This window comes from Crotalus tigris, unplaced genomic scaffold (genome assembly GCF_016545835.1).
Source record: "Crotalus tigris isolate CLP2741 ecotype Arizona unplaced genomic scaffold, ASM1654583v1 scf7180000024461.5605484, whole genome shotgun sequence".
NCBI lineage: Eukaryota > Metazoa > Chordata > Lepidosauria > Squamata > Viperidae > Crotalus > Crotalus tigris.
Window position 1 is genome coordinate 1,231,181 of NW_024100632.1, and position 71,237 is coordinate 1,302,417.

General features: G+C 44.0%; 1 protein-coding gene across 3 annotated transcripts; it reads left to right on the forward strand.

Annotated features, from left to right (window-relative positions):
* Positions 1 to 9,569: 9,569 nt before the first annotated feature.
* TBX5 (T-box transcription factor 5) lies at positions 9,570 to 39,555 on the forward strand. Of its 3 annotated transcripts, none has more exons than XM_039332689.1 (9): positions 9,570 to 10,289; positions 19,498 to 19,664; positions 24,820 to 24,914; positions 25,152 to 25,271; positions 26,972 to 27,119; positions 31,313 to 31,465; positions 33,364 to 33,455; positions 34,848 to 35,074; positions 38,572 to 39,555. In XM_039332689.1, exons 2-9 carry the CDS (start codon positions 19,515 to 19,517, stop codon positions 39,147 to 39,149), a joined length of 1,563 nt encoding a protein of 520 aa, XP_039188623.1. In that variant the 5' UTR covers positions 9,570 to 10,289; positions 19,498 to 19,514; the 3' UTR covers positions 39,150 to 39,555. The 3 variants fall into 3 exon arrangements, with proteins under 3 accessions (XP_039188623.1, XP_039188622.1, XP_039188624.1); XM_039332688.1 differs by lacking the exon at positions 9,570 to 10,289 and adding an exon at positions 15,184 to 15,442; XM_039332690.1 differs by lacking the exon at positions 9,570 to 10,289 and adding an exon at positions 17,901 to 19,163.
* The last annotated feature ends 31,682 nt before the right edge of the window (positions 39,556 to 71,237 follow it).

The window sequence follows — 71,237 nt, forward strand, 5'->3', positions numbered from 1 at the left end:
TGGTGGCTTGTGGAGAGAGAGAAAGCTAAGGAGATCATTCCGTGTCCGGCTTGGAGATGAATTCCCAGAGTTGGGAACTAAACACGTGAGAATGCGTCTGGCTGATCCGGGTCAAATGTCTGTGGAGGTTCTCAGTCATGGTTATCCCAAAGGTGCTTTTTCAGAAGAGGCAATTGGACTTCCTTGTTTTGTCTTTGAAGACGTTTCGCTTCTCCTCCAAGAAGCTTCCTTAGCTCTGACTGGAGGGTGGGGGAAGGGAAGGAGTGATGGTCTTTTCAGCTGTTCCAAGAGGACACAGCTAAGCCTCCAAGTGGCCTCCACGGCCCTCTGAAAGGAGGCAAATGACCAGCGGTCTGCAAGGAGTATAAATCCTTCCTTTCCCCACCATCCATTCAGAGCTGAAGAAGCTTCTCAGGATGAGAAGCGAAACGTCTTCAAGGAAAACTGGAAAGTCCAGTTGGGGGGGGGGAGAAACACCTTTGGGATCCAGGCCTAATGCACCCCACCCTGCCCTCTATACTATTGAGACTGCACTTGTCTGCCGTTGGAAGGAGGTCTTCCCCAAACATGTCTATCTTTTTTTTTTCCCAAAAGGGCTTTCAAATGAAGCTAATCTGGGGTTAATTTGGATTCCTGGGGGCTGAGTAGGACCCCCCCTCCCCAAACACAGATCCAGCAAAGCTTTAAGATAATGGTCCAGCTGGTGAGCAAGTCCCTTGTAAGGGAAGAAGTCATGTCCTAAGGAAAACATTACATAAGTGCCTGTGATATTAAGGGCAGGGTGGGGGGGCGAGGGGGGGCTTCCAGCCTGGCAAAGAAAGAAGCCAGCCTTTGGAAGATATCAGGAAGAAAGTGAAGATATCAGGAAGAAAGTGAAGGGGGAGAACGGAGAGAAAAAAGGTGGAGATCAATAGAGAGGGGGGGGTGAAGTTGCCATTAAGAAATGGATTAAACCTCAGCCTTAGCAACCAACCAATCAATCAGAAGAGAGCTGGAAGGGACCCTTGGAGGTCTTCTAATCCAACCCCCTGCTCAAGCAGGAGATCCTAGACCATTCCAGGCAAGTGACAGTCCAGTCTCTTCTTAAAAACTTCCAGTGATGGAGCAGCCACAACTTCTGCAGGCGATTTGTTCCATTGGTTGATGGTTTTCACTTTTAGGAAAGTTCTAGACCGCTTCTCTCCTTGATTAGTTTCCATCTGTTGCTCCTTGCCCTGTCTTCAGGTGCTTTGGAGAATAACAGAATTGCAAGGGATCTTGGAGGTCTTCTAGTCTAACCCCCTGCACATGCAGGAGACCCTATGACACCCGAGACAAGTTGCTGTCCCTGCTCTTCTTAAAAGCCTCCACAACTTCTGGAGGCAAGCTGTTCCCCTGGTTAATTGTTCTCACGTTCAAGAAGTTTCTCCTTAATTCCAAGTTGCTTCTCTCCTTGATGAGTTTCCATGGGTTGTTTTGCTTTCTGGTGCTTTGGAAAATAAGCTGACCCCTTCCTCTTTGCAGCAGCCCCTCATATACTTAGTTGCTCTTCTTTGCACTGTTTCCAAAGTCTCAACATCTTTTTTGTAATGTGGTGACCCAAACTGGATGCAGCATCCCAGATGTGGCCTTACTAAGGCTTTATAAAGCGGTATTAATACTTCACACATTGGACAGTATCAAAAAGCACCTCCAATGCCATACAGGGGCTCCTCGACTTAGGACCACAGTTGACCCATTATTATTATTATTATTATTATTATTATTATTATTATTATTATCATTATCATTATCATTATCATTATTATCATTATTAAACGCTGCCTTGCCATGGAAATTCAATTGTGGTCGTAAGTCGAGAACCACCTGTATTTCATAACAAACGTCAGGCTCCTACTGCTCTATTCCAAAGTAGAACAAGGTCAGCCTTGTTGCCTCCTCCAGTTGTTTGGTACTATACCTCCAACCTTCTCAATCACCAGGATGATGTGGAGGATGGGGTGCGGAATCCCCCTGGGTGCACCAGCTTTGGAAAACAGAGCTCCCCTCATATCTTGCATCACTCACCAGCAGCGAAAGCCCGTAAGGGGCAAGATGGAGTAAGCTGAGCCAACGAGGTCTATTAAGCAAACATCTGGCCTGGCGCGTGTCATGAAGAGGCTTTGTGGCCTTCTACCAGCCTTTGATCATTCATTAGAAAACAGAACCTTAATGGAGGGCTTCCTTTGTAGTGGGGGACTTTTAAAAAAAAAGAAGAAGCAAAAATAAACACAGGCCGACATGCTCCCCCTCCCCTCCCCTTTCCTTGTCTTTTCTTTTCTGGGAAAGTGTGCCTTACTTTCTCCTTAACTTTCTTCTGCTTAACTCAGCACCAAAGGCACCTCCCAGTTCCAGCCATTTGAAAAGAGGCCTTGATATGATCCAAGTTTTTTTTGGCTCCGATTTCTGAACTCTTCTTCCGCCTCCTCGTCCTTTCACAAGTCTTCCATACTGGCTTGCAGGCAAGGGTGCCGTCAGGTGGATAGACAGCTGCCTTGTGAAATTAGAGGCTGAACGCTGGTTTTCTGTTAGGGCATTGGCAACCATCTCCTTGGTCTGGTTTTCGGGTTTCTGGAGGTTAATCATATGCCCATCTCTCCCTCTCCTTCTATTTTTCTCTCTTTCTGTCTTGATCTTTTTGTGTTTGAGGGTGTGGAGGTATACATTATCTCTTTATGTATACCTATCTAATCCATATTGTCTGTTTGTCTCTCTGTCTTTTCAATGAAAATAAAGATGAAAAAGCAAGATCCCTATCTATCTATCTATCTTCTATCTATCTATCTATCTATCTATCTTTCTCTATCTCTATTATCTAACTCTCTCCTTCTATCTATCTATCTATCTATCTATCTATCTATCTATCTATCTATCTATCTATCTGAACATGACCAGGTTTTCTCAACCTAACCCTTCCACGATGATCATTTGATCTTGTACAAGTTGGGTTGAGAATTTGGTCCATCTCTGAAGATCAGTATTCAATCCAAAATGAAGACCATTTTGAGGTTATAATGTTAACATCCCCATTTGTATTCCATTCAAAGTTTGGGTTTCTCATAGCATAAAGTCTCAATATTTCATTGTGCAAGACTTTTTAAGTTAGAATATCCTGGATAGAATTTGTGGTGGTTCATAATTTCATGTTATGATTTACACTTACTTTCACCACTGCTCCTGACACAATTCCTGATATTCATATTTTGTTCTGTTGTATTGTGTTTTCAGAATTCAACAGTGGTTTGCAGGTTTCTAAAAAATATATAATGTATTCCATGAGGTACAAGGAATTAATTGTGTCTCAAAGATGTGTGACATCTATGACACTTAAAAATCCTTTGCTCTTTTCTCCTCTGTATCTTACACTTCCACCCATTTTAATGTTTTTCCTTCTGTGTATTTTTTTTATTCCCTAATATCTTTAACTTTATAAATATACTGCATGAAGAATGACAGATATTGGTAGCTTCTGTTCAGAAGCCACATGCTACAGTGAGAACAGAATGGATGGTCCTGAAAAAAAATGTTCTTTGGGTTCTAAATGAGAGCTGAAAGCTCTAGCTGATTGATTGGACCCAATTATGTGCTACAAACCACATTAAAATGTGGATTTAATCAGATTTCAGCTCAAGCTCTTCCAGCTATCTCTGTACCCCTATTGATTCAAGATGTCTGTCTACCCTAGGAAGTCACAAGGAGCATGATAAATGATTGAGGGAACTAGGTATATCTAGTCTAACAAACAGAAGAACTAGGGGGGACATGATAGCAGTCTTCCAGTATCTCAGGGACTGCCCCAAAGAAGAGGGAGTCACGCTATTCTCCAAAGCACCTGAAGGCAGGACAAGAAGCAATGGTTGGAAACTAATCAAGGAGAGAAGCAACCTGGAACTAAGTAGGAATTTCCTGACAGTGAGAACAATTAACTAGTGGAACGGATTCCCTCCAGAAGTTGTGGATGTTCCATCACTGGAGGCTTTTAAGGTGAAATTGGACGGCCATTTGTCTGGAATGATATAGGGTCTCCTTCTTGAGCAGATGGAGGGACTAGAAGACCTCCAAAGTTCCTTCCAGCCTTATGATTTTATGTCTTATGTCCTAAAAAAGCAACTGATCCATTTGGAGTCAGTTCCTTTTCTCAGATCATGGAGGATCTGTTAGGCACACACGCAAACAAAGACATTATGATTTAAAACAGGGGTGTCCAACCTTGGCAACATTAAGAGCTGTGGAACTTCAACTCCCAGAATTCCTCAGCCAGCATGGCTGGCTGGGGAATTCTGTGAGTTAAAGTCCACAAGACTTAACGTTGCCCAGGTAGGACATTTCTGGTTGAAAACAATAGGAACCCAGCCCGTTTCTTAGTGCTGGGAACTTTACATAAATGTCTGTGAAAAGGTCCAGAAGCAAGAAAGTTCTTTTCCCACACAAGCATAATGCAGGATGTGATTGATGCAGGTTAGGTCGGTAGTGTGGACCTCTGAAAGAGACCTCTTTTGTTGGGCAAGGAAGGGCTTGGCCAAGCTGATCCCCTGAAACTAGAAGGTTGAAAGACAGGCTGACCCCTTGTTTAGCTTGTGCAGGGTGAATGACCAGTCAGGGAAACTTGGTCTGGAGAAGCTGGGGGGGGGGAAGGGAAGGAGGAAACCCTGCAGTCCAGATAAGGCTGGAGTTATCAGCCTATAAAAATACCACTTTCACTTATCGCCCCCAGTGTTGCAGCTGTGGCAAAATTAGGGCTGAAGGGAGGGGGAGAGAGAGGGGGAATAGAAGGAGAGGGAGAGGGGGAGAGAGGGAAAGAGAAGGAGAGTGGGAGAGAGAAAGAGAGGAGAGGGAGAGGGGGGAGAGAGAGAGGGAGAGAGAAGGAGAGGGGAAGAAAGAGGGGGAGAGAAGGAGAAGGAGAGGGGAGAGAAGGAGAGAGGGAGAGAGAGAGAGAGAGAGAGAGAGAGAGAGAGGGAGAGAGAAAAGAAGGGTAGGGGAAAGTGGGAGAGTGGGAGTGGGGGTAAAATGACTAGAAAATGGCTAAAATGATTAAAAATGACACGATAGCAGTATTCCAATATTTGAGGGCCTGCCACAAAGAAGAGGGGGTCAAGCTATTCTCCAAAGCACCAGACAGCAGGACAAGAAGCAACAGATGGAAACTAATCAAAGAGAGAAGCAATCTAGAACTAAGGAGAAATTTCCTGACAGCCAGGACAATTAATCAGCGGAAAGAGAACATCCAAAATAAATTCCCACTGAACAGAGCAGAAATCAAAATAACGCAATTGGATTACTCCGAAGCATTTTTCTGACTGACCGCTTTTAATGAGTTTGTTAATTTTCCGACTAACATCGAAGTTGCTCTACCACCGTAATAAAGATTTGATCTAATTCTAATATATTTTACTGAAAGGTTTGTTTTTTTTTTAAAAAAGGACGCTTTTTAATAAAAGTTGTTAGTCGGGAAAGATGCAACTAGAAGATCCCCAACTAGGCACCACCTCAATGCTTCTCCTACAGACTCTCTCTGTGTGTTTGGGTTTGCCTGTGTGGGTTTGTGTGTAGTCCTTGGTGCTCTCTGAGCTGGTTTGTTTGTGGGCAACCATTTCATTACCTCATCAAAGTTTTACAGGCTAGGGTGCGTTTCTCTACTTTTCTCAGATTTCTCAGGTTTCTCCATGGACATTTAGTGATGCACTTTGGGTAAGAGCAGAAGAAGCTTCTTGGATGAGAAGTGAAGGGTCTTCAAAGAAAAACGAGGAAGTCCAGTTGCCTCCTGAAAAAGCTCCTTTGGGGTCTTCCACCCATCGCTTCTATTCCTGCCTTCTAGTGCTTTGGAGAATAAGCCAACCTTGTCTTCTCTGTGAAAGCCCCTCAAATATTAGAAGACAGCTATCCCGTCCCCTAATCCTTCTCTTCCATAGGCATACCTGGTTCCCTCAACCATTCATCCTATGGTTTGACCTTCAGACCCCTTACCATCTTCTCCGCACACAAGAACCAGAATCGAGTATTTCTTCATTCCATATACATAAGACACACCACAGACAAATCGCTGGGATTGGGGAACATGGTTTTAAAAATGGAGGCTCGGAGGATTCCCGCCCGCCCACCAATCAACTATCCATATTTTATTGTGGAGCAAAATAACTTTTTTTAAAAGGATTTTAAAAATTACTTTGTGTAGGAAAGGGAAGGAAAGGAAAACATAAGAAAGAGGAAAAGGAAGGAAGGAAAAGAGAGAAAAAGAAAGAAAGAAAGAAAGAAAGAAAGAGAAAGAGGGAGGGAGGGAGGGAGGAAAGAAAAGGAGGAAAGGAGAAGGAAGAAAGGAAGGAAGGAAGGAAGGAAAGAAAGAAAGAAAGAAATCTTTGTTTTCTAGAATCTAGAATCTTCAAAGCAACCATTGACATCAAACAGCTGGTGAAATTTGGAGAGAGATTAAAACTATTAAGGGTTCAAATTCTCAGTTGCCTATCTGCTTGAACCCTATAAGAGACCCATTATTTAATGAGCATCTAGAACTCGTTTCTAATAAACAAGCGTAGTAAACAATGAAAGCCCACACAAATCTCCCTGCAAAAAACTCACACAAAACACACCCACACTCTCACACGAACACTTTTGAATGGGTCTCTCTGTACACCAACTCTCCCTAGATTTTAATAGGATGTTTACAGATGAGAAGAAAATCTAATCTATGGACCATTTGATCCTTACTTGAAATTAGATCCCCTTGACTTCATAGAGATAGCTTATTGAACTGATGCTAAGAAATTCTAAAGTTTGCTTTTAACTAAATATATTTTTGGATGCTTGCTCCCGGAATTGAAATGGGCACGGAGGAGAAAGTGTCAAAATGCATAGTTTAAGTCAGTTACTTCGAGGAAAAAAAGCTTCAAAATCATCCCTTATTTATTTATTTAATATCTTTTTTTGGACCAATTTTTGTTTTGGCCTTCCATCCGCTTATTTGAGCCTGTGATTTTAAAGGATCTTTATCTGCCACCTTGATATTTTGCCCTAAAGTTTATAGGATGCTAAATTTCACTCACTTCCTTTTCAGAAAGTTGTAAAATTTCACTCAGCTTTGGAATTCAGGAAAGTTCATTTGAGTTCTAGAAAGGTGGGGCAAAATTAACTGAGATCCTACAGATTTTAAGGACATTTAAATCTATTTCTGGTTAAACCTTGAGTTTGATGATACTTTTAAATTTAATTTAAATTTAATGGTACCTTTAAAAGCAGCTTGCTAAAAGCACTTATGTAAACGTGTGTTATAAAAAGGCTGGTTTTTAATGTAAGGCTTCCAGGAAAAACAATATTTTTGAAGGAAAAGGGGGAAATCTTAACCTCTTAAAAATAAACCACTTCTTTATCACCAACTTCTTAAAAGCAACCTTTCTGTACTGAAGTATGTTGGTGTGTGCAAATATTTGCAGAACAATTGTCCTGCAGTATAGCTAATAATTTTCCTCATTCCCCCCCATTTACAGATAATGTTCACATTTATCAGCTGTTTTGAAGATAGAACAATTCAGATTTTTACTGCTCAAAAAGTTATTTGAACTGGAAAAAAAGTGGAAAATAAACAAATACATCAAAGAAAATTTGGATAGCTCTAGTTAAATTTCTTTTACATCAAAGAAACTTTGATACAACAAATGCATAAAAAAACCTGTTGGTTTATGCCAATTAAATTTCTTTCAAAGTTTTGAAGTCAGTTAGGATCCTGAGTTCAAGATCAAACTGAAAATAGGCTGGCTCAGAATTTATGCATTGGGTAAACAATTCACCAATCTATTTATATATGGATATTTTCAAGGCAAGTTTGTGAAGGTCCACTGACTTAACATTTTCATCCATTTCAAGAAGTCTATTTCCCCAAAACAAAAATAAATAAATAAAAGACAGAAACTAAGATATTCTGGTGTTATTTGCTAGTTGTTACTATCTGTCGGTTCTTCTGCTCAGCCAGGAAGAACCTCATAGAAAAATAAAATAAAGTTGCGGATCACAAGTTGGTGAGATTCCTTATTACCCTCCTACTGCCATTGAATAGAGAGAAAGATCATTTTCCAATGGGAGTTTGTAGTTGTTTCTTATATCTCACCCTTTAATTTTATAAATAAAATTAAAACAAGACAACCCCACCAATTTATTCCATAATGAGAGAGAGAGAGAGAGAGAGAGAGAGAGAGAGAGAGAGAGAGAGAGAGAGAGAGAGAGAGAGAGAGAGAATATTTATTTATTTAATTTTATTTTCTTCATTTATTTTCTTTATTTATATCCCACATTTTATATTAGGGATCTCTCTCTCTCTCCCTCTCTCCCTCCCTCCCTCCCTCCCTCCCTCTCTCTCTCTCCCTCCCTCCCTCCCTCCCTCTCTCTCTCCCTCCTTCCCTCTCTCTCTCTCTCTCTCTCTCTGCCTGCCTACCTACCTACCTACCTACCTACCTACCTACCTACCTACCTACCTATCTATACCCCTTGCCACAAAAACTGGCAAGGGCTACAAGTCCAGGGAACCAGTAAAACACTTGACTTGGAGGCACCAAAAAAGAAATCAATTGATTTTGTGGTTTGTTTTTGTTTTGTTTTTTTCAAAAAAATGGATACTTTATTCCCTCCAGAAGCACCTTGCAGTGCATTTTAAAATTGCATCCCGCTGAGTAGCCGCATTCATCCCTACTGGAATTATATCCCCAATTCTTTAAATTCCAGAGTAAACAGAAAATAATATGGAGCCCCTAAACTCAGCGGGGATTATTGCTTAGTTGCTGGGAGATTCTGGCCTGGTTGTTTTGTGTATTAACCCAGCTTTAGAATGGAATAGAATATCTTTATTGTGTAACTCACAATGAAATTAAATGGGTGGTCCTGGGGTGTGTATGCATGTGAAAAAAAGACCTCGCAATGGAAATTCTTCCCATGGGTGCCAAAACGGGACCCAGGACCTTATTTTTAGAGATCCTTTTTTAACTTATTGCCCATCTTCGGGCAAATGCGAGGGGCTTATTCTGGGGGGGGGGGGTCCCAAAGAGGTGAGAAATGTGCTGCAGTCCACCGACAAACTCTACCCATTTTACTCTACCAGCTTTTTAAATTGAAATACTAACACTATCTGACCACAAGGACAGATCTGGGGGCTCGGTTGTGCCCCCTCCTAACAAAGCACACTTACACCATGGTTAGAGTAATCAAGGGTGGCGAGTTGGGGGCAAAGAAGAGAAGCCCATTCTCACCTCCCAGCTCGATCCAGCCTCCTCCTCCTCCTCCTGGCCTTGGGTTGGTGGGCTCCATTGCCCGGTTTAGTTCTCTTTTTTGCTTCCCTCCTTCCAATTTTCTTTTTTTTTACATATTTGTTTGGGCCCACCGTTTCTTTCTTTAAGCTAGTCTTCTCTCTCTCTCTCTCTCTCTCTCTCTCTCTCTCTCTCTCTCTCTCTCTCTCTCTCTGTGTGTGTGTGTGTGTGTGTGTGTGTGTGTGTGTGTATGTGTGTGTGTGTGTGTGTGTGTATGTAGGAAGCCAGCCTTTACTCTTTCTAAAACGCAGACCTCAGCAAAGGAGGGAGCTGCAGGACAGGGCAGGGCGAAACGCTGAGCGTCTTTAAAAATGAGTTTACGGATTCGGGGGCGCCGCCCGCCAGGCTGAGCCACCCCCCAAAAGCCCGGGTTCAACTCCCCGGCGGAGGCAGGATCTCTTTCACCACCAAAGGAAGCGTCTCCTCCTTGGCTACCTCTTGCGTTTCAAGCCCCCCCCCATCGCCTTCAATTCGCCGCCCACTCCCCCAACCAGGCCGGCGGTTGCTTTGCTGCGCGCCTCGACCTGCGCCCTTCTCCCCCGTCCTCCCCCCACCCCGGGGATTTGAGGAGGGGGAAGAAGACCAGAAAAGAGAGTTGCGGGGGCTCCGTTGCTAAAAGGGGCGACGCGAACCGGGTGCGGGGCTGTCGCCCTCCGGCTTGACAAAAGACTTGCGCGTGAGCTGCAAATCCTCGCCTGGAATTCGCTGAATTTTCCTGCGAGCGGGGCTGGGCCGGGGTCGGCAGGACTAGATTTCCCGAAAGGAATGAGAAAGAGACCCCGGGTCGCTGCTGGCTCCGCCGGGCGAGCCTCGGGCTATTTGCTGGGACCGAGAGGCGCTGGAGAAGAGAAGGAGGAAGAGGAGGAGGAGGAAGAGGAGGAGGAGACGCGGACAGGATCGGAGCCGGCCTTGGGAATCGCTTGCAATTTCCCGGTGGGACCTTATTCTCCCTTTCCAATTGGTTGGCAGATCCGGCTGGAGAAGGAGGTGAGCCAAATGGGGATGAATCGGGGTGCGTGAAAGTGTGAGTTCTCTTCCTTTCCCCTTTTCCTTTTTTAAATTGCAAACGCAGACAAAGAGGCGGCCTCTGGATCGGTCCCTCTTGCAGCGCAAAGGTGTTTGGACCGGAGGGGGGAGAGGAAGCATATTATCTGGACCGGTGCGCCTTCTGTCCAGGTGGAGCTCTGTGTGTAGCTGCATGGCAAGGGTGGGGGTGAGCAGAAAGAGAAATCTCAAAACAACTGTGGCAAAAGTAAGATTTGCCCATCGGGCCTTCTTAAAGGGAAGGAAGGAAGGAAGGAAGGAAGGAAGGAAGGAAGGAAGGAAGGAAGGAAGGAAGGAAGGAAGGAAGGAAGGAAGGAAGGAAGGAAGGAGTAAAGGGTGGATGGATAGATGGAGGGGGTAGGAGAGGAAGGAAGGAAGGAAGGAAAACCCTGTCTTGTGGTTAATAGAATCTGATTTAAAGGGGGGGAGGAATGACCCCCTTAACTGTGCTGCAGCCCAGCCTTTCACTCATTTAAGGAGCGTGTTTGTAGCCTGTGCATGGAAATGCCACGCATAATTCGCATAATTCGATATAGTTGCAGGCAGTGCAAACGTACCCTGGCCGAAGTGGATCGATCCAGGTTTCATTTCCTGGCCACGGGAAAGCAGCCAGTAATCCTGGCTCCCCCTCTTTCCCTTGTGATGCTGGTATCTTCCTGGCAGAATGAAATATCAGTGCCTCCACCTTGGACTCAGTTAGAAGGTTTTCCACCTTCACATTCTTTTTTTTCCCTCCTAAGGATTATCCTAACTCCTGCTGTATTTGCACTTGTTTCTAGGGTGTATTTTTTTCAAGATGCAAAACAACAAAAAAAAGTGCTTTTGAGTTTTCAGCCAGACATTTTCTCGGAGAAAGGGGGGGGGGAAATGTGAAATTATTAATTCCCTTAACCAACTGTGGGAAGGCAGGAAAGTCATAACCTGGGGCAAAACTCGCTTAACCAATGTCTCACTTAACAACAGAAACCTTAGGGCTCCATTGTGGTCATAAGTTGAGGACTGCCTGTATAGGAAGGTCGGGATAGCTTCAGTTAATCATGACTATCAAAGTTGGCAAGCCCAGCAAGGTCAGATGTGATACAACTTTTGCGGTTGGTCTGGCAAGCTTGGCCAAAGACCACCTTGGACCCCCTAAAAAGTAGGGTGCTGTGCCCCCAGATTATTACTACTACTTCTACTACTACTACTATTATTATCAATCATCGCACAGTCAGCCAGATGTTCAGACTGGATTTGGCATTTTGTCTACCTATCGAGTCCTTACCCAGGACCTGGGATAGGCAGATGTGGATGTTTGATGGTATTACAGATATCGTAGCAGGATGGAAGCAGTTCCTAATAAGGCTGCCTTTTGCAATTGACTAATAGCGAATTTGTCAATGCCAATGGTGTTCAAGTGGTGCTCCAGTTGTTTTGGGATTGCACCCAAGGAGCCTATGACTATTGGTACTACCCTTGCTTGCTTTTGCCACAGTTATTATTATTGTTATTGTTATTGTTATTATTATTATTATTATTATTATTATTATTATTATTATTATTATCGATCATCGCACAGTCAGCCAGATGTTCAGACTGGATTTGGCATTTTGTCTACCTATCGAATCCTTACCCAGGACTTGGGATAGGAAGATGTGGATATTTGATGGTATTACAGATGATATTATTATTATTATTATTATTATTATTATTATTATTATTATTATTATTATTATTATTATTTCTCTCATGCCTTCACCTCCAAGGTGCCCAGTGACCCAGGAGAAGCCTCAACTTTCCCCTAGACTCAAAAGGGACAATGCGGTGGGGATCTTGTCTTTGGAAAGAGTCCAACTCTCCTCATTGTAGGAAGAGACTTATTAACACACACACACCCCCCAAAAAAACCTGGTCAATCCAAGAGCTTTGCTTTCCAGCAGTTCAAGTTGGAATTCCCGGGTGATTTTTTCCCTTGGTTTGATACACAACAAGCCAAGAAAGGCCAGGAGACCACGGGAGATCCAGAAATTGGACCCACCTGATGGATTTGTCCGCATTGGGGGGTGGGTGGGAGGTGGGTGTTGGTCACTATGCAAGGCTCCAGATTCCACTGGGGTGAAATAGAAGTTCTCTTGAGTTTCCCAGAATAAACTTCCAGCAAAGTTGGGGATAGGATTTTATTTATTTTAATTGATCTCTATATTATACTTCTTAACCGGGCCCGTCTCTCTTATAGAGGGGCTCTTTAGATGGGATCTTTTACCTGTGGATGCCCACCCAGCTGAGGCCACCTAAGCCTTTCAGTTTAATGAGTCTTACCTGGGAATAAGCCCCACCAACTGGGGGGGGGGAATTGGAAAGTCACCACGCATTTGGTGCCTCTCTAAATAGGAAATCCCCCTCTGTTGAATGGGTTTTTATACTTCCTTCCCCCCTCCATTCAATTGTATCCAGTGCAATTTTCTGGGCAACACTTTTTTCTTTTTTCCAGAAGGGATTTGCCTCTTTTCTAGAGCTGAGATAAACTGGCTGGCCCAAGTTTGGTGTGGCGCCTAGGGCGGGACTAGAACTCACAGTCTCCCGGTTTTCTAGCTTGAACGCCTTTAACTACACTAAGCTGACTCTCAGGGCTCTTTATAAGTAAACTTTATTTGCACTTAGCTAGGCAGGTTTAGACACAGGTTAAGTATGGTGATCCCTACTAAGAACATAATATAATATATAATGTTGTAACAAGAGAGAAGAAAGCTACAGTTCTAAAATTCAGATCTTCTTTTTGACTTGTTTTGTTAAAGGGCCAGATCTAAAGCGGCTTTTTTTCAGACTCCAGAATGAGTCAGAGAGCTGATTATTATTTTTATTTTTTTTTGACCTGTTCAACTTTACCCTCAAAATAATACATTAAAAGAGATGGAGGGAGAGCCCAGAGCTTAGAGGCGGAGAGGCAGAGGCCAGGGACAAACAGACCCTTCGCCTCCCCTTGACGGCTTGCTTATTTTGAGTGTGGCCGGTTTTCAGAGCTGTGTATATTCTTTGTGGCCTGAACTTTATTTCTGCCTTTATATGGGCGGGTGGTGCCAAAGGGAAGGAATAAGCTTTAAAAAAGAGGGATGATAATTATTATCACAATTAGTCTTGGTTCTCAAAGTCATCAGTGCCCCTGAAAAACTGGAAATGAAAACAAACCTTCCTTTTCTTGTTTCTTTCATTCATGCCTTGTTTCCTGCCTTCTTTCTTTCCTTCCTCTCTCTTTTTTCTTCCTCTTTCTCCTTCCTTCCAGTCTTCCATCCATTCATCTGTCAATCTATCCACCACTTTCATTGCCCTGTCGTCTTTCTGTCCTTCCTTTCCTCCCCTTTCCTTTCATCTCCTTTCCTTCTCTCCCATCTCGTCCTTCCTTTCTTCCATTCTTTCTTCCTTCTCTCTTCTCTCCCCTTCCACCTCCCTCCCTTCCCTCTTATTGTCCTCCCTCCCTTCCTTCCTATTGTCCTTCCTTTCTTCCCTCTCATTGTCCTTTCTCTCATTGTCCTTCCTTCCCTCCATTCCCATTATCTTCCTTCCTTCCTTTCTTCCTTCCTTCCTTTTGTCCTTTCTTTCTTCTCTCATTGTTCTTTCTCTCATTATCCTTCCTTCCCTCCATTCCCATTACCTTCCTTCCTTCCTCCCTTCTTCCTTCCTACTCTGACTCTCCCCCACCCCCCCAAAAAAAATAACCCAGGAACCAAAGCAAAGGAAATCATAAAGCGATTTGATTTCTCTCCCCCCCTCTTCCCCCTCTCGCAACTTGATGAACAGCAATAATGGAGGGGTGGAGTTGGAAAGCCCACCCCCGCGTATGGTTTGTGTTATTAAAATAAGCCAACGGTTTTTTTTTTTTTTTGAAAGCGAAGAGAGGAGGGAGGCAAAGCGAAAGGAGAGAAGAAGAAGAAAAGAAAGATTTTCCAAGCTTTGAGTCTAACGCACCCCCCCCCTTTCTGCGGGCCTTTTCTCCCCCTCCCCCTTCCCCCCCCCTTTTTAACTTGAGAAAGAAGGGTAGAAACTGGAGACAAAATTCGAGAGGAGGGGCGAGACGAGACGGGAAGAGGAGAGAGTTAAGAAAGAGACTGGAGGAGGAGGGAGGAAGGAAGGGGAGGGAGGAAGTGAAAGGAAGGAAAGTAAAAAGGGAGAGAGAAAGGAAGGAAAGAAGGAAGGAAGGGGAGGGAGGGAGGAAGTGGAAGGAAGGAAAGGAAAAAGAGGGAGGGAGAAAGTGGAAGGAAAGTAAAAAGGAAGGAAGGAAGGAAGGAAGGAAGGAAGGAAGGAAGGAAGGAAGGAAGGAAGGAAGGAAGGAAGGAAGGAAGGAAGGAGGGAGGGAAGGAAATCTTGGGGAGAGTGCCTTTTGTGCTTGCTTTGCTCGGAAGAAAAAATACGCGGGGTCGGGGGGGAGGAGGGAGGAGAGGGAGGGGGAGGGGGTCTGCGAAGGGCCGGCCAGAGATAGCCTCCAGTGTACAGCCGCAGCTGGTTGGCCAGCCGGAGCGCTGCGCCCCTGCAAAGACGCCGTTTCCTTCGCCTCGGCGCACCAGGCTGGAGACAAGACCGTTCCCCGCGCTCGCTTCTTTTTCTCTTTCTCGGCTTCCTCCCTCTCGGGAAGCCAGCCTGCTCCTGGAGGGGGGGTCTCGCCACCCCCTCACCCGCCCCTCTTCTTTCCAATTTCGGTTTATTTATTGGGGTTGGTTTTTCTCCCCCGTGCGCCTTTGGGAAGGAGCGAAGGGAGGGAGGCGGGCGGAGAGAGAAGGTGGAGGGGGGGGGGGAAAGGAAGGAATCTGAAAAACTGCACCCACCGATCTGGTGGGGGGGGGAAGAGGAAGGGGGGGGACTGCTGCGCGTGCACGTGCTTGGAAAAGCTGCCCGGGCAAGGAAGCGAGCGAGCGAGCGAGCGAAAGGGGAAGAGAAGCGAAGGCGCACGGCTGTTCCGGCCGAGGGAAGGAGGTCTGAGACAGAGGCCTTCCCCAAGAGAGAGGGGGGGTCTCGCTTGCTGTCGCCGGGGCTGGAGCCACGGCCTGGAGACCCCCTGCGCTGGGTGAGCGCGCCCGCGGGGTCCTCGGAGATGCGGTGATCCGCCGCTGCCAGCCGGGCCGAAGGTAATCAAGGCACCTTTCCTCCTGCTTCGGGTGGCGCTGCCAGGAGCCAAGCTAAGAAGAGGGGAGGGGGGCGATGGTGGGGAGGGGGGGGTCTGCAAAGCGCGAGAGGGAGGGAGGGAGAGCGAGGAGAAGGCTCCAGAGCAGGCCCAGCCGCGAAGCCCGCCTGTCAGGCCGGCTCGGGGTCTGCGCAGGGCGGCCAAAGCGGGGCGCTTCCAAAGGCAAAAAGCGGACGGCCGTTGTTTTGCGCCTTCGGAAGATGCCGGCGGGCCGAAGCCGGCTGGCGGGTGGGCGCGATCCAGCTGCCCAGCCTCGGCCTGCTGGCTTCCGAGCGGTGGCTTGCGCGCCCCGTCTCCAAACTTCAAAAGCGGGGGAGGGAGGGGGGAAGAAAAAAGGGGGAGATCGGGGGGGGGGCTTCGTCCAACGTGAAAGCTTGGAAGGCCTGCTTTGCTGATTCCTTGCCTCGTTGGGATTCGAGATCGCCCCCCCAAGCCACCTTTTGCTCCCCCCCCAACTCCGGGAGAAGAGGGATGCGGTAACGGGTCCCCACGACCCCTCTTCCCTCCATCTGAAAACGCCCGCTTTTCCTTCGGAGCCTCGTGGTTTTCTTGCAGACCCCGTCTAGGTAACGTCGGCATCTGCCCTGAGCTACAGAGGAAAAGGCCCTTTCTCTATCCCTGAGCTACAAAAATAGGCACCTTTGTTGACTTTTCCTTCGCTCTGGAATAGCCAGCTTCCAAGGCTGGGTGGAGGAATAGCGGCCTCGTTTTGAAATGACCTCGCTGCTCCCTTGGTGTCCTTCCCTAAGCGAACTAAGGCCCATCAATTTCTCAAGTCCCTCTACCTTGCCTTGTGGGTCAGTTGGAAACCAAAATGCTTTTTAAATACCCGTCTGGGTATCTTTTATTTTGTTTCCCCACCGCCTGGTTCAGCCCTGTTGTCGTGAGCTCAATGGGGGCCAAAAGAGAATTTACTGTATCTGATAATTTATCGTCATTTTAAAAATAACTCAACCCAAAGGTTTATCCCTTTAAAGAAAAATGAAATCCAGCTTTGTTGAATGATGGCAAGATTAGTTCAGGCTGGACTAAAATACGGAGGATTTTTGTCCCAAAGCCTGCCATTAATTATGTTTGGGAACCTGATTTCCTAAAGTTTTAAAATATGGTGTCTCGGTGTCTCTGTTATGTGTATAAAATGTAGATAGATAGACAGACTGACAGATAGACAGATAATTTAAATATACTGTACTACAATATATTAAAATATTCCTCTTCCCATCTCAAAGCAAAAGATACATAATTTAATATATTATACTACTTTAATATAATAGTTTAAATATTCCTCTTCCCATCCCAAAGCTTTAAAAAAAAGACTGAATAAAAGTATGTATGTGTATAAACTGTAGATAAATAGATACAGATAGATAGATAATTTAAATATACTACCTTAATATAGTTGTTTAAATATTCTTCTTTCCATCCCAAAGCTTTAAAAAATATTTCCTTATTAAGATGGGATAAAAGCTTTCCCCCACTATTTTAAAAGGTAGTCTGGCAGCATTAAAAACATGCAATTTAATTTATTTCAATTGGGCATTCTGTTTTAATTTTAATTTGTTGTAGATTTTAATAAGTACCCACATCCGCCCCCTTGGAAGGGTTTCCAAGTTAATAGGCCTTAACTGTAAGGTTTTCATCAGGGTTTTGTTTAGAAAGCGAGTGGAACTCTTTCGTTTCTGTTCTTTTTTACTTCCAAGTAAATGTAGAAAGCATTTTTGTCAGTTTGGAATCTCTGGGATAAATTCTCCCGAGCTGTTTCTGAGTAGGTGTGTATAAAATTTAGGTTTAGATTTAATGCAATGTTATTTGGAAGTTCCTCTCCGTAGTAACTGTTTAGATTTGCGAAGGCTTGAATTTGGTTTACAAGACAAAATTATGCACAGGGAAATGAGCTGCAGTATAAATGGTGTTTGATGGTAGGGATTTATTTTTGGGGTTTATTTGTGGTTTAGCTTTCCTTCCTATATTTTTCATCTTACTTTGTATTTGTTTTTTCTTCTTATTATTATTTCAGGGTTGATTGTGAGAAGGCAACTGTAAGGCTAAAATTCCCCAAGCCAAATTTATAGACTTGTTAATTGCATGGTGCTTGGGGATAAATTCGTATTTTGTTCTTGAACTTTCGCAAGAGCTGAATTTCTTATTAATTTCTTCCCCTCTCTTCCCCTTTCCTCCATGTTGTAACTTACAACCTGCCTTCAGACATTACTTACCCTTTGCTCAGACTTCAGTTTAGAGGAAAAGGCACACTTGTTTTTTTTCTCCTTCCTTTCTGGAGCTGAAAATCCTTGTCGCTTTTCTGCTCCTTCGCTTCTAGATTTAAAATAATTTAAAAATATAAAGAAGCTGCAGCAGGGTTTTTTAAAAACACACACACACACACACACACACACACACACACACAATTTGGCATTTTGGAAAGCAGGAATAAAAACTGAGAAAGGAGAAAAGGAAGGACACTTCCCCCCCCTTTGGTTAGAAAACCTATCTGGAACATATCGAATATGAATTTTGCATACATTTTCTAGGCATACAATAATCTATCATGTGCTGTCTCTGCTTATGGAGGACTAAAAGCTTTTCTCTTTCTTTTCCCCTTCGCTATCCATTTTCCTGTTTCTCTTCCCTTCTTTCTTTCCTTCTGTTTCACTTTCATTGTCCTTCCTTCTTTCCTTCCTTCCTTCCTTCTGCATTTTTTCTGAAGGCACTAAATGTGTCTATACGAATATATATATTTATATTTATATGAGCATGTCTTAATATGTTCTCAAATTCAACACTCCCCCCCACACACACACATGCAACCCAATCTAAGTGCACAGGCAGGCCCCACCTTAACTGACAATTTAAAGAGCTCAGTGAAACTCTTGGCAATTATATTCACACATTTCATCTGAGTAATTTGGGGGTGCCTGTATCACCCCCTCTTTTCCCATTACTCTGTGAGGAAACAGCTTGTTTTGCCAACGAATGAAATACCAAATAACTGTGTGAAATTGTGTTTCTACCTTCTGTGCATTTATGTGAGAGGGGAAAGATTTAACAGAGACTTATATAATTGTGCTTGTTGTAATTTGATGTTGTTAAATATACAGCCTCTAGAAAGGAAAGCCATAATACATGCCCAACTAGAATAGTATACCCAGGGCCCACATTCGCACAGTTAACTAGCCTGGATTGAAAATTGGGAGGTTTTTTAATTTAGCCTATTTATAGGAACGCTGCCCTGCTTTTAACCTGTTTTGCAAGCTGCCCCATTTGCAAGGTCACCATAGGCTATTGCTGTTGTTAGGCAAGGGATCTTGGGAGGCAGGAACAGGGTTTGTGAACCCTGGTTTAACATGTTGTGGGAACCCAACCTCAATGGCTATACAGGTGAAAAAAGTGTACATGGTGCTAGTAATCTGTAAATGTAGATTTTTCCGTAAGGCCCTCATTGATTATATATATCCAGGTTTGGTTAATCTCTGGTCAGGATTATATTTCCTACTTCCAGCCAACCCCACGGCCCAGTTCTAACCCTGTGACTGAATTTACACCCAAGAGTGAGGTTTTCCACCCTAATCTGCATTATTTGAGCGCTCTTAACTCCAGGAAGGATACTTAAGATCATTCTCCTAGGATATTTGCACAAAAACCTAGAAGACTGGTGTGGGCACCGTGTAAGGTTCTAGGCAGAATATTTTAATATTCTCGCTTGGGTGCCAGTTTGTAATGTCATATTTGGGGGGGGGTGTGAGGCAGGGGTGAGTGGGTAGGTGGGAAAGATGCCTGCTGCCCTTTTCTGGATGTCTGTGTCTCTGCTGCTGGGTGGGGAGGGGGGCGGTTCTCTCCAGACCCCCATTGTTGGCCTGCGTGTTTCAAGGGCTTTTGAGTGAGGCCTGGCACCCAGGGTGCCAAAGCCCCCACATTGGCTTCTCAGGGCAGAAAAAGGTGGGGGAGTCCTATGTGGCCCCCAGGACCTTCTCCTCATCACTCCTTTCTGTTGTCCTACAGCGGAGGTAGCCTGGAGGATGGCAGCGACAGAGGAAGACTTTGGGCTGGCAACCACACCGGGGGATTCACCTCCGAAACAACTGAGCCCCGAAGACAAGGCCGATGGGCAGTTGGGGGGCGGCAGTAGCAAGCAGCCAGCCTCCCCCCAGCCAGCCTTCACCCAGCAGGTAAGGGAGGGGCACGAGGGGGGGAGATGATTGGCCATGGCAATCATCTAAGACAATAATAATATTGATTAGCTCTTCTTTCTTTCTTTCTTTCTTTCTTTCTTTCTTTCTTTCTTTCTTTCTTTCTCTTTTCCTCCTTCTGCTTCTCCTCCTTCTCCTTCCATCTCTTTTTTCCTTCTCCTTCCGTCTTCTGGTTTCTCTTCCTTTTCTCTCTTTTCATCCTTTGCCTCTCCTTCTTTCTCCTTCTTTTCTTTCCTTCTCCATTGGGCGGGTTATAGGAAGAGGGCGGGTAATTATGACTGTTGTTATTGTTGCCTGCCCACAATCTATTAGCATTAATAAGAGTTCTGTTTCGATGTGGGCTTTAGGAAAATGGAGTTACAATGATATTATTATTTTGGTTCATCCGGCAGCCAGAGGTTTAGACTGGATTTGGTATTTTTCTTCCCAAGGACTTGGTTAGGCAGATGTTGTTGCAATAATGTTTTCAACACCACCAGCATCTGCCTATTAATATGGTTCATTGCACAGTCAGCCAGATGTTTAGACTGCATTGGGCTCTTTTATCCACCCATCGAGCTCTTCCCGAGGGTCTGGGATCGGCAGATGTGAATGTTTGATGGCGTTAAAGGGATCCTGGCAGGATGTCAGCGGTGCCGCTGCGTAAAGCTGCCTTTTGCAATTGACCGATGGTGGGGTTTTTTTTGTCAATGCCGGTGGTGTTCGAGTGGTCCTCCAGATGTTTTGCCATTGCACCCAAGGCACCCATTACAATTATGATCATGAAGCCCAAGGGGGTCCCCTGGAGGGGGTGGCGCTGGCGAGGAGGGTCCAGGTCTCCTAACGGCTCTCTGCCCCCCCCCTGTTTATAATCCAAACGTCTAAACAAAGAAAGCCGGATTGATCGATCGTGTCGCCGCTCCACACCCGGGGGACGGTCGTGGGGAAGGTTTTCCTCCGTCTGGGTTTTTTAAAAAAAGAGGTCCTTCTTGGGGGCTCCGATAAGCTTTCTATTTCCCCTCTCCTCCAGAGAAGGGGAGAGGGAGGGGGCGGCCAATTCCTCGCCGACGGACGGACGGACCTTGCCGTTTTCCTTACCCCGGAGAATGGCTTCCCCGCCGGGTCTTCGTAACGAGGCTCCGGGCAAAGCGAGCGAGGCGTCCCCGAATCCCAGGTTTTGGGGGGGTGCCTTTTATTCCGAAGATCCCCGTTTTCTCTGTCTCTCCCGGCCGAAATGAATCCCGCAGGAAGAAAGCAGCGAGAGCCCAATCGTAGTTTGTTTGTTCCCGAAAACTACAGACTGGGATCCCCCACTTCTCCGCGGATTTAAGCCGAAATTAACACCTTATCCTTTCCGGTCCTTGAACAAACCGCGGTTCCAGAATCCCTGCTAAATCGATCCTTCCTTCCTTCCTTCCTTCCTTCCTTCCTTCCTTCCTTCCTTCCTTCCTTCCTTCCTTCCTTCCCTCTTTCTTTTCTCCCTCCCCGTGCAAAGCGTGTAGCCGAGATCCCTTTCGCTCGGAGGAAGCCACATTGAACTCGATGGGCTTCGTCTTAGCTAGCCCTGTAGACTCTGGCGGGCTGTGGGGTTGTAATAATACCCCCAGTAATACTCGCAAACGTAGCTCCTCTTTTTGATCGTGGGCTATTGAACCGACCCCGTTTTCTGCTTGGATGCCCAGCGCCCGGACCTCAAACCCAAGATATTTCTGAATCCGGAATTAATGACAACAGCGCGAGCAATAATATCACGATGAATACAGGATGGTCTGGGTTGGCAAGAGAGAAAGAAGCGGAGAAGTAGATAGTAGGCAACTGGCAAGTTGGGTTAAGAGGTTGTGAGAATGCTCCCCGAGATTCAGGGGCCCAGACAACGGTTGGCTTAGCGCCCAACTGTAAACTGAGAACTGGAGACAAATTCCTTGTGTGTCTAATCACACTTGGGCAAATAAACTACAGGTAGTCCTCAACTTACAACAGTCCATTTAGTGACCGTTTGAAGTTACAACGGCTCTGAAAAAAAAGGTGAGTGATGACTGTTTTTCACACTTAGGAGCCTTGCAGCCTCCCCCTATGGTCACGTGATAAAAATTCAGATTGCTTGGCCACTGGCTCATATTTATGACCGTTGCAGTGTCCCGGGGCCATGGGCATCCCTTTTTTGCGACCTTCTGGCTTTCCCTTTTGCGACCCTTCTGACAACGGATTCATTTCACAACTGTTACTCACTTCACCAAACTGCAGAGAGTCACTTGAGAGAAAATGTAAAACGGGTCAAAACTCACAAATTTCTCACTGAGCGACATAGATTGTGGGCTCAGTTGTAGGTCGTAAGTTGAGGACTACCTGCATTCAATTCAATTCAGTTCAATCTTTGCTTCTCTTTCTGGGCGGCACCCCGTGTCTGAATTCTCATTCTTGCTTGGTTTTAAATTCAGACCAGCTTTTTTGCCTTTAAAGCAGAAGTTAGATCTCTTCTCTTCTGCTGGTTTTTATTCCTTTTCTTTCACCTCCCAGGTTTCTCCCTTATAGGCCTGTTTTTCTAGGCTCTTGTGGGTCCAGCTCTTTGTCCCTCCTTTCCGTCTATCCTTGCAGAAGGAAAACCCAAAGTCAGCCTGTAAACAGAAGAGAAAAGCCTCCACCAGGTCTTCACACTTACATTTTTGGCTTGCACATATGTAAAGGAGCTGCCTGCAGCACTGTCTTCCGGGAAGGCTGGAAGTAGATAGTAGGCTTTTATTTTTTGTTTTCTTCCCGAAGTCCCAACATCTGTTCATGGGTAATTAAGGATGAAGCCTTGTTTTCTAATCTCTCTCCTTGCCTACCAATTATGAGCTGCAAAAGAAAGAGAGAAGGGGGGAAGGGCGGAGAGAAAAAAGAGAGGATTATTAAATCCATTGATGATGTTACCTAAATAGGTAATGAAATGTCTGCAAGAAAACCACCAAGCTCAGAGAGCACCAAGGACCCCACAGTCCTCCTCCCTCCCATTCTTGCTGATTTGATACTTGTTGGTTTGGCCAAGTGTACTAGGAGAGAAAGAGTCCTGTTGAACTCAGAGGAATTGACTTGGTCTACAGCAAACAAGGGAAGCGGTGTCTATTGGTCCTAATGGGTTTAGCCTTGTGCCCTAGGCATAAGATGCGGGGCAGAAATAAATTCTGAAATAAAATTTAAGTTCATTGCCTTTTCTTTTCCATCTCCTCTTCCTTCTTTGTTTTTGTCTCTTACCACTTTCCTACAAGGAGCTAAGTTGCCGTTTAAAAGTTGGGGGGCTCATAATGTAGAAACGAGGCTAATAAAATGCATGGGGAAATGTTTTAATCTCTCCTGTCCGCCTTCTACTGAAAATAAAATCCACTATTTTGGATGTCCGCATATCCTTTCATTTACCAGAATCTTGAATGGACAAATAAAAGGATTTTATAGGACTGGGATGGAGGAAAGACCACGGCTGCATTTTCCCAACATACTAACTCGTGGTTAATTTTAGGTGTGTAATGGAATTCACTCAGTTTTTCCGGTCTGGCTCAATAGCCGAGGCAAATGTCCTGCCAACATCATGTCCTGCCAAGCTGACCCAGGACATGCTAAGAAGAGGCAGCAAGCTGTGTGAAACCACATTCACACAATAGGCTGTGCCTGCAGCTTTGGGGCGCCACAAAATCAGCCATAAATCGCTTTTTTTCAGTGCCGTCGTAACTTCAAACAGTCCCTAAGCAAACTGTCGTAAGTCGAGGACTAGCGATATTTATTTTTGGTGCCTTCACTCAGTTTTGACTCCTGGCAACTAGCTGGACTAACCCCTGCAAGATTTCAGAAGCGGTTTGCCATTGCCTCCATCCCAGGGTTCAGACTGCATGGCTGGCTGGAGGTCAACCTGCAGGCTTCGTGGAGGGGGGGGGGGAGTAGAACTCACGACCACCCAGCTTGGAACTGTGAATCGCTCAAGTACCGTAGCTAGATTTGGCATCTCTCCAGGCCGGAGTGGCGACTTTGGGGTTCAGCTGGGAACCCAGATATCTAACCGAAGGAACAGGAGGAGCCTAGAATAAAACCCTGGTGGGGCAATGGGAACGTGGGCAGATCCTGGTTTGCCTGAGTGCAAAGCAATCCAAAATCGGATCATGCCTGCCTGGCATTCATTTCACCGTGGCTTCTCTGTCTGCAGAATCTCCCCACCACCACCACCCGGAAAAAGAAATATTCAGGAGATCTCCAGGCCTTCCTATTATAGCCCCTTCTATTTTGATGCTTTGGGTTTATCAGCGCTGCTGCTGCTGCTGCTGGTATCGGAAAGTTCCAAGCGGCTCTCACGGACGCGGGTAACTCTGAAAACCGAGGGGAAGGGGCGTCGTGCCCCTCCCCTAAACGGCCTCGCTATTTGGGGAGATAAAGCCCGAACTTTCTTGTGCTGCCAAGGGATAGAGCCAAAGACAGCGCAAGCTGGAGCTATCACTGGAAGAAAAAAAAAAAAAAAGACTATGGTTCCTTCCCTTCCCTCGCCAGACCCATTCACACGTTACGCGGTCTCCCACCCGGATTAACCACTGAGAGTGGAACGCCACGAGGACTCCACCGATCGGGGGTGTCTGAAAGGACGCCGTCAGAGACACGCCTGACTTTTCAAAGAAAGCGTGTCGGGCGCAAGAACCGGCTTCACGTGTAGTGGGGGGGAAAGGGGGGGGGAAATCTAACGCGCGCGTTTGGGAGACCCGCGGAAATTAATGCGCGCTGGCCTCCAGGCTGAAGAAAGAAAGTGGTGGTGGAGAAGGAAACAAAAGACAGAAGTCATAAAAGCACGTGTGAACCCCACGTTTGCCTTGGGTATATTTCCTTTCTGGAGTAGGGGGTCCTGAGTAAAACACCTCGGATGTCTTTATTGTTGTAAGTCCCTCTGATTTTGTTTGTTTGTTTGATTGTTCAGTTTCTGCAGCTGCCCATCTCAGTAAACGATAGGTATTGTTTTATATATAATATAAATATATATTTATATCAATTATATAATTGGTGTATTTGTGTGCTTCACATAGAAATCTGTTCACACAGAGAGAGAGGGGGAGAGAGAGAGAGAGAGAGAGAGAGAGAGAGAGAGAGAGAGAGAGAGAGAGAGAGAGAGAGAGACATAATTTTTTTTTGTACTTTTTCTTTCCAGGGAATGGAAGGAATCAAAGTATTTTTACATGAACGAGAACTGTGGCTCAAATTTCATGACGTGGGAACCGAAATGATTATAACAAAAGCTGGAAGGTAAGATCCAGAGAGACGAAGGGAAGGGAGGAAAAATCCAGAAAAGACCACTTTTGTCTATTGCAGAAAGAACAAGGGATTGCATTGCTTAGTGAAATATGTTAGGTGTTCCTACGGTTTGGGTAGACATACTCGTCCATCTTACTGTTTAATACTACCATACGTTCTCTGTTCCAGACATTTGGTTGTTTTTTTAGCTAGAATGACATTTTTTTCCTGCCTTTTGTTTGATTTCAGACGAATGTTCCCCAGCTACAAAGTAAAAGTCACCGGACTCAACCCCAAAACAAAGTACATCCTTCTAATGGACATTGTGCCCTCGGATGACCATCGATACAAATTTGCAGATAACAAATGGTATGTAATAATAATAATAATAATAATAATAATAATAATAATAATAATAATAGTGCCGCCTATGCAAAGAAGCTGAAGAAACAGTGGACCACTTGGTAAGCTGTTGCAAGAAGATTGCACAAACTGATTACAAGCAGCGGCATGACAAAGTAGCAACAATGGTGCATTGGAAGATCTGCAAAAAATATCATTTGCCTGTAAGCAAAAACTGGTGGGATCATAAAATAGAGAAAGTCATAGAAAATGATAAAATTAAATTACTCTGGGACTTCAGAATTCAAACAGACAAGCACCTGCAACATAACACCCGAGACTTAACAATTGTCGATAAGAAAGACAAAAAAGTCTGGATAGTAGACGTGGCAGTGCCTGGAGATAGCAGAATAGAAGAGAAAGAACTGGAGAAGATAACAAAATACAAAGACCTACAAATAGAAATAGAAAGACTGTGGCAAAAGCAAGCAAGGGTAGTACCAATAGTCATAGGCTCCTTGGGTGCAATCCCAAAACAACTGGAGCACCACTTGAACACATTGGCATTGACAAATTCGCTATTAGTCAATTGCAAAAGGCGGCCTTATTAGGAACTGCTTCCATCCTGCGACGATACCTGTAATACCATCAAACATCCACATCTGCCTATCCCAGGTCCTGGGTAAGGACTCGATAGGTAGACAAAATGCCAAATCCAGTCTGAACATCTGGCTGACTGTGCGATGATCGATAATAATAATAATAATATAATAATAATAATAATATAAAATACAAAGACCTACAAATAGAAATAGAAAGACTGTGGCAAAGGGAAGCAAGGGTAGTACCAATAGCCATAGGTGCCTTGGGTGCAATCCCAAAACAGCTGGAGCACCACTTGAACATCATCATTGGCATTGACAAATTCACCATCAGTCAATTGCAAAAGGCGGCCTTACTAGGAACTGCTTCCATCCTGCGACGATATCTGTAATACCATCAAACATCCACATCTGCCTATCCCAGGTCCTTGGTAAGGACTCGATAGGTAGACAAAATGCCAAATCCAGTCTGAACATCTGGCTGACTGTGCGATGATCAATAATAATAATAAAGTTGGAAGGGACCTTGGAGGTCATCTAGTCCAACCCCCTGCTCAGGCAGGAAACCCTAAACCATTTCAGACAAATGGCTGTCCAGTTTCTTCTTAAAAACAATGTTGTTAGAGGTGGGATCACAGATCCAACCCAGGTTTAAAAAACAAAACAAAAACAAAACATCAGCTGAATTCTAGTTATCCGACAAAAAGAAAACAGAGGACCCTTGTTGATTCCAAGATATTTCATTTTGTGCAACCAATCTGAACCAAACATCTTCTAAAAATAGTAACCAAAAGGAAATGATATCAAAGGAGCAGATCTAGTCTATTGGTAGTCCTCAACTTACCACTGTTCATTTAGTGACCATTCAAAGTTACAACAGCACGGTGCAAAGAGATTTATGACCAATTTTTACACTTATGACCATTGCAGTGTCCCCATAGTCATGTCATCAAGGTCCCTTCCAACTCTGTTATTCCGTTATTCAGATAAAAATGGTTTAGGAAGTCTTTTCATCTCCCCATCCTTTGCTGCTCTAGCCTTTTTTTATTTTTCTAATAAGTTAAGGGACAAACAAAGAGGAAATAAGGAAAGCAAAAGTCCACCATATTGTGTTGCTTTTGATAGGTCAGTAACTGGGAAAGCTGAACCGTCCATGCCCGGAAGATTGTATGTCCATCCAGACTCACCAGCTACTGGGGCCCATTGGATGAGACAGCTGGTTTCCTTCCAAAAGCTCAAGTTGACCAATAATCATCTTGACCCCTTTGGCCACGTAAGTATGATTTAGCTGTTCCAGACTGACCTTAGAATTTGATCAGATCCCTCCCCCTTGAAGTTGTAGCTCTAGAGGACATAACTGCTGATGGCTATGAGCATCACCTCAGGGTAGAGCAGGGCTCTCCAAACATATATTTTCAGGACTATTTGTAAGGTGGCAGCATAGAAAAATGTATTCAAGCCTATACACAAGAATCAGGTCAACTGAAGTTCAGCAATAAATTGGTGCCAGATAAGGATCAATGGAATTCAGGAGGGGTTAAGAGCTTGTGGCAATGCAAAGACTCCAAGCTAGTGGCACATTTAACTCCGCCTGCAGCTCAGCCTGCTCTTCTCCTACATATATCTGTGGGGCTGTTAGGCAGAAGGGGGAACCACATGATCAGAGATGGAGACAAAGGGATCAAAATAGGAGCAGATTGCCTCTTAATGTCCAGTTTTGCTTTAGAAATGAAAATATGTCCCGTAGTGATTGGCTAAAGTCACCCAGCCAGGTATCCTGCCTAAGGTGGGACTAGAACTCATTGTCTCCTGACGATTGGGTCAAATTCACTCAGCCAACTTTCCTGCCAAAGGCAACACTAGAACTCACTGTCTCCTGGTTTCCAGATTGGTGCCTTAACTATTAGACCAAACTGGTTCTTCCATTATTATTATTATTATTATTTTGGTTTGCTTCCACCCACCATCAATTCCTGCTTCATATTAACTGCGGTGCTGTGAATCTTTGGTCAAATCTGCCTGCAATAAAATAACTCTTTTTCAAGCCCAATGCCGGTGACTAGATGGAAACATTTATTAGCTTTCTGGGCTCATGGTTTGTCATTGGCTTCTTCTGCAATTTTTTTTTTTTTTTTTTTTTGTAAATTTCCTAATCTGATCTTCAGTGCTGGGATTCTCTGCCAAATTCTAACCAAGTCTGACCCTCCTCGGGTTTTGAAAAAAGCAGGTGGTCTCGTTCAGCAAATATAAGCCTTTCTGGAATTGATATTCTTAATTCCTTTCCTTCTTCCAATGATAAAATACCTTGCTTTAGATGCTTTAATCCATCTATCCTGCTGCTGTGTAAAAAAGGGACCTCGGTGTGTTGTCCAAGGGCTACAGAATACCGAATAACAGGTTGGAAGGGACCTTGGAGGTCTTCTAGTCCAACCCCCTGCTCAAGCAGAAGACCATATACCATTCCAGAGAAGTGGCTGTCCAATCTCTTCTTAAAAGCACCCACAAGTTCTGAAGGCAAGCAGTTCCATTGACTGATTGTTCTCACTGTTTGGACATTTCTCCTTAGTTCTAGGTTGCTTCTCTCCTTGATTAGTTTCTGTCCATTATTTCTTGTCTTGCCTTCTGGTGCTTTGGAAAATAGGTTGACTTTGTGGCAGCCCCTCAAATATGCTAGTCCTTCAAAAATAGATCAGTTTTCCAGATCGAGTTTGGAAATAGATTGCCCCCCTCTTCTTTGTGACAGCCAAAGATAGCTTATTACATCACTCTTAGTCCTTCTCTTTCTTAGACTAGACATACTCAGTTCCCAACATCCTCTGCTTTAGCTTCCAAGCTGACAATCCCACTCCTAAAGTCTTGAAGGATTTGGGTGCCCTTTCAGAATAAATAAATTTTTAAAAAGGAATGAAACGCTGCAATCAAAAACATCAACGAATCCTCCACCGAGCCTCGTTGCACCAAGGCCTTGATTAACTTGAAGCTGCACGTTGACGCTCAGCCAATGGAGTGCTTAACCACGAATCAGGTTGGGCTTAAATTGATGGAAGTGAGCGGTTGAGGGGTGTCGGCGGCAGCCACAATCTGTCAACAGTTGACTCTAATTGAACGCTTGCCTCTCCAAGTGGCACTCACGGACGCGTGGAGTGGGGAGAAAGGGGGAGATGAGAAGGAAAGCGGCCAGGCCTTGTAAACCAAATCAGTACAATGTGTTAAAACAATCTGGGAACCGGGAATGGAGTTGAGCCCGACCCAAGTTACAGTTTGAATTAATCGTATGGCTGGCTCCACTCCTACCAATCATAAATCAGAAGAAAAGGAGCTCTCCAAAAAAAAAAAAAAAAAGAGCAGGACTTCATTTGAAACAGGTCTCATTGATGGAGGTTTTTTTAGTTTAGTTTAGGGTGTTTTTTTTTTAAAGCCACCAAATCTCTTCCATGTTTCGAGCATTCTCTGTAGTAGGCAAAGCAACTCAAGGATATTATCGAAGCAAAAAGAGCCAGTTCAGAAGAGTGATGGGGCTGGCTGGCTTAATCTTGGTGTGTGGAATGGAATTTGTTTTAGCCCAGGAGTGGTGTTAATCCCTTCTCCACACAATCATCCTTACCTTCAGTATTCCACTTTTACCACGGTATAAAAAAAGATGGTGAGGCTTTAGAAAGAGGGAAGAGAAGAGCAGCGAGAATGGCTAGGGGGTTGGAGGCTAAAATGTATGAAGAACGGTTGCAGGAATTGGGGATGTCTAGGCTAGTGAAAAGAAGGACTAGGGGTGACATGATAGCAGCCTTTCAATATCTAAGGCCACGAAGAAGAAGTGGTCAAAGTATTTTCCAAAGCACCTGAAGGCAGAACATGAAGCAATGCACTAGTCAAGGAGAGATCTAACCTAGAACTAAGGAGACATTTCCTGACAGAAAGAACAATTAATCAGTGGAACAACTTTTCTTCAGAAATTGTGAGTGATCCATCACTGGAGTTTTTAAGAACAGATTGGACAAACATTTATCTGAAATGATGCAGGGTTGCCTGCCTGAGCAGAGGATTGGACCAGAAGACCTCCAAGGTCTCTGAAGTAACTCAGTGACAAGGCTTTGGGTTCGCTCTGTTAATTCTCATCTGTTTGCCTCCTTAATATTAAAATATAGCCACCTTAGAATTTGGATTGGGTTCCTGGCAGGTCTTCGGAAATTCTCTCCTGCCTTCTCCTATTTGCGTTGAGGAAAACCAAATCAAGTTGAACTCCTGAAGGAAGCCTGGACTAGTTCCACTTTTCTTGGCTCTCCAAATGCTTACATCTCCTCCACCAAGAAGCTTCTCCAGGGGTTAAAAAGACCCTCCTCCTGGCTGCCAGATGCAATCGTTGGCATCTGACGGTTTCTGGTGCAGGTTCCCAGCCAGGAAAAAACAATGTTTTGACTAGATGGAGCAGCCCGGCCCTCGTTGTAGGCGAGTCTGTTGGCAAAACCCGTTCCTAGCATTGGAAGCAGATTGTGAAAATGGAGGCCTGTGCTAGACGCTTTCTGAATGTTTGAGTTTTGTTTTCTTTTTGCTTGTTTTCCTTTCGGGCTTATAAGGTTGGTTGGGATGGAGTTGCAATAAGAAAGAGGCTCACCGCAATGGTATTTATGGCTGTTGGAAAGCGGGTCCAAGCAAGAGGACGCATAATAGGCAACAGGAGAGGGAATGGTGAAACGTGCTGCTAATGAGTAGTGTCACAACAAAGGTGGCGTGGGTCCGTATTGAAGCAGATGGGTGAACTGTGTCTGTTCTTTCTGGAATGATTGAGATGTTCAGTAGGATAAGAATGTCCTCCATAGATACAGTAGACTGCACGGTATAGAAAGTCCTTTGTCTGTCCTTTCCTCTCTCTCTCTCCTTCTCCCTTCCTCCCTCTTTCCCCTTCTCCCTTTCTTTCTCCTCTTCCCTTCCCTTTCTCCTTCTCCCTCTCCCCCTCTTAATCTCCTCTCCCTCCCTCCCTCCCTTTCTCCTTCTCCTTCTTACTCTCCTTTCCCTTCCTTTCTCCTTCTCCATCTCCCTCACCCTTACTCTCCTCTCCCTCTCTCTTCCTTTCTCCTTCTCCCTCTCCTTCTCTGTCTCCCTCTCACCCTCTTACTCTCCTCTCCCTCTCCTCCTCTCTCTCCTCTCCCTCTCCCTGTGCATTGGACTGCACCACCCATGATCTCCACTGACACAACCTTTATATTGCTCAAGATAATAATCCCAACCCAGAATTTTACAAAGCACAGCTTATGGCTTAGCGTTATATGAATTGGGGTTCCCGTAGTTTGAAGGACAAATCGTAATTTATTGTGATGTATTCTGGGCAGATCTTGCCTTCATAGGTAGAACTCTGAAAGGGATGCGTGCAACGGTCTGGTCTCTTCGGTGGACATCTTTGTGGGAAAAGCATGTTCCCCTCTCTCCACCCCAACTGATGGAGGTTGCCCTACTTTTACCCTTCTTTTGCAGATCATCCTCAACTCCATGCACAAATACCAGCCCAGGCTGCATATTGTCAAAGCCGATGAAAACAATGGGTTTGGCTCCAAAAACACAGCCTTTTGCACCCACGTCTTTCCAGAGACAGCCTTCATTGCAGTGACTTCCTATCAGAATCACAAGGTAAAGTGGCTGATTTTGGAAAAAAAAGCTTTGCCAGCCATATTACGTGCTTAGTAACAAAAATTTGGGGGGGTTCAATTGTGGTCATAGGTCAAGGACTACCTGTACTTTGGACAATTACTATAACATCAAAAAAGATCTTCACTGTATAATTTGGGATGTGGGGCTTGATCTCAACCTCATCATCTTCAGGAATTATGAGGAGAAAGTATGGGGGGGGTTTCATTTGAGTTTGTAAAAGGAAGACGGCATTTATGTTTTTAAGTTTAGACTACAAATGATATGAATTACATCTTGGCGGTTCTTGCATGGAAGAATTAGCAATCCACAACAGAAAAATCAATGTTCTACAAATCAGTAGGGAAATATCTCAAATTCCCAGACAGTCTGTTCCTAAAATATGAAGTGCGTTTGTCAGAAGATACCGCCTAGCTGTCTTTTGCTCCTTTAAAAGATGTTGCAGCGGAAGCCATGAAAAAAGCCGGTGGAAAACATTGGAGCATTAAAATCTGATTTAAGAATATAGAATAACAGGTTTGGAAGAGACCTTGGACGTCTTCTAGGCCACCTCCACCCCCACTCAAGCAGGAGACCTGATCCCATTCTGGATAATATGAATATGTAAAACAAGTGCTTGCCTTACATATTTATATTGGGTAATATAACTTACATAAATTTACATATTTACAATATGTAAGACTGTTGCTTTGCATGTACACTGAGAGTTTCTGCCACTGGAGACAAATTCCTTTTGTGTCTAATGACACTTAGCCAAATGAAGTATTCTTCTCTCTCCTCTCCTCCTCTCCTCTCCTCTCCTCTCCTCCTCTCCTCTCCTCTCCTCTCCTCTCCTCTCCTCTCCTCTCCTCCCCTCCCCTCCCCTCCTCTCCTCTCCTCTCCTCCTCTCCTCTCCTCTCCTCTCCTCCTCTCCTCTCCTCTCCTACTCTCCTCTCCTCTCCTCCTCTCCTCCTCTCCTCTCCTCCTCTCCTCTCCTCTCCTCTCTCTCCTCCTCTCCTCTCCTCTCCTCTCCTCCCCCTCCCCTCCCCCCTCCCCTCCTCTCCTCTCCTCTCCCCCCTCCTCTCTCCTCTCCTCCTCTCCTCTCCTCTCCTCCTCTCCTCTCCTCTCCTCTCCTCCTCTCCTCTCCTCTCCTCTCAGATTTCCTATCACGCATTCCCAAGAAACAAAATGGGTTTTACAAGTCAACACAGGAGCTAATTAGAACACAAAAGTCCACAACCTGTGGCTTTCCAACTTTCTTTCAGAAGAGAAAACAGCGGTACGGAAATTCTCATGCATGGACCTTCCACACGTCGAGATGTGGTGGCCTAGGGTGCTGTGTGATTGTCTTGTGTCTTAGAGATCTTTCTCTCCAAAGATCTACAGATGAGGAGGGGACAGGAGAAGGGTCATCATGCAAAACACGTGCTTTTTAAAAAGACCAACAGCTTGTTGGGATGAACTTCCTTTTGGTAACGGAAGCTGAAGAGTGAAGGTGGCTTAATTCTTAGAGAAGAAAATGGTTTTGTATTGATCTGGATAAGAGTTGGAAGGGGTCTTCTAGTCTAGCCTCCTGGCTCAAGCTGGAGACCCTATATCATTCCAGACAAATGGCTGCCCAATTTCACCTTAAAAGCCTCCAGTGATGGAGCAGCCACAATTTCTGGAGGGAATCCGTTCCACCGATTAATTGTTCTCACTGTCAGGAAATTCCTACTTAGTTCTAAGTTGCTTCTCACCTTGATTGGTTTCCATCCGTTGCTTCTTGTCCTGCCTTCAGGTGCTTTGAAGAATAGGTTGACCCCCTCTTCCCTGTGGCCGATTCCTTGTGGATGATTAATGGGCAGCTGCTGTCCAAACAAGCTCTGATTTTTTTCCTTCTTTCTGGTTCTTCATTTCAGATTACCCAACTCAAGATTGAAAACAATCCCTTTGCAAAAGGATTTAGAGGCAGCGACGATATGGAGCTGCACCGAATGTCACGAGTACAAAGGTAAGCTATTATTTGGTGCAGTATTTCTTGAAGATGTGTGGACTTCAAACCCCAGAAGTCTCTACCTTTTCTTTGAAAACACTTCCTTTCTGATTCAAGAGGCTAGAAGAAGTTAGAACCCAAGAAGCTTCTTGGATGAAAAGCGAAACATTTTCAGAGAAAACACCAAGGAAAGTCCAATTGCCTTTGGGAAAAGCATCTTTGAGTCTCTCCAGATGTTGACTTGACATCTGGTAGGTGGGAAACACTACGGATTCTCACCAAGGTTGGGAGTCTGATAAGGGCAGGTTTTACATCAAGAAGATGGGCCCGAAAACTGGATGGGTTTTAATGCAAGGGCAGATAATTCAGTACATGTGCGGGCATGATGCGAGGCAAACATTTAAGCTGAAATTAAATCCAACATCCTTTCCATGGCCCCATTCTCTCTTCCGTCCTGGAAACAAAGCAAGACTCATGTCAGAAACAAGCTTTGGGCTTTCCTAAAAGTTTCTTATTTGTTGGGTGGGGGTGGGGGGGTGGGAAATTATGAACAGGTGGTTGATGCCGATTCCAACTCGTCCTTGGCCTTAATGGAACTTGGGAGAAGATGTTGTTTAACAAAAGGCAGCGATCCAGGGTGGGAAAGACACTGCGTTGCAGACAGAAAGGACCACCTGTTTTTAATTGGTATAAATGCTCCAGCTCTCCTTGTATATACGTTTTATGGGTTCAGGGCATTTCCCTTTGGGGGAAAAGGATGGCTGGTAAAAGGATAGCGATTGGGGTAGCCCAGCTGGAAACCGTAGGACAGACTCTTCCTTGGGCAATTTTTTTTCTTCCTTGGGCGAACGGAGTGCAGACCGGTGGCAAACAGATTCCTTGACGAAGCACAACGTTTTCCTGCACAGGTAAGTCCTTGGCTTGCAACAGTTCGTTTAGTGGCCGTTCGAAGTTACGGCGGCATTGAAAAAAAGGACTGTTTTTCCCCACTTGCGTCCATTGCAGCTTCCCCGTGGTCACGTGATCAAAGATTCAGAAGCCGTTGGCCAAGCATCTGAATTTTGATCACGTGACATGGGGATGCTGCAGCGGTTGTAAGTGTAGAAAAACGGTCATCGATCAGTGCCGTTATAACTTCGAACAGTCACAAAGCGAATAGTCGTAAGTGGAGGACTACCTGCCTTCTTTACTCAATCCTGTTATTATTGAAATTGCCAGTCTTGCCGTGTGCAGGACTTGTGCTGGTTAAGACATTGATATGTTGACCCTGAAAATAAACCATCCCCAAAATCTTGGTCCACAAAACCCTACTTTGATACCAGCTTGAAATGGAGAATCGCTTAAAGGACAAACTTGTCATGACCCCTAATTATGCCCCCGTTTTTGTTTTTGTTTCGCCTTTGATCTCAGCAAGGAGTATCCAGTTGTCCCAAGAAGCACAATCCGGCAAAAAGTGTCTTCTAACCACAGTCCCTTCAGTGAGGAAGGCAGGTCCCTCTCGGCTTCTTCTAACCTTGGATCCCAGTTTCCGTGTGAGAACGGCGTCTCTAGCACTTCCCAGGACTTGTTACCCCCTACGAATCCATATCCTGTATCTCAGGATCACGGGCAAGTTTACCACTGCACCAAGAGACCAGGTGAGTAGAGTTTAGCTCCAACATTTTCCTGGGGATTCGGTTGGTTAATCTCAGTGGCGTTGGTGGTCTAGAGGTGAAGACGCTCGCCTTCCACTTGGAAGGTTGAGAGTTCGATCCTAGGGAGCAGCCGATGTTTCGCTAAGGAGAAGAAGGACTAGGGGTGACATGGTAGCAGTCTTCCAATATTTGAGGGGCTTCCATGGAGAAGAAGGGGTCAATCTATTCTCCAAAGCCCCTGAAGGCAGGACAAGAAGCAATGGATGGAAGCTAATCAAGGAGAGAGAAGCCACCTAGAACTAAGAAGGAATTTCCTGAGAAAAACTGCTTGTCTTCCAAAGTTGTGGATGCTCCATTACTGAAGGTTTTTAAGAAGAGATTGGACAACCGTTTGTCTGAAATGGTATAGGGTCTCCTGCTTGAGCAAGGGTTTGGAATAGAAGACCTCCAGTGTCCCTTCCAACTCTGTTATTTTGTGATGGACTCTCATGCTATCCAACTGTCTCCTAAGATATTTTGGCTGGAATAGAGAAAGGGAACCAACCCAAGCTTCAAGGCTTCTCCGATTTGAGTCCTTCTACATTTCTTCATTGTCTTTTCTCGCTTGGGTTCTGTTTCCCATCTAGCAAAGTCATCTTGACTGCCTTTCCAAGCATTTCAGCCCATATTACCAACAGCAGCATAGATAAAATACAGAGAGGTGACCCCATAGTTCTACAGAAGTTGAATCTACATCCAGGAAGATAACTGGTGCCTGAGTTGCAGATAACTTATCAGGTTGGGAGGCCTTAAGAAAGGACTTGGGATTATTTCCAATACTTAAATAGCTAATGGCAGGTTATTTTGGAGAGGTGAAATTTATAGCTATTCCGAGAGATTAGCCAGGCTTTTCAGAGAGTTAGCCGAGTGGCTGAGCCAATTTGGAATGGAAGCATACAGCAAAAAGGAATGTTTGGTAAACTATCTTTTCAAAATCCCTTTAAAAAGAAAGAAAGAAAAGAAAACCCCACTTTTTAAAGAGATCCATGCTTCCCTTTTTAAATCTGGATGACTGAGAATCCTCATTGACATATTTGGGAAGTTTTCAGTTTTGGAAGACAATCTAGAAGTCAAATGTTTTTGAGCATCCTTTCAAGAACATAAGGGTGTGTGGGTTGGCACTCACACACACACACACAAACACACACACACACATATACACAGATTGCCTATTTGTGTGTATCTGTGTAAATATGTGTGTGAGGATGTATGTATACATGCATGTGTACTTTCCCACATGCTTACAAACATAATATTCTTTTTTAAAAAATCTTTAAATCTTGCAATATTCAATAGGACGCATAAAAAGATTTCTTAGGCTGAATTGGATAAGCGGGTAAATCAACAGAGCGTGGATTCCTAATTCACCACTTATTTTTTAACTGCAAGAGGAGACGTCTCATTTTTTTCCCTCTTTACAACTCTGTAATCCCTCGATTTGGGGTGGGGTAGTGGGTGACCGAGTGGATCTGAGCATTTACTGGCCAGATGCCCTTCCTGATGCCTATGTAGAGTTCATAGCAGATATTTTCAGCACTGCTGTCCCACCCTGAGGAAGCTGCACGACAATGGAAAGCTGTGTCACACCATCACTGTAGCCCCCTCTGCCTTCTCTAAATTAGCAAGCCAGCTCTGCAGAAACCACCAAGAGAAATTGGAATGGAATTTTCTAGCCCCCCCCCCCCGAGAATACAGCCAATAAAACCAGGAGACTCTTCCACAAGGTAGGGACAAGAGAACTCTTGGACAAACGACAAAACCAGATTTAGTGTTAATCCTAAAGCTCCCTCATCCTATCCTTTGAAAGCAAACTGTTTCCCTTCCCCAGAAAAGCAACTGCAGAAAGTTAGGGAGGGGGCAGCGCCAGTGGTCTCTGATTGGAGCCATCCTGTCAACATGAAAACCATCCATCATTTGTCTCCAGCCATGGAAGAGTGATAAAGATGAACAAAAAAAAAACAACGCTTTCTTTCCAGTTTTGGGATTCCCTACTTGGTGGGTGGCTTCCTGTCTTCTCCCCTCACTCACTATCTCATTTCCTTGCATTGTAATATGCCAGAGGGCTATCTTGCCCATGGTGCACTTCCCCCCCCCCCTTAGCTCCATCCTAGGAGACAATAACATAGGGCCCTGTCTCCTTGCTATCTCACCAATGGCTCAGGTCTGACAGGCAGCAAACGTCTCATTTATCAAAGCTGTTGGGTCCTTTCTGTCTCGCATGATTCTTTGGGCTGTTTATTATTATTATTATTATTATTATTATTATTATTATTATTATTATTATTATCATCATCATCATCATCATCATCATCCAGAATGGCATCTCTACAGAGCATTGGCTCAGTCTTAGGGTGTTCAGATTTTAAATCAAAACTATTTCTGGACAGGGAGAAAGAGAAGGAAGAGAGAAAGAGGAGGCAGGAAGGAGAGAAGGAGCAGGAAGAGGAGAAAGTTATGGAGAAGAAAAAAGAGGAGGAGGAGGAGGAGGAGGAGGAGGAGGAGGAGAAAAAGGAGAAGGTGCAGAGGAGGGAAGGAGAAAAAGAAGGGGAAGGAGAAGAGGGAAAAAGAGTGAGAAGGAAGAGAGAAAATTGAACTGTTTGAGTCCAGTTCAGGAGTGGACAGTTTTTCTGCTCATATTTGGCTTGGAAGGGGTGGTTCAAGAGTAAAGGCAAATGCATAGAACATGCATGTTTCCTTGCAACCCTGTCAAATGGACACATGGATAGGGGACTGGCCCAAAGTCCTCCAGACAGTTCTTGTGGCTGGGGAAGCCTCCTTACTCCTAGTTCAGCACCTTCTCCACTGGACCAATCTGCCTCTTGAACTGAGACAAGAAAGATTGGACCAGGCAACATGGATGGTTGAGGAGGAACTAAAACCTGGTCCAGCACCTTCTCCACTGGACCCCATTGAGCTTTTGGGCTAAGAGAGGGATTGACCCAAAGTCATCCACTGAGCTTCGGTGGCTGAGTTGGGACTGGAACCTGGGTCTCCCTCCTACTTTTGCATCTCCGCCACTACACGGCATTGGCAGTTGGTCTCAGAGGGAGGACTCACTAGACGCCATCTGTGAGATTCCATGTCTGAAAGAGGGATTAGAACCTCTGCACTAGAACAGAATGGTTTTCCATTTGCTTACAATTAAAGGGAGTTGACAGGAGTCATCTCAATGGAGCATGAAATCCTATTCCTTTTCTCTCACGTTGAAAAGTCCTCCTTTTCCTTTACTCCTCTCTCCCTTGTCTTTCTCTCTTTCTTCTACTTCTCATTCCCTCCTCCCTGCCTCTCTTCCTTCTCCTCCTCCTTTTTTCTCCTTCCTAGAGCCTCTTCCTCTCTTCCTTGTTCTTCTAAATCCCTCCTCGCTGCCACTTCTCCTTCTCTCCTTCCTGCCTCCTTTTTCTCTCTTCCTTCTGGCTGTGGAACGCGGTGCCAAATGGCCTTCCCAATTTGTGTCTCCTCAGATGACGAATGTTCCACCACTGACCTCCCTTACAAGAAACCCTACATGGAAACATCTCCAGCAGAAGAAGACCCCTTCTACCATCGCTCCAACTATCCCCAGCAGCAAGGACTGAACAGCGCCTACAGGACTGAGTCCGCTCAACGCCAAGCCTGCATGTACGCCAGCGCAGCCCCAGCCCCGGAAGCCGTGCCCAGCTTGGAAGACCTCAGCTGCAACACATGGTCAACCATGTCCTCTTACAGCAACTGCACAGTAACGCCCATGCAACCCATCGACAGGTTGCCTTACCAGCATTTTTCAGCTCACTTCACCTCGGGCTCCCTGATGCCCCGCCTTGCCACGGTGGCTGGTCATCCCTCGCCTCAACTCGGGGACACCCATGCCATGTTCCAGCACCAGACCTCCGTTCCTCACCAGCCCCTCGTCCGGCAGCAAACCAGCATCCAGTCTCCTCCTGGAAGCTTACAGCCACCTGAGTTCCTCTATGCCCACGGGATGCCCAGGACACTTTCTCCACATCAGTACCATTCTGTTCACGGGGTGGGCATGACTGCAGAATGGAGTGAGAACAGCTAACAAGGGAAGAGACGAGCCTTGTTTGGACTGAATGTTCACAGATAAGCACTCTAGAGATGGACCAGGCCCTCTTCTCTGGTGAGACCATGGGGTGGTATCACCTCTACTTTGGTGTCTCCAAGCCACTGAACATCACAGCACATCTTTGCCCCCTTCTTGTGCTCTCCTCACTCAACCCTCCTCCCCGGGATTTGCATCAGTACCAACCTGTCCCCTTTGATGGTTTTGTTTGATTTGGCTTCCAAGTGAGATACCAAGAGCTTCATGGCTCTTCTTGATCTCCTTTTGGTGGGGTGAGGTGGGAAGAATACGTGGAACTTTCCCCCTTCTCTTGACTCCTCCCCTTTCTTTTTGGTGTTGATATTGACAATGTTCTCTAATAAATGATAATATATAGCTCTCTCCACATCCATTTCTCTCTCGCTTTCTCTGTATCCTTTTCGGCCTCTCAGTTGGATGCCTCTGTTTTTTTTTAACAGGAATTTTAAAAGCTGCAGCTGAAATGAGTTGTGAGATACAACTTTTCAGTGGGTTCTCTTTATTTTCATTACAGGCCCTTTTAGTTTAAATCTGTGATTCTCAAAGCTGGCAACGTTAAGATGGCCGGACTTCAACGCTCAGAATTCCTCAGCCAGAAAAGTAATGCTGGCTAGAGAATTCTGGGAGTTAAATTCAGTCCACCCATCTTGACGTTGCCAACTTTGAGGAACCCTTGTTTAAAAGGTTAATTAAAGGTTAATAAAAGATTCTTAGTCTGATTTTTTTTCCTACATTCCCCTCTCTTTTTATTCGATGGTCAATGCTTGGAAAATATCAGAACAAAATCTTTCTTAAATACGCAAGCAATTTATTTTTTTTCTAACTCTACCTCACAGGATTGCTGTTGTGGGTAAAGTAGGAGGAGGAAGATGTGTTGGATATGTTCACTGCCTTGAGTAGTTTGTAAAAAATAATAAAGGTGGGATATAAATACAAAAACAAATAAATATTGGGGACTCACATTCCGTACATCTTCCCAAAGCTTCCTTGGCTTTGTGAAAAGAAGCTCCTTCACTAGACATGTTGAATCTGTAGATGTCAGGATATCTAAAATGATTTCAACCTTCCAGCAGATGGCTGAGGGGAAATCTTTCTTTCCTCCTGGTTTATTTCTGGAACTTGCATAGCTAAAGTTCACAGTCAAACTACGATTCAAGAGCTAAGAGCTATTTTGAATGGAGAGCTATTTTAATCCTATCAAGATTTCTTTGGACACTGTTTTACCCGGCTGTTAATTCCTCTTTGAAGTATGGACTTCCAATTCACCACTTTATATTTTTTTTAACTGCAGTAGGAAACATCAAACTTGTCTCTCAATTCAAAATTGCAGTAACAGTAACAGACTTGGAAGGAACCTTGGAGGTCATCTAGTTCAACCCTCTGCTCATGCAGGAGATTTATCCTGTTTCTGGCAAATGGCTGTCCATTCTCTTCTTAAAAGCTTCCAGTGATGGAGGCTTTTAAGAAGAATTAGAATTCTTAGAATTAGAATTAAACTCCCATTAGAATGAGAATTTTATTTTCAAAAGATAATCTAGAGCAGTGCTTCTCAATTGATCTGGAGACTATGTTTTGATCAATTCAAGGTTGAACAGAGAGACACATACAGATATATACACAAATGTGCATAAAATATATACTTATCCAAATTAAGTACATATTCAGATTTGTGTACTTGTGTAAGATCAAGTATGATCTTTTTTAAAAAAAAAGCTTCACATCTTTCAATATTCATTGATTTTAGTAGGACACATAGAAAGATTTCCTAGGCTGAATTGGACAAGCCTGTCTGTAAACATCAAGGGATGACTCCCAATTCACCACTTAATATTTTTTCCTTAAACTGCAATAGAAAACATCACTTTAATTATATTTCTTCCTAATGTGTGGATGAACTTCTCCTGGCTCTGTTCAACTCTACTTCTTTATATTAAGATACCTCTTGGCTTGACTGTATGACTGCAATGGAGCCTGCCCATCAGAACTGTAATTTTGTGAAGATCATCAAACAGGCCCATGACATAAGTGATCTGATTTTTGTTAAGTGAACACAGAGGTTAGAAAGCTAGGGCACTCTTTACCAAAAATTGGATGTTAGTGGCAGTTTTCAGCAAAACCATCCTAAAATTTGACCATGGGACCATGGGATGCTGCCGACAGCCCATAAGTGCTTAGTCACCTGACTGTATGGGGGGCAACCATTGGAACTTCAAAACTAGCTTATGTAACCCCCCAGGTAAGTCCGTCATAACTTCAACCAGTCACTAAGCGATCAGTCTTAAGTTGAAAACAATCTGCTGTTTTCTCCATCAGTTATTTTCCCCTTCACAATTTTAATCACACCATTGATCTCAGCCAGGCTGGCTGAATGGGATGCTACATTCAATCACATCATGTAATTTAGCATTAATAATTATCTTCATGTGAGCAGCTACGTTCATTTTTTGAGGATGACCTCATGAGCAAACCAGGGCAAGCGAATGCAAACAGCTGAGTGTTCTGTAAGCATTAATTTCTTCTGAAGAATTTTTCAGTACTGGTGGATTTATTTCCTTGTCGGCTATCATGACTTTTGGCAATCTATCTGTCTTTTTTTTTTTTTTTAATTAAGCATCTTCAAAGCAAGAGGCTATTTCAGTCCAATTAGTGTTTCGTTTTCTTTAGTGCAGAATTAACCTATAGGCACAGATTCAAAAATCAAATTGGAAAAACAAATAAACCTGCAAACTTATTGAAAATCGGATCCGTAAATAATTGTTCTGTTATTTTTGTCTTCCTCTGTAAAAAAAAAAAAAAAAGACACATTCCCACACAAAAAAAAAAAAACACCAAATCGGGCTCAAGAACATTATCTACATGTGCTAGATGTGGTGGAATATAAGTATTTTACATATCCAGCCCACTCCAGTGTGGACTGCACAAAAATTCCAGCTCGATTAAAAGCACAAATTTCTGCACTTTATCAATGTAGCTGTTTTTTTTTTTTTTTTTTAAAAAAAAATGGGTTGCAGGTAGTCCTTGATTTTCCAATGTAGCTATTTTTCTTTTTTAGAGAAAATAGGTTAATTGCAAATGCCCTTCAGCCAACGAAGATACCTTTAATGGGCGAGTAGAATTATTGCACTCGTCCATAAAGTTGGCTCTGCTCCAGCTTCATGAATGCTTTCCCTCATTTAACTTTTAAAAAGCAATTGATTCGACGAATTGATTCTTGACCGAATAAGAGCACTTCAATTAATCAATCCTCTTGCTTATAAAAAATAAAAAATGCAGAGAGCGTAACAGAAGCATTCAAGCAATGAAGAGAGAATGTCTCTTACACAAAGACAAAGCTTGGGTAGATTCGAAAGAACACCCCCTCCACCCAACACCCCCTCCCCGAATTAATATATAATAAAATAGAGAGAGGAGGGATTTGGAGACTAGGGTATGAAAAATGGGTGGGCCAACTGTTTTTCTTCTTCATAAAATTAAGGCGAAAGGAATTCCTTGGGAAAAAATGAAATACAGGTACCGGTAGTTAACTTGTAAGTCAAGTTAGTTCATTGTAAGTCGACTTACAATCATTTCGTGACCATTCAAAGTTACAACGGCATTGAAAAAAGTGACTTATGACTCTTGCGACATCCCCGTGGTCACGTGATGAGAATTCAGATGCTTGGCAACTGATTCCTATTTATGACGGTTGCAACGTCCCCGGGTCATGTGATCCCCTTTTGCGACCTTCTGACAAGCAAAGTCAATGGGGGAAGGCAGCTTTGGTTAACAAACCGTGTTACTAACTAAACCAGTGCGGTGATTCGCTTAACAGCTGTGGCCAGAAAGGTCATCAAATGAGGCAAAACTCTCTTAACCGCTGTCTTCATTTGCCACGGAAATTTGGGGGCCTCCCAAGTTGAGGACTACCTGTATTCCTGCAGATTCCCCTGAACTCAGATACGTCTCTCCTTCTTCTGGTGAGCCAGAAGAAGTTGGAGTGAGAAGGAAAGCTTGGATGTTTACCAATTGCAAGCTCAGAGAGCACCAAAGACTCCAGAATTAGGAATAAGATCCTTGCATTCCAGACCATGAGCATCATCTTCTCAATCTGGCATGGTCCAGAAGGATTGATTGAAAGAACTGATCTTGTACATCCCAAAGACTGAGAAAAAGTTGGTGCTTTCCCCGTTTAATTTAAACATGTGTGGGCAGACCTAGCTGAGTAGAACAGGTAAAAGAGATGAAGAGAAAGGACCTCTCTATCTGACTTCCACATGGAAAACGGATGGAGCAGCCAGCCTCTCTTCCAAGGTTACTTTTCTTAACTCAAACACAGCAATCCCAAAGAAAACGATAAGATCCAGGCGTCTAATAAATCACGACAGTCCTTCTTTGTGCTTTTCCATTTATCTCTGCCCGCAGAGAGACATCAGAGACAGACAGAAGACAGACAGGGAGATATTCTACCAGGGTCTGGAAACGAGTCAAGAAAAGGAGTAGAGTTACCGGTGTCTATGCATGAGCCAGGACGAAAACCACATTAAAATATTAGCTGCATTCTCTTTGCGGTCATAAGAAGGATATGCAGGCCAAACGAGAAGAGGCATGAAGAGGAATTCAATGTGATATTGGGAAGAGAGAAAAAAGGAGGGACGCGAACAGAAGTTTTAGATATTAAAAAAGTGATTGAATGCAAACCCCAAAGACAAATTCACCCCTGGGTTTTGGGGCAAAAAAAGTAGAAAAAGCAGGACTGGAAGCACTTAAGCCAAACAGAAATTACCATTCAAAAAACCGAAGCAGTCTAACAGTTTTTGGATGAAAATAAAAAAAAAAGCACTGCTCAATTGATCACAAAAATCTGTATGAGTGAACTTGGCCTCTGTACATATGATATCTAAGCTAAGGAAGCATTGAGTGTTGTTCCTTGCCTCCTCATTAATCTAAGCCTACGAGAATTAATTGGGAAATTATTATTTTTTTTAGAAACAACACAGATAGTCCTTGACTTTCAACCACAGTTGAGCCCAAAATGTATGCTGCTAAGTGAGACATTTGTTAAGTCAGTTTTGCCCCATTTTACGACGTTTCTTGCCATCTTTGGGGCAAGAAAAGTCATAAAATGGGGCAAAACTCACTTAAAGGTCTCACTTAGAAACATACATTGTGGCCTCTACAAGTCTGGGTAAAAAGAAGGGCTGATTGGGCCAACTGAATGTCTTCGCTCTTACTTGAAGGAATCCCTTGACGTTGCCTTGGGAAGTGGGTCTCAGAGCTCCTTTACCCAATGAAAGTAGGATGGTGTCTATTGGGGTGAACGAGGCAGCAAAAGAGCAGGTTCCTTAATCTTCCCAGCTAAGTAAAATCATCTGCCTTGGCATCTTCACCAAAAGATGTACAGTTCACTGCCTTGTCAAGCCAGGATATTAAATTAAGCAATTTTCATCAGATAACCCATCTTCTGGTTCATGTAAAATGTCCAGCAAATCATTCAGCTCATAATTCAAGCTGACTGAAAGTGAGCTGTTAATCCATTTCACTTTGCAGATATGCCACTGCATGGCTGAGGGGCCAGTTCAACCGGTGTGTATATCCCGCTGCAGCGCTGTAGACGTTCCTTGGGCATGCCTCTCCCCGGATCCTTTGATTTCTCTTCTCTCCAGGTCTAGCAGCAACACTGGGTTTGCTCTAGATGGGTTGTGTGAAGACCCCCATCCTGGTCTTCTGAAGAACACAAAAACACTCCCGTCTTTCAAAGATTATTTCTTAATCAAATCTACAGTATTTTTTTTAAGAAAGAGATTGGGCAACTGGGTCCGAAATGGTATAGGGTCTCCTTCAAGGTCTGTTCCAGCTCTATTCTGATTGATTGATTGATTGATTGATTGATTGCACTCTTTCTAGAGTCTAGAGTCAATATATTTTTTATATGGTGGTAATCAAAACTGGATTTAATATTCCAAGTGTGGTCTTATCAAGGCCCTTCCCCCTTCTTTTTCTCTCTTTCTCTTCTGGTTTCCTTTCTTCGTTCTGCTCAACAGAAGAAAGGCATAGATGTGGACTCCCATCCGTGGTTTGTTACGCACAAGGCCCCACGACTACACATAATAAATACACGTCTGAGAAAAGAGAACCGCTTAGTTCTCAATGGCTGGCAACTTTGAGTCTTTCCAAGCAGTCGTGGGTTTGATGTGCTTCTTTGAGCTAAGCCTTCCTCTGGAGCAGCTCGTAGGATTTGCCTCTAAATTCTTTCCAGCTGTGAAGTCTCGGGGAGAAGCCCTGATAAGCTTTTTTCCCCAGTGTGGGAATGAAACATTTACCAGAGGTAGCTGCCGAATGCCCGACTCCATTCATTTCGAAGCATATGGAACATATTGCGGTCTGCGAAGGATATATTTTAAGAATTCCTCCTGTATCTTCTCAAGGCCTGGCATGCTGCAGGTGTCAGCAAAGGTTGCCGAACATCTTGGCTTCCTTTAATCGCAAGGATGGGGGAAGAGAGTTCAGGAGAGACAAAAGAATCCAGGCAAAGATCCACCCGTGTTTGGAGATCAGGGGTCTCAGCACAGCTTCTGTAGAAGTTGAGGATCTTAAGTGAAGCTGGGTGCACTTAACACCGGGCTTGCTTAACGACCCAGACAAAAAAAAAGGTTATAAAATTGAGTGAAGTCTTGTGATGACCCACTTAATGACAATCAAGGCTCAATTATACTCTTAAGTTGCGGACCAAGGAGAAATTTCCTAACAGGGAGAACAATCAACCAGGGGAATAGCTTGCCTTCAAAAGTTGTGGGTGGTCCATCACTTTTAAGAAAAGACTGGACAGCCATTTGTTTGAAATGGTATAGGGTCTTCTAGTTGAGCAAGGAGTTGGACTAGAAGACCTCCAAGGTCCCTTCCAACTCTGATGATGATGACTATTTGTAAAAGCGAAGGAACTCTAAAGGAGCTAATTCAACCTACTCCAATTTAATATTTTTCTCTTGATGTTCTCCTTCACACCGACAGCAGAAGATAAGTTCATCTGTAAGATGGACACTTTGATACATTTTTGATGAGCTATCTGCACCTGGGGCGGAAGTCCTGGATGGAAACTAATCAAAGAAAGAACCAACCTGGACATAAGGAGAAATTTCCTGACAATTAGAACAATTATTCAGTGGAACAACTTGCCTCCAGAAGTTGTGGGTGCTCCAACACTGGAGCTTTTAAAGAAGAGATTGGACAATTCTTTGTATGAAACAGTATAGAGTTTCCTGCTTGAGCAGGGGATGGGACTAGAAGACCTTCAAGGTCCCTTCCAACTCTCTGATTCTGTTAATCAAATTCCTACAACTTCCTACATTCTTGAGAAATAAGAAGGACCAAGAACATTGGACACTTGAGCCACTCAACCAGGATAAGTTCTGCCTTGACAGAGATTCCATCTACAAATCCTTCCCAGTACATTTTCACACAAGGCAGACTTTTGGAAGACCGTTCTTCCGAGAGATATGCAAGATAAACCTTCATGCTGGGCATCAATACTTTCCATCTTTAATTACTTTTTAAAAATAGATTTTGATAGGCTTGAATCGCTCAGCATGAAGCTGCTATGGTTTCTGCTGCCTTTCCCAGCAAGGCCTGGAGAGAGGTTTGATGCAGACCAAGCCAACCATGGTGGTCTCCTAGGAACAAGGACACCTGGTGTGTTTTGACAGGGAAGAGGCTCTTTTGATGCTAAGTAGTCTGTAGGACATAATGTTGGCCTGCTTCTGTATTTGGCTGAGTGGGGATGAACAGCAACCAGGCGCAAGTTACCAACGGGGAAGGTTTCAGTCTAGCACCTTGACCAGCTGCCACAAGTGCTTGGATCAATAAGTCAATCCATTATTGCTTCTCCAGGGTCAGTTTGGTCCATCTCCTCTGGTCTAAGTGCAGAAGAGATGAGTTGGAAAAAATGTGAAGGCCAACACAACAGAGAGAGCAGATCGCTGAAATGTTCACATCCCACTTTCTCCCAAGCTGGTTGATGTTGGCTCAGTGGGAAACCCCCTGTTCAAGCAGGAGATCCTATAGCATTCCAGACAAGTGGCTGTCCAGTCTCTTCTTAAAAGCCAACAGCGATGGAGCACCCACATCTGGAGGCAAGTCATTCCACTGATTAATTGTTCTCGCTGTTAGGGAAATTCTTCTTATTTCTAGGTTGTATCTTTCCTTGATGCATTTCCATCCATTGTTTCTTGTCCTGCCTTCTGGTGCTTTGGAGAATAGGTTGACCTCCTCTTCTTTGTGGCAGCCCCTCAATTATTGAAAGTCCCCACTATCATGTCTCCCTTAGTCCTTCTCTCCACTAGACTAGATTTATCCAATTCCAGCAACCCTTCTTCCTAAGTTTTAGCCTCCAGCCCTCTAATTATCTTTGTTGCTTTTTTTCTGCACTTTTTCCAGACTCTCAGTGTTCTGGGACGTGGAGGTGGAAGACCTGCTCCCTTTTATTAGAAGACAGACAGAAAAGGTGAAGGAAGAGCAGCATTCATGGAATCATGCTAGCAAATCCCGTATTGATCTTCCTAAGTGGGGGAAAAAAAACCTGATGCATTTAGGCCAGGGAAGGGTGAGTGAGTGCATCCACTTTTTGGCCAACATGGTTTTTCAATTCCTCCCTTGAGCCTCGGTGGCCATCGAAGCACTCAAGGTAGGAGAACCATGTTCTTCGATAAATCAATGCAGCTGTCGGCCTGCATTTCACAGGTCTGAACACGAATCACTTGCAACTGTGCTAAGAGAGGGGATGTTCACAGCGTGTGCAACATCCAGCGTCGAAATCAAAAATTTGCTAGATAGCTGAGCCAGCACGGATGGAAGTGTCGGTCCCTGACCTTCCTGGCTTGGGTAGAATTCAGATGTTCACCTTGCACATTTGGGGGGAGACACAAATGAGAGTTTGCCTCTCCCCCAAAATGTGTGCAAGGTGCACATGGGAATTCTGCCCAACCCAGGATTTGGAGTGCTTTTCATTTGTAATAGGAGTGTGGAGCTTGCAAGGGAAAGTGGGAACAAATGTGTTTGTCACTGATTTTTTTTCCCCCCCCCGGCATGATCTTGGCAGGCATTTGTCTCCTGCCAATGCAGTTTTTTCCATTTCTGTCCCCCAGGAGAAATTTTCAGGCTGATGAAGGGTCGTGACAAATGAAACTGGAGCAAAACCGTCAACAAACTTCAGCCAGCCCAAATGGCGGTTCACGAAACAGCTGAGACTTCTAAATAATAATAACCCAAACCGCACCAGGCTGAGCTGGGTTTAAACGATGCAGGTATACAAGGAAATGAAAAAGACTGGGAAGAACCCAAAATAGCATTTTCTGGCACCAAAACGATAACAGGGTGGCATCAGATGGACCTCGCTGTTGGACATGTTCCGTATTATTTAAATGGCCTTCCAGGGGCCAATTTTTTTTCCTACATTGGCTTAAAGATCTATATAATTTATGATACCTTTTCCTTGGCTGCTTTAGGGAACAGCCAAGGGAACTGCCTTGAGCCTTCAGCTGAAGAGCCATAATTGGAATAAATAAACAAACAGAAAATAAATAAATAAATAGCCTCCATACAAATGTGTTCTGAATAATAAATAAGGTTAGAAATCATTTCTATGAGTTTAGCACCAGCTGTAAAAGTAACGGGAAATTGAATCTGACGATGGCAATTTTTTTAGAAGCAATGTAGAAGGGGCTTGCCGGGGCCTGCTTCTGGGGCGTTTTTCAACTTTAGCCCTGAGATTACCTTGTGGTCTCCCTTCCAATGTCTAAATCTCAATTAAGAATCATGTCAAACTCATGTGCCAAAAATCTTTTTTTCTAAACCCAGCTATTGTTTGGAACCATTCCTCCATTTGCCGGCAAATATTGTTACTCTCTTTATGGAGCATTTGGTGGACCAAGCTACAAATAGTGCCCGCCTTATGACTAAAACTGGGGCCAGAGTTTCCGTTCTTAAGCAAGGCAGTTGTTAAGGGAGTCATGCCTGATTTCATGATCTTTGTTGTTAAGCGGATCGCTGCGTTTGCGAAGGGAATCACACCGTCGTTAAGCGAAACCAGCTTCCCTCATTGACTTTGCTTGTTGGACGTCGGCTGGGAAGGTTGGAAATGGGGACCACGTGACCCTGGGAGCCTGCGACCATCGTAAACGCAGGTCGGTTTGCCAAGCAACTCAAATTTGATCACGTGACCCTGGGGATGCTATGATAGCTGTAAGTGAGAGGACTTACAGTCACTGATGTTGTAACTTTGAACAGAACAGCTGCCAAACACCAGTGGTTGTAAGCCAGTCAAGGATTACCTGCAAATACACAACAATTGTTTCAACAGGCTCCAATGAACAACTCCCCCTGGTGGATGCAATTGGACAGGAGTTCAGTCTTTGAACACAACAACCTGGGCAGTTGTTTTCCCAAAAGCTGAAATTAAAATGTAATTTCCCCATATTTCAAATTAGCTGTGGGCTGCTTCACGACCAGCTTAAACTAAACTCCGGTCCAAATTGGAGAATTGGCTCATTCTTCAGCCACCCTTTAACAGCAGACTATTTTCATCTAAAGCTAAAATGGAAATACAGGACAGTTCCCTATTTCTCCCCTTCCCCATTATATCCTAAAAGAATTCTTTGCAGATTGCATGCAGGCACCGAAAGATTAAAAAGAGCTTTCCCCCCCTCTCTGTTTCACCCATGCGTCTGTTTTTCGCCATATCATAAATGTCAGACTGTGTTTTTATATATACAGGTAGTCCTTTGACTTTCAATCATTCATTTAGCAACCGTTTGAAGTTACAGCAGCACTACAAAAAGTGACTTGTGATTGTTTTTCACACTTGCGACCCTTGCAGTCTCTCCATGGTCATGTGATCAAAATTCAGATGCTTGGAAACTGGCATGTATTTATGACAGTTGCAGTGTCCCTTTTGCGACTTCTGAAACCTCTTATATTGATAATTTTTAAATAAGTATAAACGATTTGATGATAAAAATAAATCGTCAAGAGAGTAAAAGAATGGAAATGAATATTATCTAGCAAGAAGAACTGAGGGCAGATGGAGCAAGGCAGTCATAGACTGGATCCCTCTCGATCAAAAAGCGTCCACGAAAGAGACCTAAAACAAGATGGATCAACAGCATCATCAAATATGGTGGGTCTAATTGGCAAAAGGAAGTTCAGGATCGTATAGGTTGGAAAGATGCAGAAGACAGACAAGGGCTAAAATGATGATGATGACAAACTATTTATAAATAATGCTTTGCTCCCTTCGGAAAACGTATTATGCAGTTATTAGATAATTTTGCAGGCAATTGAAACCAGAGCAAAAACGGGGGTCTTTAAATAGCCAACTTTCCTTTTTTGTTTCCAAGGTACCTGGTGTTTATATGTGACAGCAAAGTCAAAATGTACACAGAAGAGACAGCTTGTATAAATCAAAGGGGATCGCTCCACACCAGGCTGTGCAGATTTTAAGGTGGTGCATCTGAAACCTTTACTGATGTGGCCAGATCTGAAGGACCTTGGACTTTTGCTTTTGAGGATCCAAAGTATTTTCGATTATTGCAGTGGTAAAAACATGCCAGGAATGGATTTCTCCTTACTGTTCCTGCTCTAATTTCTCCCATGCTACAAACTTGAGATTTCAGAGGGAGTTTTTCCCATGAATGACAATGAACTTAAATGTGCTTCATCATTTGCTTCCTAGGAAGGGTCAATGGGAGATAACTTATTTTTCATCTTTCTCTCTCCTCCACTTCCCTCTTTCGCCTCTCCCTGTTTCCTTCTTTCATCTCCTACCTCCCTTCTTCATTCTTTTCTTCCTTGCCTGCCTCCTCTTGACACTGTTATAGGCTGCCTTACCTTCCTTATATTGATAAAATAAGTTCCCAACTGGCCTCCATTTGAGATATTCCAGGCACGGTTTAGGTCAACGTACACAATTTTAAATTCTATGGATTCAAAGAAGATTTTGCATGATTTATGGGCCAGGCGTTTGCAGTGCTTGGGAAACAAAAAACCAGCTTCAGAGAGAAAGTCTTCCAGCTTGCAGCAAAAAAAAAAAAAAGCAGAAAATATTTATTTCCTTTTGGTCTTAGTTCTACAAATGATCAACCCCTCCCACTAACAATGGGATTTGCTGTTACAGCTATAACAATCACAACTCTCTGGTGCAAAGATCATGAGAAGCTTTCAACCGCCGCTGAGCAAATGCAGAGTCTAGTAGACCAATGGGACTTTTGCAAAAGGATGTTCACAGGTAGATCTCTTTGTAGACCCAAAGGTGCTTTTTCTAAAAGGCAACTGGACTTTCCGGGTTTTGCCTTTGAAAACATTTTGCTTCTCATCCAAGAAGCTTCTTCAGTTCTGAACTGATGTAGGCTTCTTCTTCTTCTTCTTCTTCTTCTTCTTCTTCTTCTTCTTCTTCTTCTTCTTCTTCTTCTTCTTCTTCTTCTTCTTCTTCTTCTTCTTCTTCTTCTTCTTCTTCTTCTTCTTCTTCTTCTTCTTCTTCTTCTTCTTCTTCGTCTTCTTCTTCTTCTTCTTCTTCTTCTTCTTCTTCTTCTTCTTCTTCTTCTTCTTCTTCTTCTTCTTCTTCTTCTTCTTCTTCTTCTTCTTCTTCTTCTTCTTCTTCTTCTTCTTCTTCTTCTTCTTCCTCCTCCTCTTCCTCCTCCTTCTGTTGAAGAATTGGGGGAGTGGGCTTGAATTTCAACAGTTCCATGTTGGACTTCACAAAGAGCTCTTCTTCTCCTCCTTCCTCCTTCTCTCTTCCTCCTTCCCTTCCCTCCCCCCAAATTAGGTACTTGTGCTAAGGAAGGCAGACGGTGGCAGAATCCATGATGTAAAGCTTGTCAGGATGATCATTTTTAGACCATTTCCTCCCTGTCCCAGGCTTGGATGTCTGGTCTTGAATCTCAACTGCTTTGGGGGTGGGGAGACAAGACAGACAGACCCCAATGACTCATCTCACCCAACCCCGCAGCTTCATCAACTGAGATAGCGCTGGGAAATCGGTTTCTCTTCATTAAAGGGAGAGAGGTTGAAAGTATAGAGATAACTGGTAATCTTTCAAAATAAACAGTTCGTATTTGCTCAGACCCAGCCGAGAACCGCTAAAGCCGGTACAGGGGTGTCCTCACACTCCATGCGGGGGCCCTGAGGGCGGGCGGGAGGTGGGGTAGGGGGATGCAAGTTGATGGAAGGGTTATTCTTGTAATATGGCATTCCCAGGAACAAAGGGGGTAAGTTGGGGGGAGGAGGGACAACTGTTAGAAAAGGAAGATTAATGGCATGGCTGAAATTGATGAAGTTGAACCGTGGGTCCTATCCCTGCATAAGCATTTCCTTTTTGCAATTGCAGAGCGTCCTGGTCAAGGAAGGGAAGGAATGAAAAGCTGGAGGGCTAATTTCCAAGAAAGACAATTGGCCATCAAGCCACACCCTCCACATTTTCAATCCAGATGGAATAAAACATAGAATCATAGGGCTGGAAGGGACCTCCAAGGTCTTCTAGTCCAACCCCCTGCTCAAAGCTGGAGAAAGCTCCTCTCAACAGTTCCAAGAGGGTTCCACACCCATTTGCACTAGTCAGGGCACAGGTAAACCTTTGCAGCATCCCCATGATCCTGTAATCAAAATTCAGAGGCTCGGCTACTGCTTCATACTTATGACCAGTGCAGTGTCCCTGGGTCAGGTGATCCCTATTTTGTGACCTTTTGTGACAAGCAAATCCAGAATCACTCAACAACCAGGTTACTAACTTATCCACTGCAGGGATTCCCTTAACAAACGTCACAAAAAGGGGCAAAACTCACTTAACAAATGTTTCACTTAACAACAGAAATGCTGGGCTCCCTTGTGGTCGTAAGCTGAGGACCTAAGTCAGGCTGAGGCACCCTGAACTTGGAAAAAGAGCAGAGGGAGGGGGGCTGAGGCAGGATGCCATCATTTGAGTAAGAAGGAGAGCCTGCAGCCAGCAATAAAAATTAATTTTCCCCACTAATATATACAAAGCTTTTCCTTTGGAGACCGATTGCTTCAGATGATCAAAGTCTGTAAGTGGTACTTAGGCTATCAGTTTCACCCCCTTAATGCCTGTCTGTCAAAACAAACTGTTCCAAAAAGCTTTGAGGACGATCATGGAATTATAATGGTTCCTCACCTCTTGCAAAAGAGGGGAAAAAAAAACCTCTAAGTATTTGATAATATATACAGAAAGACCTATTAGATGAGAGGGTGTAATCGTACTTACGGCTCAAAGTAAACATTCTCAGAGGGCTGCAAGATAGAGACACTTGTTAGAAGCTGTGGGTTCAAATTCAGCCCTCCGCGGCTGGACAGAAAGAGAGATGTGGGTGTTGCAGTTGTGTTTGCGGTGTTCTATTCGGAGCAGGCAGAAGGCACCTGGGAGAAGCAGAGAGAGAAATGGGTTTAGAAAGGATCAGAGCTTGAAACCCGAAACAGCTCACTTTCATCTCTTATAAGACTCTGAGAGTTTAAATGGATTTTTAGGAGGAAAGTGACTTTGAAACAGTCAAGTTGTTTCCGCCTAATTTTTCCCCCTGCATAGGCTCTCTCATTTTGCAGGTGTTTCTATGATAGAAAGAAGGAAAGAACAAAGGAAAAGGAAAAAGAAAGGAAGAAAAAAAAAGAAAAAGGAAGAGAAAGACAGAGAAGGAAAGGAAGGAAGAAAAAAGAGGAAGGAAGGAAGGAAGGAAGGAAGGAAAGAAGGAAGGAAGGGAGGAAGGAAGGAATACAGCATAACAGACCTACAAAAGCAGGGGGCTGGACTAAAAGACCTCTAAGGTCCCTTCCAATTCTGTTATTCTGTTCTGTTCAGATGCCCAGCAACTTCAACCTCATCGTAACCAAGTCAGCTGACTCGGCTCATGGTGATTAGAGAGCTCCCATGCTACTCTCAAGCTGGAGCAGCCTCCAGGTACCACCACAAGCTGGAGGATGGAAGAAAACAACCAAGGGGAAGCTGGGGCTTCCTGTCATCTCTTGATGGACTTGGCAGCTTTGTGTCACAGCTGTCAAGTTGTCATCCTGATCTGCCAAAATTCACAAGCATGGAAGGAGATGTGCGGATTGGTATGGGCTTAAAGGCTTGGAGTAATAAGGCAAGGAGCACCATTAGAAAGGAGAAAATATTATATTGAATGTCCTCCTCACCATCTCCTCCCCTTCCAGAAGGAAGGAAGGAAGGAAGGGAGGGAGAGAGGGAGGGAGGGAGGGAGAGAGAGAGGGAGAAGGAGAGAGAAGGAAAAATGGAAGAAAGGAAGGACAATAAGAGTGATGGATGGATGGATGGAAAAGAAGTAAAGACAATAGGAAGGAAGGAAGGAAGGAAGGAAGGAAGGAAGGAAGGAAGGAAGGAAGGAAGGAAGGAAGGAAGGAAGGAAAGATGAAGATATTCCTCCGGGAAGAACAGGGCAACTTTGAAGCCTATCTTGAATACTGGCTGATCATGAGAAATGGGCCCATGGGAAAACATATTCACCCTTCCCCATTCTCAAGGAAATCTCTTCCAATTCTTTGCACCCACCCCCCTTTACACACACACACACACACACACACACACACACACACACCCCTGGGTAGATACTTTGGCTTCAGATGCTCGGTTTTATCAGCCTCTTGATGACCTCTAACCTCGTACCAGAAGAGCAATGGCTGGGTCATGTCTTGGCTAATCTCTGCCGCTGTGATTCGGAGACAAAAAGAGCCTCTTTCTCTAACGGTATCCTGACAGCCAGATTTCTATTTGGGAAATGTAGGGTTAAGCCAGTTCATCCACATGCCGAATAACTGGGAATTATTCTCCATATCGCTCTGAAAACCATCACAGATTACAGCAAGAGAGAGGTTTGCCCAGGGATCCCGTCCCCCAGGGGCCATCAGACAGATAGCAATGACAGCAGCCTTCTTCAAGAGATGGATGAAGTTGCCAGTTTTGTTTTCCCTCAAAATCTTTCTTTCTTTTTCTTTCTTTCTTTCTTTCTTTCTTTCTTTCTTTCTTTCTTTCTTTCTTTCTTTTTCTTTCTTTCTTTTCCTTCCTTCCTTTCTTTCTTTCTTTCTTTCTTTCTTTCTTTCTTTCTTTCTTTCTTTCTTTCTTTCTTTCTTTCTTTCTTTCTCAACCTTAAACTCAGAATTTGGAAAAGTGTGACAGGAAAAGGTCGTGGCCGATGGCTTAAAATATAGAATCCAGAGGCATGAATTATGAAGTTGGCCTTAAATTTTCAACTCAATCGGTTGAAACCTGACCAGCTTCTCAAGACACCATAACTAGCTAAACAAGAAAACTATGCTTGATTAAAAATAGCAAGAGCAACAGCACTTAGACTTATATACTGCTCCCTAGTGCTTTACCATCCTGTCTAAGTGATTTATGGTATCGCATATCGCCCCCCCCCATAATCTGGGTCCTCATTTTACCAACTTTAGAAGGATGGAAAACTGAGTCAACCTTGAGCCCGTCAGGATCGAACTCCTGGCAGAGCAATGTCTGCCTGCAATACCAACTTCTAACCCCTGTGCCACTGTGGCTCAGTTAACCCCCATTTGCACAGGTTTGTTGTGTTCAAAGAGCTGGACCTTCTACATAATCTACCTTACAGGATTTCAGTCTCAAAAGATGGCACAGTTAGTACATCTCTACATTTCTACACTACCAAGTCCTTCAAGGTAGCTTGGAGACATTATGATTGCCTTCAGTCTGCATGAATGGATGGATGGTTGCATGGATGGATATTTTGCTTCTCTTGCATGCAAACACACCATCAACTTCAATATTTGCCGACCGCAAATCATAACCCTATCCCCAAGCTCTCAATGCCAGTAATTATGTCCCAGTGTTATACAGAGAGCAACCATCCTACTTGGATTTTGTGATACAGCCTCAGGAATTTGCCTTCTCTTTCCTGGGCTCATCCTAATGAACAAGAGACTTCTAGCAGCCCAGGTGGAACTCTTGACTTCTCCACTTCCATCGGGGACATCCAGGAACAGAATCTGAGCTCTTTGCCATGTGAATCTTTGTTCCTGTCTTCCAAACACCCTCAGTAATTTTTCCTGCACGTTTCTACCTAGGAAGAACTTTTCGGAACATTTGTCTGAAGGGCAAAAAAAGCATGTTGGCAACTTGGGTGAAAATGTTGGCACAGCAGCAGCTGTCCTCCTCTCCTTCCTCCTCCTCTATCGCTTTCCATCTCATCCATCTTTGGCCAGCACACTGTGTGGGATCCCGTTCCTAATTAACCCTTCCTTCAACTGCCCAGAGGATCATCCTCATGTGGGGTGGAACACAGACAGGACCCATCCCTTCTGGGCGTGTGTGGTCTTGTCACCTGGGGAGGAAGACAAGGGCAAAGTTGTATTTTTTCTATCTCCTCCTTGGGCGGTCAGCAGTGATAACCATAACAACTCCAGGAAGGTCATTTGTTCTTCTGGAGATGGAAGGTTAGAAGGCTGTTCTTTGAAAGGGGATGTTCCAGGGAGACAAATGTTCGCTGGGGCTGGAAGGCAGTGACAGGGGCGACACCCACAGAATCAGTTCTGGAGACCTTATGAAATCAAAGAAGGGAGTCATGGTTGGGTCTGGACTTGGGTATGGGGGGGGGGAGGAGGACAAGCTTTCCGCTTGACATGGACACCCCAGGGATTGAGAGAACTATGATCTGTGTAAAGGGATCCATTTTCAGTAAGCTCTGTATTCACGGAGCACACTTCGAGAGATCTGCTGTTGCACAACTAAGTTTGCTGAGTGATTGTGCCTTGTGTGTTAGCGTCTGAGTAACTTAGTGTATTGTGCCAACTCAGCAATGGGCCATCTAGATGAAATGTATTCTAAAACGGGGCCCTTGTGTGCTTCACGGGGCAATAAAGCATGTAAAAACCATTCAAGAGAAGACTTAGGACCTTCTTCTTGGTGTGACCTTGGCAGGTGCTCAATGGTATAGTCACGCTAGAATGTGGCTGAGAAAGCTGGAGGCTTCTTCTACCCATCCTTGATCTTTAGTCATGAATAACCGGTCAACCTTCTGCTCAAGAAGCTGCTTTGACGATCTTGAAATTGAATCCACATTGATTATGCAAAGGGAGTTATCACATTGAACTGGGACTGTACGCAACTTTGAAAAAGCAAATTTAATTGGCTGGCTTTGATGCCTCAGATCAAAATGTCAGACTGAATCAGCTTGATTTCCAAATCATCAGATCAGAACTGAAGTGATCTTCTGAACAAAAACAATCATTTTGGTTGGAATGGAGTTGAGGCAGGGAGGGAGGAAGAGGGAAGGCAGGAAGGCAGGAAGGCAGGAAGGCAGGAAGGCAGGAAGGCAGGAAGGCAGGAAGGAAGGAAGGAAGGAAGGAAGGAAGGAAGGAAGGAAGGAAGGAAGGAAGGAAGGAGCATATAGCGGACTCTCCTATGCTAGAAACATAGCTGACTGGCTGGTAGCAGCGGTCCCATGGGGCGATGAATCCATACTGCAACACCAAGTTGCAAAACCTTGTTCTCCTAACTAACAGCAACTTGATGAACTAGCTAAATCTCATCCAAACATTGACGATGTGGCTCGGAAATTCCATAAATCAACTAGCACCCTGTAGCTCTCTGAATCTCCTACTGTACTAAGCATTTTTGTTGGATGTCAGAATGACCCAGATATCTAGCAGAACCAGGGAAGAGGGGGAAGGGGAGACCTTGAGAAGGAGAATCCTTGCTGTAGCTCTACATGGAATCCAGTGAGTGGCTATGAATTTATGAGAGCTTTTCACCCAATGACAGCCTACCGCTATGTATAGATGTCTACTTGAAAGAGTTAATTCCCTAGGCAGCAGCTAAATAGCCAATGGCCCAATAAATTATGCCCCGGATTAATGAGACACAGTCATCATTAGTCACGCCTCATCGGCTGCTTAAAGTTCCTCACAGAGTTTTATCTCTGGTGCTTCTGTCTGCTGGGTAGCCATATTTCATGGTCTGAAAACAGATGACCCCCAAGGGTCACCCAACTGAAAGCCCCATTCAACAGCTCTGCAAATATCTCAGCATGAAGGAGAAAGGTTGAGGTCAAAACAACAGGGAGATATAGTCAGCAGCTCAGCTGGAGCCATGCTGGACTAGACAAGTCCACATGCTTAAGTGACCAAGACCTCTTCCTTCCTCTTGGAATCATCGGAGGCTAGACCAAGTCAGGGAGAGTCTAGGGCTTAATTAGATTAGGATATCAGGATTGTCCTTGTACAACACAAGCAGACTTCTCCTGAGAGTACAGGTATACGTACAGAATAACAGAGTTGGAAGGGACCTTGGAGGTCTTCTAGTCCAACCTTCATTTTTTTCCCACCTCAAGCCCAAAGTCCAAAAGTGGTTTCCATGTAGAAACAAAATTATGTTCTTTTCTTTAATCAAAACAGTCAATGTAGCCATCTCTGCTAACTCCGTCAACTTTTCCAGCCATTCGTCCATTCTGGGAATCAAAGTGTCCTTCCGTTCTTGTGCATAAAGTAATCTTGCTGCCGTCAAGAATATGATATCAAAATTCTTTTTTTTAAAAAAAAATAAAATCTTTATCCATTAACCTAAAAGAAAAGTCTCTGGTTTTAGGTTTATATTTACTTTAAGAATCTTCCGTATCAAGAGGTGAATCCTGCTCCGATATTTCTTGCTTTGTTGCATGTCTACCATAGATGATAAAAAGTTCCTTCTTTGCGTTTACATTTCCAACAATCATTTGAGATACCTTTATATATTTTTGACAGCTTATCCGGTGTTAGATACCAATGATGCATCATCCTGTAAAAGTTTTCCTTCAAATTATAATTTGATGTAAATTTTAGACATTTCATCCATGTATTCTCCCATTGTTCAAGCATTATATTATATCCAAAGTTCTTTGCCCACTGAATCAAACAACGGTTTACATACTCATTCTCCTTAGCTTCTTGAGGTTCAAATCCCTGCAAGCCTTTGAGCTGAAGATCCTTTTTTTTTCCAGCAAACTCTAAGCAGAAGTTCTTGGAGTTTTTGCTCGTGAACCTGCCGTCTCTCCGGTACGGTAAATCATAAGCTCTCCCAACTGACGTTTATAGGGAGGGAGTGGAAAGGAATCAGAGAGATTCCAACAGAAATTACATCCTATTAATGCAGTTGGAAGGAGCTCATTTTTCAATGGCTATTTTTATTTGTGCCTTGACTGCATGGGAAATTTTAATATAAAGAGATTGGGATATCTGATCCTCCAAGAGCCTTTTTTAATTACAGTTCGGTTGGGCTGCTTAATGCCTCCTCTCCATTGCAAACAGGTGTGGTGTGCTTTTCGCTGGACAGCTGCCATGGAGAATGCATCGACAGATGTGCTGTGTGGCCTCTCAGAGCTGAGATGTGTGGATCCCTTCCAGTGCAAACCATTAATCTGGACCGTCGATCCGATAAGATTTCACCATTTAGATTGATTCGGAAAATTACTGGGTCTGCTCTGATATGGGAATTTACTTGTAAGGCTTTTAGGATTTTTAATGTTTTATGGCTGCTGTGAGCGGTCCAGAGTTGTGCTCTTAAGATGAACCATCACACGGATCTTTTAAATAAGATTAAAAATAAAATAAGCCACAGCATCCCATCGGAATCAGCTTTTGTGGCATGGATGAAACCATCTCAAAGGAAGGGATTTTATCGGAATCCTCTGAGTTGATCAGATAATTTGATGTAAAGGATCACTCTGTTTTTCAAAGCCGAATTGATTCAGAGATTGAACAAACTGCAATCAAACTGAACATTCACACTGAATTGCTGGGTAGATTGTTATCTGTAATAGAAGAAAAAGAAGAAAGGAAGGAAGGAAGGAAGGAAGGAGAAGAAAGAAAGAAAGAAAGAAAGAAAGAAAGAAAGAAAGAAAGAAAGAAGGAAAGAAAGAAAGATGGAAGGGAAAGAAAGAAAGAAAGAAAGAAAGAAAGAAAGAAAGAAAGAAAGAAAGAAAGAAAGAAAGAGAAACTATTCTGCTACTCTGTAATCTATAATCTATAATCTGCATCTTTGATCAAAAAAGGGCAGAGGACCTCAAAACTCTAAAACTATTACTTCACCTCCATCCAGAATTTGTCACCAATTGGTCCCCTGTTCTTGTAAAATATCCCTCTTATGGACAGAGACTTGATTTGTGAGGCTCCATCAGCCCCAGCTGGATACAGAAGAGGAATGGAAGCATGCCAAAGGCTGCCATCTAGAAGACCTCAGTGGTGCCACAATGTCTCTTCTAGGAAGCTGGGCCGTGTAACCTTGAACCAGAGAGAATGGAAAAGAAGATTGCAAGTGGCGAGCAAATGAATATTTTTCACGTGATCCTCATCAGAAAACTGTCCAAGCCGGGGACAATGACCAGATCTTCTTTGTTGTAATGCTGACAGCCGTTTCAGACTTATCATCCCAGCACTATATTAAGGAACCGAGATTAAACTGCTCTTCATTAGGGCAACATCTGTTGGGAATCAGCCAGGAACAGTTATGGCAAGCAAGCCAAGCATATTTCCTTTTCTTCTCTCCCTTCCTCCCAGAGAAAGTATCTTTGTCCTTTGAATAGCAAACCTTGGGAGCTCCATTTGCATCCAGTTTCGGTTATCATGCTATAAAAAAAGAGGTTGAGACTCTGGACAGAGTGCAGAAAAGAACAACAAAGAGGATTAGGGGGCTGAAAGCTAAAACATATCAAGAACAGTTGTTGGAGTTGAGTATGTCTAGTCTAGGGAAAAGAAGAATTAGAGATGACATGAGAGCAGTCTTCCAATATCTCAGGGGCTGCCCCAAAGAAGAGGCAGTCAAGCTATTCTCCAAAGCCCCTGAAGGCAGGACGAGAAGCAACAGATGGAAACTAATCAAGGAGAGAAGCAACCTGGAACGAAGAAGTTTTCCCGACAGTGAGAACAATTAACCAGGGAAACAACCTGCCTCCAGAAGCGGTGAATGCTCCAACACTGGGAGTCTTTAAGAAGAGACTGGACAGCCATTTGTCTGAAATGGTATAGGCTTTCCTGCCTGAGCAGGGGGTTGGACTAGATAAACTCCAAGCTCCCTTCCAACTTTATTATTATTATTAAGAAGCAATGGATGGCAACTTATCAAGGAGAGAACAACCTAGAACTAAGGGGAAATTTCGCGGTGGTGAGAACAATTAATCAGTGGAATGACTTGCCTCCAGATGTGGGTGCTCCATCACTGGAGGTTTTTAAGAAGAGATTGTACAACCTTTATCCAATTCTGTTATGCTCTTCATTGTTTTATAGTGAGCATATCACTGGAAACTAACGCCAATCTTTGAGGGTACTGTTTTGCTCCCTTCCACAAAACCACAGCTTATAAACTACTGCTGGAAAAGAATACACAAAAATCAATGAGAACATCTGCTAGGCAACCTACCAAATAAACACTGCCTTTTAGCATGTCTCCTGCCTCTCAGCCTTCTTTCTATTCGAAATATTGTGTCCTGTTCCTTCTTGAAAAACTTATGGAGCTTCACCAAATGGTCTTTTAACAGGAAAGAGATAAAACTAAAAATACAACAGGAAAGGGATCCTTGTAAAATATATAACCAACAAGCTTTATTTTCCACTGTTATTTCACATAAATCTGACAGGGCCTTTGGCTTCCAGAAATAAATACATACCTTGGAGGTTATTGAAGAATATGTTGCTAAAACATTGTTATTAATGCATTAATAAAACATTGATGCACAGGCAGTAGGTCAGTTCTTCACTTTCCTGAGCAGTGTCTCTGTGTTTTGTACCTGTGTCTCTCTATCTGTCTGTCTGTCTGTCTGTCTGTCTGTCTGTCTCTCTCTCTCTCTCTCTGTGTGTGTGTGTGTGTGTGTGTGTGTGTGTGTAAACTTGTATAAAATCTGAGGCACCAATAGTGGGGGAAAAGATCAATGATTTTGAAGGATGTCATCTTTCTTCATGGCAACTTTTAAATGCACCGGACCTTCTATAAAGGATGTCCATAGTCTCATAAGAGCCCAGCTCTTTGCAGCAAAGGAATTAAGGTTCTTAGACATAATTAATAAAATGAATTAATTATGCTGCCCATGCATTTTGCAGATATTAAAAATCCGCAAAGCACCAAAAAATAAAATTATACAAACCATGCCTTAGCACGCTGTGTAAACACAGCCCTCCCCTTATCTCAGCCTAACTCTACACTTCAGTTTCGAAATTGGGCAGAGGGAGAAATCAAATTTTACCTCCAGCTCTTTTAAGGAATGCAGGACAAACATTGAACAGCTAAGGCAGCGAAATGTGCAGATAGGTGAGCTATTTCTAAGATATAAATAACCCTGGCTGTGCAATTTTTATCCTCCTGTAAGGCTGAGTCTCAGAACCAACCCCAGCAAAGTTATAATCTTAGTCGAAAGCATGGAGCTTGCATGTATTTGTGAGTGTGCACAAACAACAGGCGTGGCTGTCATCTGATCTGATCTGTCATCCGATTTTCAAATCTGCCAGCTTTACATTTCCCCTCAATGTATTTTCCTTCCTTCCTTCCTTCCTTCCTTCCTTCCTTCCTTCCTTCCTTCCTTCCTTCCTTCCTTCCTTCACATATTACAAATTTCCTCCCCTCCCCTTCTCCTTCCTTCCTTCCTTTACATACGCAAACTTCCTTTCTTCCCCTTCCCCCTCCCCTTTCTTCCTTCACATATTACAAATTTCCTTCCTTCCTTCCTTCCTTCCTTCCTTCCTTCCTTCCTTCCTTCCTTCCTTCCTTCCTTCCTTTATATATTGCAAACTTCCTTTCTTCCCCTTCCCCTTCTCCTTCTCCCTCCCTCCCTCCCTCCCTCCCTTCCTTGCTTCCTTCCTTAACATCCTGCAAAATCACCAACACTGTGAACCTGACACTCGAGCAGCCCACCACTTAGCTGTACACCTTGGCTGGCCTGCCCCCCTTCTCAGCGCCATTCCTCCCCTTCCTTTTCAACAACTCCGTTGCCTGCCTACCCGTCAGCCCAATTGTCTTGGCACACAGGAAGGCACTTTTTTCCCAGCCCTCTAATCTAACATCCCCAGTGGGAATGTTTACAGCAAACTGCCACTTGAAACATCTTATCAAGGCCTTCTTGTATCTCCTGCCACTCAGGGGGCTGATATTCTCTCAGCTGATCCATTTGGAGGGGAGGAGAAGATGGGTGTTTGCAGGGCAAACCCAGGCTTTGAGACAGAGGAGAGAAAGCAGAGACTGCTTGCGCGCTTTTTGGAAGCACACGAGGATCCGTTTCGGAATTTGCTTTCTGCAGGAACAAGAAGTCCAGATTTGGCACTTGACTGAGAGTCCAGTTACAAAATACAAAAGAATAAACTTATTGGGACACTGAGAATGGTTTTTCCCTTGGCACTGAGAGTCTTTCTTAAGTTAGGAAGAGGCTCACTCTTATCCCACCTTACATCTAGATCAAGGGTCTCCAAATATGGCAACTTTAAGATTTGTGGACTTCAATTCCCAGGATTCCCCAGCTGGCTGTGTCTTCAAGTCTTACCTGGTCTAGACAAACAGAAAAATCCATTAGAATATTAGAATAGAGCTGGAAGGGATCTTGGAGGTCTTCTAGTCCAGCCCCCTGCTCAAGCAGGAGAACATATACCATCTCAGACAAGTGACAGTCTAGCCTCTTCTTAAAAATCTCCAGTCATGGAGCGCCCATGATTTCTAGGGGCAAGCTGTTCCACTAGTAAATTGTTTTCTCTGTTAGAAAGTTTCTCCTTAATTCCAGGTTGCTTCTCTCTTTGATCAGTCTCCAACCATTGTTTCTCGTCCTTCCATCTGGTACTTTGGTGAATAAAGTGACCCCCTCTTCTATATGGCAGCCTCTCAAGTACTAGAAAGAGCGCAGAGTGCAGAGAAGAGCCACAAAGATGTTTAGGGGTCTGGAGGCTAAATTGCCCAAAGAACAGTGGTGAAAACTGGATGCGTCTAGTCTAATGAAGAGAAGGACTAGGGCTGAGATGATAGCAGTCTTCCAGTATTTGAGGGGCTGTCACAGACAAGAGAAGGTTGACCTGTTCTCTAAAGCCCTTGAGGGCAAGACAAGAAGTAAAAGGTGGAAGCTCAACAGAGGAAGATCCAGCCTGGAACTAAGGAGAACTCCTTGACAGTGACAACAATAGATCGATGGTACACTGTAGTTTGTTTCTCGTCCTGCCCTCAGGTGCTTTGGTGAATAACGTGACCCCCCTCTTCTTTGTGGCAGCCCCTCAAATACTGGGATACTGCTATAATGTCTCGCCTATTTCTTCTTTTCTTTAGACTAGCCAAACCCAAGTCCTGCAGCCGTTGTTCGTATGTTTTAGGCTCCAGGCCTTTGATCATCTTAGTTGCTCCTCTCTGAATTTTTTCCAAACTCTCAACATCTTTTTTGTGGTATGGTGACCAAAAGTGGCTGTAGTATTCCAGGTGTGATCTTACTAGTCTTTTTTGTTAGTCTCTTCTTCTTCTTCTTCTTCTTCTTCTTCTTCTTCTTCTTCTTCTTCTTCTTCTTCTTCTTCTTCTTCTTCTTCTTCTTCTTCTTCTTCTTCTTCTTCTTCTTCTTCTTCTTCTTCTTCTTCTTCTTCTTCTTCTTCTTCTTCTTCTTCTTCTTCTTCTTTTCTTCTTCTTCTTCTTCTTCTTCTTCTTCTTCTTCTTCTTCTTCTTCTCCTCCTCTTCTCCTTCTCCTCCTCCTCCTCCTCCTCCTTCTTCTTCTTCTTTTCTTCTTCTTCTTCTCTTCTTCTTCTTTTTCTTCTTCTTCTCCTCCTCCTCCTTCTTCTTCTTTTCTTCTTCTTCTTCTTCTTTTCTTCTTCTTCCTCCTCCTCCTCCTCTCTGCAAACCCCACTCCCTTCTAGCACTGATGATGCTACCTAGTTGGATAATGAAATGTCTGCAAGAAAACAACCAACCTGTGAGAGCACCAAGAACTCCCTAGTCCCTAACCTTCTCCATTGAAACTATGATTCTACAAGCCACTCTATTTGCTGGTAAGAACATTAGCTTAATATCAGATTCATTTCTTCTTTACAGCAGGAGCTGCAACATAGTTCAGTTCAGGTCCTTCCTGGGAATCTCTGTATCTTCAACACTGCTTAGTTTCAGATGGAAGGCAAGGCTAGAGAACACTAAGTCCATGTGCCTGAGCAATGCTATAGGTGACCTAGCTTACCTAAGCCCATGTGGTGATTTAGTGTGTGGGAGAGACCTCTAGTGTCTTCTGGTCATAATGCAAGGAGGAAAGTTAAATGTCCAAGCAAGGTATCTATGGAGGTTCTCCCAAAGGTGCTTTTGCAAGAGGCAACTCGATTCCTTGGTTTTTCCTGGAAGACATTTTGCTTCTCATCTAAGAAGCTTCTTCAGTTCTGACTTAGCGGTGAAAGGAAACCAGGCTCCCAAAGAACAAGGTGGAGGGGCACCATCCAGAGCACAAAACAACTCGGAGATATAATGCAAAATCAGAAGATGGCAAGAGTTGGACACGTCCGAATGGATAACGTCATCTTCATGATCATCACCATCACCATCAATGTTCAGGCTGAGAAACTCAGCACCTGGGTAGCCAAAATGTCAGAGGACTAGAAGATCTCCAAAGTCCCTTCCAAGTGTTATTCTGCCGGTATCAATTGGCTGCTCAGATGTAAGCAAGCCCCACTGACTTTAGTAGGGCTGACTTGGGAGGAAACGGCGCCCGGAGCAAGGTTGTCCATCTGTGAAGGGCTGAGTCTCCTTGGTTCCAGGCTTCTGTTGAGCCCAAGCATGGGCAGGAACTCTCCCAGAGTTCATATGCTTAACTGGTCGGCGGAGATGTTAATCAAGGATGGCGTTCCCCTCCCTTAATCAGATGTGACAGTGGCTCCAGCTTTTTAAGATGGAATTAGCAAAGAATGGATCTTCCTGGAGTTTGTCTCTGGTGCGTCTTGCTCCAAGCGTCTCAGTTGCTCGGGAGGTTAAAGGCCACCTCCTGGCTACCAATGAGTTTTCCAGCTAAGCCAACTTTTGCCCTAACTTAGAACATCAAGGCTCATTTAGGCAATTCTCTTCAGAGGGCACACGGAGCTGGGGAATCACATCAACAAGTGGTTGCTAAACTCTGAATAACCTTAACCCTTTCAAATGTGGCCACTGGGTTGCCATTTTAGAATGTCAGACATGGAGGGAGGCTTTCTAAACACACAAGTATTAACTCCATGTCATTAACTCAGTGGAATGTAAAATCACATTAAATCAAAGTTCTTCGCTCTCTCTCTCCCTGGTTTTGCCCTGGCTCCACCCAGGACGCCACCCAACTAGGGGCTTTGTCTTGGTTTCCCCCCCCCCCAAAAATATTGTGCTTTCCTGATATAAATTCTGAGAACATTAAAAATTAGCTCAAAGGCTGTACAAATCAATCCAAGAAGAGACTGAAGAGTGCAGTTCATCGGTCCTTCTTAATTTGATCTTCCCTGGTGGATTTTCCATCATGATTCCACGCAAAAGGAACCGTCATGAATATGAGTCAGTTGCCAAGAGTCCAAATTTGGACCATGGGGATGCTCCAACGGTAGCAATTGTGAAAAAGGTCATAAGTCATTTTTTTTCAGTGCCCTAGCTTTGATCGGTCGCTAAATGAATCATTGTAAGGCGAGGATTATTTGCACTGTATTTACAATGTTTGGCCCAAAAATAGAACATAAAACCTTGAAAGGCTGGAAAGGACCTCGAAGGTCTTCTGCTCCAACCCCCAGCTCCAACAAGGAGATCTTACACCATCAATGTCAAGAAGTCAGGATTTCAAAATGTTAAGATGGTGGTTTCCATGGAGGCCACACAAGTTCTGCCTGCTTTTTAAAGTTTCTGTTGCAGCTTCGTGGTCACCATCTTCAGATTTTGGACTACACTCTGTAGATATCCTTAAATGTCAGAAAAGGCAGCTGCCACTTTCAATGTTTTGACCTTCGGTACCAAGAGGACTAGAATTTTGCATATTTTGAGAGGGAAGGATCACTTGAGTGGACCTGCTGGAGTTTGTCCATTTCCCCTCCTTCTCTTGCAGACTTCAGTTTGTTTGCTTCCATTCCCCATCCCTGTCTAGGCCTGATGAAGATGGATTGCCAAAAGAGAAAGCGTTCTGGGACACTTCATTAATAGTGCAAGTTCTCCCCTGTTCAGGAATGCCTCTGCAAGCCACAGCCAAATGGGAGGAAGAGCAGAGAGCAATTGGAGACATTTCTCTCCCTTCATATATCTGAAGATAAACTGATGCAGTTCCTAATTTTGGACAGACGTACAAATGGAATTATCCTCTGACAGGCACTGAAAAAGCAATGCATCTTGTGCATGTTTTACGCGCACATACAACGGGGAAGATTCCATATCTAATAATACTAAGGAATAAAAATGCCAAGTCTAGTTTACATATCTGGCTGACTGGGCAACCAACCATCATCATGGAGCCCTAGTGGTGCAGTGATTAGAATGCAGCATTGCAGGCTAATTCTGCCCACAGCCAGGAGTTGGATCCTGATCAGCTCAAGATTGACTCAGCCTTCCATCCTTCCGAGGTTGGTAAAATGAGGACCCAGATTGTTGGGGGCAAGATGCTGGCTTACCCCAGGTACTTGGGAAGGACTCAATAGCGGACAAAAATGCTAAATCCAGTCTAAACATCTGGCTGATATCAAACAGATACAATCAAGACCAGAACTGAAAACTCATCAAATGATTCAAAGTGAAGATTGTGCAAAGAAGCAGAAGAAACAGTAGATCACATATTTAACTTGTAGAAGATTGCCCAGATGGATGACAAAAAAAAAATGATTTAACACAGCCAGAGGAGGAGGAGGAGGAGGAGGAGGAGGAGGAGGAAGGAGAAAAAGTAGAAAGGAGGAGGAGGAGGAGGAAGAAGACGAAGAACTGAATGTCTTCTCAGCTTCAGGACAACTCAGCCAGATTTGTCAAGCCATGCACAAAGCTGCAGAAAGCTCACTTGGGAATCAAGATTGTTTTAACCATCCATCTTTACAACCCACCAAAGACTCAGGAGATGCTTCAGGATGCAACTGCTCCAGGTTTTACTTTCTGTCAGGCTTTAAATCACTTCATCAGGTTGCTGCCTGATCCTCTTGCTCCACTAGTAGACTTTTCCTTCATCTCAACTTCTTGAACATTTCTCAGAGGGGTTGTGATATTCCCCCCCCCACTGCTTTTTATTTACAGAATGTTATTTTTTTGCTGCCCGGCTACCGTCTTCAAGCAGGGAGTGGTACCCAGTGTAACTTGGAGGCTTCTGGAAATCAATGTAATTATCCTAACCTCTTTATCCCCGAATGTTGTTCCAATTAACTGTACCCTTCAGAGTTTGTTCTCACTTGGTTTATTGTTCTGACTATCAGGAAATTTCACCCACCTAGAACTAAGGAGAAATTTCCTGACAGTTAGGACAATTAGCCAGGGGGATGACTTGCCTCCAGAAATTGTGGGTGTTTCAACCCTGGAGGTTTTCAAGAAGAGATTGGACAACCATCTGTCTGAAATAGCATAAGGTATTCTGCCTGACCTCCAAGGTCCCATCCAACTCTGTTATTCTGTTATTTTATTCTATTATTCTATTAGAGCCTCGTTAAGGTTGACCTTGACCCTGGTGGTTTTATAGAGAGATCCAAATAGTTTTTTGTAGTGTAGAAGAGATTCCCCATGATTTTGTTCTGGGCTGCTATTTTCAATCAATCAATTAATCAAAATAGAACTGGATGGGCTCCCAACCTTTTTTATACCCCGCACCCCTAGAACACTTCTGATATATTCTCGCACCCCTTACAAAAGTTTTAAATAACGAAGGCAGCGAATAAAGCTTATAATACACTATAATTTTGAAATCCCAAGTTTTCGCACCCCCTCGAATATCGTCTCGCGCTCCTGCTTGGGAACCCCTGCCCCATGCCATTTCAAACAGGTGGCTGTCCAGTCTCTTCTTAAAAACCTCCAGTGTTGGAGCACCCACAACTTCTGGTGGCAAGCTGTTCCACCGGTTAATTGTCCTCACTGTCAGGAAGTTTCTAGGTTGCTTCTGCCCTTGATTAGTTTCTCTCCATTGTTTCTTGTCCAGCCTTCTGGTGCTTTGGTGAATGGAATGGCATGGAAGAGAGCTGGAAGGGACCTTGGAGGTCTTCTAGTCCAGCCCCCTGCTCAAGCAGGAGAATCTATACCATCTCAGACAAGAGACTGTTCAGCCTTTTTTAAAAAAAACCTCCAATGTTGGAGCGCCCACAATTTCTGGTGGCAGGCTGTTCCACTGGCCAATTGTTCTCACTGTTGGGAAATCTCTCCTTAGTTCTAGGTTGCTTCTCTCCTTGATTAGTTTCCCTCCATTGTTTCTTGTCCTGCCTTCTGGTGCTGTGGAGAACAGCTTGACCCCTCTCTTCACCCTTCAGCCTCCAAGACTCATTTCTGGATCCAGGCAAAGCTGGCTTGTTGCAATCTGGGTTGTGGTGCCCCCCTCCCACTCCAAACTAAATTAACTGCAGTTCCTTTAGAAAATGAGGGCTTCTTTTCAGCCTTAAGGGTTAAAATATTTGAACTCAGTAGCAGGAGCCGCGGGGTTGTGCAACGAGCCAGAATAGGCGGTTAGGCAGGGCTCTTCAACCTTGGCCACCTTAAGACTTGTGGACTTCAACTCCCAGAATTCCTCAGCCAGCTTTGCTTTGCTTTGCTGGCTGAGGAATTCTGGGAGTTGAAGTCCACAAGTCTTAAAATGGCCAAGGTTGGAGAGCCCTCGGGCTAAGGATTATGGGAGAGTGCTGGCTCGTGCGCGAGGCAATCTGCGCTCTGATTGGTCGCCGTGGGCGTGGAGGAGGAGTTTCGCTTTCCCGCCTTTTTCTTCTGTATGCCCCCTGCGTGCTCTGGGATTTACCTCACGAGGCTCCCGTTTGCCTCTCTTGTTTGATGTGTGTATATGTGTGTGTATATATACACACATATACTTATCTTGTTTGATGTATATGTGCGTGTATATATATACAAGACCTATGCAGCTGAGGATTCAATCCATAGCTCGGCCTGCAAGACCTAAGCAGCTGAGAACCGAGCCGTGGATTCAATCCACAGCTCCGTTCTGCAAGTCCTGCGCAGCCGAGGACCGAGCTATGGATTGAATAATATATGTGCGCGTATATATACAAATACATATTTTGTTCAATGTATATGTGTGTATGTATGCATGTATGCACACACGTTTGATATGTGTGTATGCATACACATATAAACATGTCTTTGATAATTTTGAATATTGGAATCCCAGGTATGGACATTTAAAGTCAATCAGATAAAAATAAAAAGCTCTGGGATATAAGGTAAAAGGGTTTTTTTTTATTAATTGCTGAGCTTTCGTTAACAACCTGTTAACATTATCAGAGCAAAGGGCTAAACATACATATGTTTACATACAAATATGTTTACATATAAACATGTTTACATACATGTTTATATGTAAACATGTTTACATATAAACATACATACATATCATTGATGTATTTGTGTGTATGTATATATGTATATGTTTGTGTATACATACACATACACATGCATACATATCTTATTTGATGTATATGCCTGTACATATACCTGTGTGTATATGTGTGTGTGTAAAATATATTTATTTATATAACACAAGTTTGTGTCAGCCTCTCTGGCTTCATTTGGGACACCGGCGGTGCAATTCCCTGACATTCGGACTTCTCTGTGTTGACCTGTGCGTCTTGCCCTATTCATCTGATGGTCCTTCTGCAGAAAAGGCCATCCATCAAGCCGAAATGCAAACAGAAGAGATCCTTTGCGTTTTATGATGGGATCAGAGTAATGGATGGGAAACTCGGTGCTTTGTGTTAGTTTTGGCTCAGACACTGAATTTCATAGGAAACTGGGAACGCCAGCCTAGCCAGAGAGGAGTCAGATGGAAATAAATGTTTAAAGCTTCCAGCCTGACACTCATTCAGGGTATAGGATGGTAGTTGAAGCTTCTGTTAGTGGAATTCAACAAGGAAGGATTAGCGGACTTGAAAAATACCATCAGTCCTTCA

Bases quoted from the DNA above. Each gene is read 5' to 3' on its own strand.
- TBX5 (XM_039332689.1), top strand. From the start codon at position 19,515: ATGGCAGCGACAGAGGAAGACTTTGGGCTGGCAACCACACCGGGGGAT. The intron at 27,120-31,312 runs GTAAGTATGATT...CTTCTTTTGCAG, and splicing joins ATCTTGACCCCTTTGGCCAC to ATCATCCTCAACTCCATGCA. The intron at 35,075-38,571 runs GTGAGTAGAGTT...GTGTCTCCTCAG, and splicing joins CCACTGCACCAAGAGACCAG to ATGACGAATGTTCCACCACT.